This window comes from Pristiophorus japonicus, chromosome 19 (genome assembly GCF_044704955.1).
Source record: "Pristiophorus japonicus isolate sPriJap1 chromosome 19, sPriJap1.hap1, whole genome shotgun sequence".
Taxonomy (NCBI): domain Eukaryota; kingdom Metazoa; phylum Chordata; class Chondrichthyes; family Pristiophoridae; genus Pristiophorus; species Pristiophorus japonicus.
Window position 1 is genome coordinate 53460057 of NC_091995.1, and position 65850 is coordinate 53525906.

Here is a 65850-nt window from a genome sequence, read left to right on the forward strand (position 1 = left end):
GTAGTGAGAGGGAGGGGATAAGGGGACCGATGGGGGCTGCTGATCGATGGGGGGAGGGGATCGAGGGGGAGGGAAGAGGGTGAGAGGAGTGGGGGAGAGGGGAGCGGGGGGGAGGGGAGTGTGGCTGAGAGGAGTGGTGAGGAGAGTCAGGGGAAATGGAGTGAGGGGGAGAAGAGTGAGGGGGAGGTAGGAGAGGGATGGGGAGGGGTGAGAGGGAGGGAGGGGAGAGAGAAGGAGGAAAGGGAGAGAGCGGGAGGGGAGCGAGGGAGGGAGGGAAAGGGAATGAAAATGAGGATGAGGGGAGAGGGAGGAGAGGGAAATGAGAGGGCGAGCGGAGCAATGGGAGGAAGGGTGTGAGAGGAATGAGTGGGAGGGGGAGACGAGTAAGTGGGAGAGGAGTGAGGGGGAGGGAAGTGACGGGGTGAGGAGGAGAGGAGTGAGAGAGAGGAAGAAGTGAGGGGGAGGGAGGAGTGAGAGGAGGGGAGAAATGGGGAAGGGAGAGATGGAGAGGGAGGGGAATGAGGGGGAGGAGATCAAGGGGGAGGGGATTGAGGGAGGAGGTGTGTGAGGAGGAGGGGTGTGAGAGGGAGATGTGCAGGGGAGGGTGAGGAGGGCGGTGAAGGAGAGCGAGAAGTGGGGAGAGCGAGGGGGAGGGGAGCGAGGCAGAAAGTAACAAGGGGAGGGGAGCGAGCAGGGGTGGAACGAGGGGGAGGGGTGAGGAGAGTGATGGAGTGAGAGTGACAGGAGTGAAGGGGAGAGGAGTGACTGGCGGTGAGGGGGAGGGAAGTGAAGGGGAATGGCGTGAGGGGAAGGGGAGAGAGAGAGGGGGAAGGGAGGGGAGAGAGAGAGGGAAGGGAGTGGGTGGGGTAGGCTGAGGGGGATTGGAGTGAAGTGGAATGGGGTGAGGAGGAGGGGAGTGAGGTTTTAGGGGGAAAGGAGAGAGGGGGAGGGAGGGGAGAGAGAAGGAGGGAGGGGAGAGAGAGGGAGGGAGGGGAGGGGAGGGGAAAGAGAATGAGGGGAGAGAGAGGGAGGGAAGGGGAATGAGGGGGAGGGTACCGAGGGGGGAGCGGAACGATGGGGGAAAAGGTGTGAGGGGAGTGAGTGGGGTAGGAGAGTCAGGGTGCGGGGAGGGAGGGTGAGGGGAGTGAGGGGGAGGGGAGTGAGGTGACGGAGGGAGAGGGATGGGGAGGGGAGTGAGGGGGAGGGGAGTGAGGTGACGGAGGGAGAGGGATGGGGAGGGGGGAGAGAGGGAGGGAGGGGAGAGAGAGGGAGGGAGTGAAGGGGAATGAGGGGAGCGGAATGAGGGGACGAGCGGAGCAATGGGAGGAGGGGTGTGAGGGAAATGAGTGGGAGGGGGAGAGGAGTAAGTAGGAGGGGGAGGGGATTGAGGGGTGTGAGTGGAGTGAGGGAGAGGAGATGAGGGGAGAGCGGGAGGTGGAGGAGAGTGGGGAGAGGGGAGCGAGGCAGGAGGGCAGAGTGGGGTAGAAACATAGAAACATAGAAAATATGTGCAGGAGAAGGCCATTCGGCCCTTCTAGCCTGCACCGCCATTCAATGAGTTCATGGCTGAACATGCAACTTCAGTACCCCATTCCTGCTTTCTCGCCATACCCCTTGATCCCCCTAGTAGTAAGGATTACATCTAACTCCTTTTTGAATATATTTAGTGAATTGGCCTCAACAACTTTCTATGGTAGAGAATTCCACAGGTTCACCACTCTCTGGGTGAAGAAGTTCCTCCGCATCTCGGTCCTAAATGGCTTACCCCTTATCCTTAGACTGTGACCTCTGGTTCTGGACTTCCCCAACATTGGGAACATTCTTCCTGCATCTAACCTGTCCAACCCCGTCAGAATTTTAAATAGGGGGGAGTGGAGTGAGGGGGAGAGGAGTGAGGGGGAGGGAAGTGAAGGGAAATGGCGTGAGGGGGAGAGAGAGAGAGGGAGGGGAGAGAGTGGGGGATGGGTGAGGGGGACGGGAGTGTAGGGGAATGGGGTGAGGGGGAGGGGAATGAGGAGTGCGGAGGAAGGGTGTGAGGTGTTAGGGGGTGGGGAGTGAGGGGAGAGAGGGAGAGAGAGAGGGAGGGAGGGAGGAGATAGAGAGAGGGAGGGAGGAGAGAGAGAGAGGGAGGGGAGAGAGAGGGAGGCAGGGGAGAGAGAGAGGGAGTGAAGGGGAATGAGAAGGAGAGGAGAGGGAGGGCAGGGGAATGAGGGGCAAGGGGAGTGAAGTGTTGGGGGTGGGGAGGGAGGGGAGAGAGAGAGAGAGAGAGGGAGGGGAGAGAGCGAGGGAGGGGGAGAAAAGGGAGGGAGAGAGAGGGGGAGAGAAGGAGGGGTGAGACGGAGGGAGACGGGGAGCGAGGGAGGAGAGAGGGATGTGAATGTGAAGAGGAGTGTGAGGGGAATGAGTGGGAGGGGAGGGGAATGAGGGGAGGGGAGTGAGGGGAGGGGAGTGAGAGGGAGGGAAGTGAGGGGGAAGGGAAGGGAGAGAGGAGGAATGGAGGGGAATGAGGGGACTGATGGGGAGGGGATCAAGGGGGAGGGGAGTGAGTGGGGGAGCGGTGAAGGGGATGGGAGTGAAGGTGAATGGATGAAGGGGAGTGGAGTGCGGAGGCGGGGTGGGATGAGGTGTTCAGACGGGGAGGGAGGGGAAAGAGGAACGAAGGGGAGAGAGAAGGAGATAGGGGAGAGAGCGGGAGGGGAATGGGAATGAGGGGAGAGAGAGGGAGGGGAGGGGAAAGAGGGGTGAGCGGAGCGATGGGGGGAGAAGTGTGAGGGGAGTGAGTGGGGTAGGGGAGTCAGGGTGAGGAGAGTGAGTGGGAGGTGGAGGGGAGTGAGGTGAAGGGGAGTATTGTGAGGGAGAGAGGAGTGAGAGGGAGAGGGAGTGGTGGGGAGGGGAGTGATAGGGAAGGGGGAATGAGGGGGAGTGGAGTGAGGGGGACGGGATGAGCGGAGGGGAGGGGACCGATGGGGGCTGCTGATCGATGGGAGGACGGGGAGGTGGAGGGGAGAGGGCGAGAGGAGTGGGGGAGGTGGAGGGGACTGGTGTAGTGGGGGAGAGGGGAGCGAGGGGGAGGGGAGTGTGGCTGAGGGGAGTGGTGAGGAGAATGAGGGGGAGAGGAGTGAGGGGGATTTGTCGGAGAGGGATGGGGAGGGGAGAGAGAGGGAGGGAGGGGATAGAGAAGGAGGAATGGGAGAGGGAGGGAGGGGAGAGAGGGAGGGAGAGAAGGGGAATGAGATGGAGGGGAGAGGGAGGGGAGGGGAGTGAGGGGTGTGAGGGGAATGTGTGAGGGGGATGGGGAGGACAGTGACGGGAAGGGGAGTGAGGGGGTGATGTGAGGGGGAGAGAGGGATTGCGGGGGAGGGAGCGAGTGAGGGGGAGCGGTGAGAGGGGGAAGGGAGGGGAATGAGGGGAGGGGAGGGGAGAGGGAACTGATGGGGGGAGGTGATCGAGGGGGGAGAGGATCGAATGGAGAGGGGTATGGGGGGAGGGGTGTGAGGGGGAATGGAGGGGAGAGAACGGGGAGGGGAGCGGTGAGGAGCACGGGAGTGAAGGGGAATGGGATGAGGGCGAGTGGAGTGCGGAGGAGGGTTGGAGATGGGGAGGGAGGGGTGGGAGAAGGAGGGAGGGGCAGTGGGACTGAGGGAGGAGTAAGGGGGAGGAGAGAGGGGAGTGATGGGGTGGGGGGGAAGGGAGTGAGGGGGAGGGGAGAGAGGAGAAGGGAGAGTGCGGGAGTGAGTGGAATGAGGGGGAGGTGATGAGGGGAGGGGAGGGGGAGGGGGAGTGGACCGATGGGGGCTGCTGATCGAGGGGGGAGGAGATCAAGGGGGGCGGGATGTGAGGGGGAGGGAGGAGGTGGAGGGGAGAGGGCGAGAGGAGTGGGGGAGGTGGAGGGGAATGGGGGAAAGGGCAGCGAGGGGGAGGGTAGTGTGGCTGAGGGGAGGGGCGGGGAGAGTCAGGGGGGAGTGGAGGGAGGGGAATAGGAGGAGAGAGAGGGGAGGTGGGGGAGAGCGAGGGAGGGCTGGGGGGAATGGGAGTGTAGGAGAATGGGGTGAGGGGCAGGGGAGTGAGGATTGTGGAGGAGGGGTGTGAGATGTTAGGGGAGGGGGAGTGAGGGATAGGGAGGGAAGAGAGGGAGGGGAGAGAGAGGGAGGGAAGAGGGAGGGGGATGGGGCGAGTGGAGAAATGGGGGGAGGGGAGTGAGGGGAAGGGGAGTGAGGGGGAGTGGAGGGGAGGGGAGTGAGGGGGAGGGGAGGGGAGTGAGGGGGAGAAGGAGGAGAAGAGTGAGGGGAGGGGCGGGAGTGAGGGGAGCGGAGTGCGGGGGAGGGAGGGAGGGGAGAGAGGGAGCAGGGAGAGAGGGGGAGAGAGGTCTATGAGGTGTAGGAGATGAGGGGAGGGGTAGGAGGGAGGGGACTGATGGGGAGAGGTGATCGATTGGGGAGGTCTGTGAGAGGGGGAGGGTGAGAGGAGAGGGGGAGATGGAGGGGAGCGAGGAGGGAAGGGAACAAGGAAGGAGGGGAGCGAAGGGGAGGGGAGTGAGGGAGAGAGGAGCGAGGGGGAGGAGATGAGGGGAGGGGGTTAGGGGAGTGATGGGGAAGGTGTGTGAAGGGGGGAGGTGTGAGAGGGGGAGGTGGAGGGGAGAAGAGGAGGGAAGTGGGGGAGGTGGAAGGGAGCAAGGAGGGAGGTAGCGAGGAGGAAGAGGAGCGAGGGGGAGTGGAGTGAGGGGAAGGGAGCGAGGAGGCGGGGAGGGGTGAGGAGAGTGATGGGAGAGTGAGAGATAAAGGAGTGAGAGAGAGAGAGGACAGAGGTGGAGATGCGTGAGAAAGACAGGAGTGAGGAGGAGAGGAGTGAGAGAGACAGGAATGAGCGGGAGAAAAGTGAGGGGGAGAGGAGTGACTGGGGATGACGGGGAGCGAAGTGAAGGGGAATGGCCTGAGGGGGAGGGGAGAGTTCGGGGAGGGGAGAGAGAGAGAGAGGGAAGGATGTGAGAGGGGGATGGGATTCAGGTGGAATGGGCTGAGGAGGAGGGGAGTGAGGTTTTGGGAGGGAGGGGAGAGAGGGGGGAGAGGAGAGAGAGGGGGTGATGAGGGGGAGGGGCTGGAAATAAGGGGGATGGGAGTAATGGGGAGGGGATGAGAGGAGGGAGGTGGAGGGGAGGAACGTGGGGCTTGAGGGGGAGGGGAGCGAGCGGGGTAGGGTGTGAGAGGGGCGTTGAGTGAGCGGGGTAAGTGAGGAGTGGGACGGGGAGGGGAGTGAGTGGGAGTGGAGTGAGGGGGAAGGGAGGGAGGGGAGAGAATGGAGAGAGGGGAGGGGATGAGGGGGAGGTAGGGGAATGAGGGTGATGGAGGGGAGTGAGGCTGATGGAGGAGAGAGGGAGGGAGGGGAGTGAGGGGGATGGAGTGAGGGGGAGGAACCGAGTGAGTGGGAGGGGTGAGAAGGGGAAGGGAGGGGAATGAGGGGGAGGGGACTGATGGGGGCAGGTGATAGAGGGGTGTGAGGGGGAGGGGTGTGAGGGGGAGTGGAGGGGAGAGAGCGGGGAGGGGAGTGAGTGGGGGAGCAGTGAGGAGGACGGGAGTGAAGGGGAATGGGATGAGGGGGTGGGGAGTGCGGAGGAGGGTGTGAGGTGTTGGAGGTGGGGAGGGAGAATGAGGGAGGGGAGAGAGAGGGAGGGGAGGGAATGAGAATGAGGGGAGAGAGAGGAAGGGGAATGAGTGGGTGGGGACCAAGGAGAAAATGGTGCGATGGGGGGAGAGGTGTGAGGAGAGTGAGTGGGGTAGGGGAGTCAATGTGAGGGGAGTGAGTGGGAGGGTGAGGGGAGTGAGGGGGAGAGGAGTGATAGGGAGATGAGGGGGAGGGGAGTGATAGGGAGGTGAGGGGGAGGGGAGTGATAGGGAGGGGAGTGAGGGGGAAGGGAGTGAAGGGAGGGGAGAGAGTGGAATGAGGGGATGAGGGGAGGGGAGGGGAAGTGGACCAATGGGGGTTGCTGATCAAGGGGGGGAGGGATTCAAGGGGGGAGGATTGTGAGGGGGAGGTGGAGGGGAGAGGGCGAGAGGAGTGGGAGAGGTGGAGGGAGTGGGGAATGGGCAGCGAGGGGGAGGGGAATGTGGCTGCGGGGAGGGGTGAGTGGAGTAAGGGGGGAGTGGAGTGATGGGAAGAAGTGTGAGGGGGGAATGGCGTGAGTGGAGGTAGGAGGGGTGTGAGATGTTAGGGGTTGGGGAGTGAGGGAGAGGGAGGGAAGAGAGGGAGGGAGGGGAGGGGAATGAGGGGGCGAGCGGAGCAAGGGGGAGGGGTGTGACGGGAATGAGTGGGAGGGGAGGGGAAGGAGAGCGACGGGGAGAAGAGAGGGAGGGGTGAGGGGAGGGAGATGGAGGGAGGGGAGAGGGAGGGAGTTAGGGAAGGGGAATGAGAATGAGGGACGAGGGAGGGGAGCGGAATGAGGGGGCGAGCGGAGCAATGGGAGGAGGGGTGTGAGGGGAATGAGTGTGAGGGAGCGAGAGGAGGAGATTGGGGGGGAGGGGAGTGTGAGAGGGGAGGGGAGAGAGGGGGGCTGGGGAGAGAAAGAGGGGGAGGGAGTGTGGAGGAGGGAGAGAGAGACAAGGAGGAGAGAGAGGAGGGAGGGGAGAGAGAGGAGGGAGGGGAGAAAGAGAGGGGAGGGGATAGGGGGAATGGCGAGAGAGAGAGGGAGGAGAGAGGGAGAGGGGGTGGGAGTGAGGGGCAGTGGGACTGAGGGAGGAGTAAGGGGGAGGGGAGTGATGGGGTGAGGGGAAGGGAGGGGGAGGTGAGTGAGCGGGAGGGGGGAGTAAGTTGACGGGGAAGTGAGGGGGAGGACAGTGAAGAGGAAGAGTTTGAAGTGAGTGGGTGTGGAGTGAGGAGGTGGGGAGTGAGGGGATGGGGATAGTGGAGGAGAGGAGGAGGAGGGAGAGGGGATTGAGGTGGATGGGAGAGTGGGAGGAGAGCGGAGTGAGAGGAGAGAGAGGGAGGGAGGGAAGGGGAATGAGATGGAGGGGAGAGGGAGGGGAGGGGAATGAGGGTGAGGGTGTGAGGGGAATGTGTGAGGGGGATGGGGAGGACAGTGACGGGAAGGGGAGTGAGGCGGATGGAGTGAGGGGGTGATGTGAAGGCGAGGGAGGGATTGCGGGGGAGGGAGCGAGTGAGGGGGAGGGGTGAGAGGGGGAAGGGAGGGGAGTGAGGGGAGGGGAGAGGGAACTGATGGGGGGGAGGTGATCGAGGGGGAGAGGATCGAATGGAGAGGGGTATGGGGGGAGGGCTATGAGGGGGAGTGGAGGGGAGAGAGCGGGGAGGGGAGCGGTGAGGAGCACGGGCGTGAAGGGGAATGGGATGAGGGCGAGTGGAGTGCGGAGGAGGGTTGGAGATGGGGAGGGAGGGGAGGGAGAAGGAGGGAGGGGGAGGGGAGAGAGGAGAAGGGAGAGTGCGGGAGTGAGTGAAATGAGGGGGAGGTGATGAGGGGAGGGGAGGGGGAGGGGGAGTGGACCGATGGGGGCTGCTGATCGAGGGGGAGGAGATCAAGGGGGGGGGTGGGATGTGAGGGGAGGGAGGGGGTGGAGGGAGAGGGCGAGAGGAGTGGGGGAGGTGGAGGGGAATGGGGAAAGGGCAGCGAGGGAGAGGGTAGTGTGGCTGAGGGGAGGGGTGAGGAGAGTCAAGGGGAGTGGAGGGAGGGGAAGAGGAGGAGAGAGAGGGGAGGTGGGGGAGAGCTGGGGGGATGGGAGTGTAGGAGAATGGGGTGAGGGGCAGGGGAGTGAGGAGTACGGAGGAAGGGTGTGAGATGTTAGAGGATGGGAAGTGAAGATAGGGAGGGAAGAGAGGGAGGGGAGAGAGAGGGAGGGGAGAGAGAGGGAGGGGAGAGGGAGGGGGAGGGGGCGAGTGAAGAAATGGGGGGAGGGGTGTGAGGGGAGTGAGGGGAAGGGGAGTGAGGGGGAGGGGAGGGGAGTGAGGGGGAAAAGGGGGAGAAGAGTGAGGGGAGGGGCGGGAGTGAGGGGAGAGGAGTGTGGGGGAGGGAGGGAGGGGTGAAAGGGAGCAGGGAGAGAGGGGAGAGAGGTCTATGAGGGGTAGGAGATGAGGGGAGGGGTAGGAGGGAGGGGACTGATGGGGGGAGGTGATCGATTGGGGAGGTCTGTGAGAGGGGGCGGGTGAGAGGAGAGTGGGAGATGGAGGGGAGCGAGGAGGGAAGGGAACGAGGAGGGAGGGAGCGAAGGGGAGGGGAGTGAGGGAGAGAGGAGCGAGGGAAGGGGTTAGGGGAGTGATGGGGAAGGTGTGTGAAGGGGGGAGGTGTGAGAGGGGGAGGTGGAGGGGAGAGGACGAGGGAAGTGGGGGAGGTGGAAGGGAGCAAGGAGGGAGGTAGCGAGGAGGAGAGGAGCGAGGGGGAGGGGAGTGAGGGGGAGGGAGTGAGGAGGCGGGAAGGGGTGAGGAGAGTGATGGGGGAGTGAGAGAGAAAGGAGTGAGAGAGAGAGAGGACAGAGGTGGAGATGTGTGAGAAAGACAGGAGTGAAGAGGAGAGGAGTGAGAGAGACAGGAATGAGCGGGAGAGAAGTGAGGGGGAGAGGAGTGACTGGGGATGACGGGGAGCGAAGTGAAGGGGAATGGCCTGAGGGGAAGGGGAGATTTCGGGGAGGGGAGAGAGAGAGAGTGGGAAGGATGTGAGTGGGGAAGGCTAAGGGGGATGGGATTGAGGTGGAATGGGCTGAGGAGGAGGGGAGTGAGGTTTTAGGGCGTGGGGAGGGAGGAGAGAGAGGGTGGGAGAGGAGAGAGAGGGGGGAGAGGAGAGAGAGGGGGGAGGGGAGAGAGGGGGTGATGAGGAGGAGGGACTGGAAATAAGGGGGAGGGTAGTAATGGGGAGGGTATGAGAGGAGGGAGGTGGAGGGGAGGAGGGTGAGGGGAGCGAGGGGGGGAGGGTGTGAGAGGGGCGTTGAGTGATCGGGGTAGGTGAGGAGTGGGACGGGGAGGGAAGGGAGTGGAGTGAGGGGGAAGGGAGGGAGGGGAGAAAATGGGGAGGGGATGAGGGGGAGGTAGGGGAATGAGGGTGATGGAGGGGAGTGAGGCTGATGGAGGAGAGAGGGAGGGAGGGAGGGGAGAGGGAGGTATGGAGTGAAGGGTATGGAGTGAGGGGGATGGAGTGAGGGGGAGGAAGCGAGTGAGGGGAGGGGTGAGGGCGAGAGGAGTAGGAGAGGTGGAGGGGAGTGGGGGAATGGGCAGCGAGGGGGAGGGGAGTGTGGCTGCGGGGAGGGGTGAGTGGAGTAAGGGGGGAGTGGAGTGATGGGAAGAGGTGTGAGGGGGGAATGGCGTGAGTGGAGGTAGGAGGGGTGTGAGATGTTAGGGGGTGGGGAGTGAGGGAGAGGGAGGGAAGAGAGGGAAAAGAGAGAGAGGGAGGGAAGGGAGAGGGAGGGGAGAGAGGGAGGGAGGGGAAAGAGAGGGAGGGAGGGGAGGGGAATGAAGGGGCGAGCGGAGCAAGGGGGGGGCGTGTGACGGGAATGAGTGGGAGGGGAGGGGAAGGAGAGCGACGGGAAGAAGAGGGGGAGGAGTGAGGGGGGGGAGGGAGAAGTGGGAGAGGGAGGGGAAAAAGGGGGAGGAGATGAGGGGAGGGGAAGGAGAGAGGGAGAGGGAGGGGAATGAGGGGAAGAAGAGAGGGAGAGGGAGGGGAATGAGGAGGAGGAGATGAGGGGAGGGGACTGATGAGGGGAGGTGATCGAGGGGAGAGGTCTGTGAGAGGGGGAGGAGGAGTGGAAAAGGGGAGGGGAGAGGAGAGAGGGAGGTGGAGGGGGAGCGAGGAGGGAGGGAGCAGGAGGGAGGGGACCAAGGAGGGAGGGTGCGAGGTGGAGGGGAGCGAGGGGGAGGAGATGAGGGGAGGGGGTTAGGGAAGTGTGGGGGGAGGTGTGTGAGGTGCGAGGTGTGTGAGGGGGAGGGGTGCGAGAGGGGGAGGTGGATGGGAGAGGAGGAGGTGGATGGGAGAGGAGGAGGGGAGCAAGGAGGGAGTGAAGCGACGGGGAGGGGAGTGAGGGGGAGAGGAGAGAGGGGAGGGGAGGGTGAGGAGAGTGATGGGGGAGTGAGAGAGACAGGAGTGAGAGAGACAGGAGTGAGGTGGGGACAAGTGAGAGAGACAGGAGTGAGGAGGAGAGGAATGAGAGAGACAGGAGTGAGCGGGAGAGGGGTGAGGGGGAGAGGAGTGACTGGGGATGAGGGGAAGTGAAGTGAATGGGAATGGTCTGAGGGGGAGGGGAGAGTGGGGAGGGGAGAAAGAGAGGGAAGGGAGTAAGTGGGGGAGGCTGAGGGGGACGGGATTGAAGTGGAATGGGCTGAGGAGGAGCGGAGTGAGGTTTTAGGAGGTGGGGAGGCAGGGTAGAGAGTGGGAGGGAGGGGATAGAAAGGGAGGGAGGGAAGAGATGGAGCGGAATGCGAAGGAGTGGCCAGCAATAAGGTGGAGGGGAGTAAGGGGAAGGGGATGAGGGGAGGGAGGGGGTGGGGAGGAATGTGGGGCTTGAGGGGGAGGGGACTGGGGGGAGAGTGTGTGAAGGGGTCGTTGAGGGAGCGGGTAGGGGAGTGAGTGGGAGGGGGAGGGGAGCGAGTGGGAGGGGAGCGAGTGGGAGGGGAGGAGGGAGGGAGGGGGAGGGAGGAGAGTGAGGGTGAGGGAGGGGAGTGAGGGGGAGGGGAAAGTGTGGGAGGAAGGTAAGAGAGAGGGAAGGGGAGGGGCGTGAGGGGGAGGGTAGTGAGAGGGAGGGTAGTGGGAGGGAAGTGGGTGGGAGGGCAACTGGAGTGAGGAATGAGGGGAGTGAGGAGGGAGGGAAGAGAGAGGGAAGGGAGGAGAGAGAGGGGAGTGAGGGGGAGGGGAAAGTGGGGGAGGAAGGGAAGAGAGAGGGGGACGAGGGCCGTGAGGGGGAGGGGAGTGAGAGTGGGGAGTGAGGGAGAGGGGATAGTATGGGTACCAAGAGTCGGGAAGGGAAGGGGTGAGGTGAGCGGAGCGTGGAATGACTGGGGGGTGAGGGGGAGGGAAGTGAAGGGGAATGGCGTGAGGGAGTGGGCGAGAGAGAGGGGGAGGGGAGAGAGAAGGGAGGGTAGAGGGGAGAGAGTGAGGGGGAGGGGAGAGAGGGGGAGGGAGGTGAGAGGATAGGATGAGAGGAGAGGGGAGGGGAGAGAGAGAATGGGGAGATAAAGTTAGGGAGGGGAGAGAGAGAGGGGGAGGGGAGAGAGAAGGGAGGGTAGAGGGGAGAGATTGAGGGGGAGGGTAGAGGGGAGAGAGTGAGGGGGAGGGGAGAGAGGGGGGAAGGGGAGGGGAGAGGATGAGAGGAGAGAGGATGGGAGAGAGAGAAGGGGAGATAAAGGGAGGGAGGGGAGAGAGAGGGGTAGAGAGAGGGGGTTGAGAGGGGCAGGGAGAGAGGGATGGGGAGGGAAGAGGGTGTGGGGGAGGGTAGAGGGGGGAGAGGAGAAAGAAGGGAGGGGAGAGAGTGAGGGGGGAAGGGAGAGAGAGGGAGGGAGGAGGGGAGAGAGAGGGAGGGAGGGGAGAGAGTGGGAGGGAGGAGATAGAGAGAGGGGAGAGAGAGAGAGGGGAGAGAGAGAGGGGGAGGAGAGAGGGGGAGAGAGGGGCAGGGGAGAGAGGGATGGGGAGGGGAAAGAGTGTGGGGGAGGGGAGAGAAAGAAGGGAGGGGAGGGGAGAGAGGGAGAGAGTGAGGGTGGAGGGAGAGAGGGGAGGGGAGAGAGAGGGGGAGTGAGAGCAGTGGGAGTAAGGGGGATGGGAGAGAGGAGTGATGGGGTGAGGGGGAGGGGAAGGTGGGGGAGGAGAGTGGGAGGGGAAGTGAGGGGGGAGGGTAGTGAGGGGTGGGGGGACGGGGGAGTGATGGGTGAGAGAGAAGGGAAGGGGGGGAGGAAGAGGTGGGAGGGAGGGGATGGGGAGTTAAGGGGAGGACAGTGATGGGGTGGAGAGTGAGGCGGTGGAGAGTGAGGCAGTAGGGATTGAGGGCGGGGAGAGTGAGGGGAGGAGGGGGAGGGGATTGAGGTGGATGGGGAGTGGGAGGAGAGGGGAGTCGGAGGGGAGTGTGGGGGGGGAGTGAGGGGGAGGGGAGTGACGGGAGAGGGGGAGAATGGAGTCAGGAGAGGGGAGAGTGGGAGGAGAGGGGTGAGGGGGAGAGGAGGAGGTGGAGGGGATTGAGGTGGATGGGGAGAGTGGTAGGAGAGGGGAGTGAGGGGAGAGAGGGAGTGAGGCGAATGAGTTGGAGGGGAGGGGATTGAGGGGGATGGGATTAAGGGGGAGGGAGTGAGTAAGGGGGAGGGATTGAGTGAAGAGGAGGAGGGAGTGAGGGTTAGTGGTGAGAAGGGGAAGGGAGGGGAATGAGGGGGAGGGGAGGGGAATGAGGGGTGGGGAGGAGAATGAGGGGGAGAGAAGGGGGGAGGGGACTGTGGGAGGTGATCAAATGGGAGGGGATCGAGGAGAGGTGTGAGGGGGAAGGGGTGTGAGAGGGGGAGGTGGAGGGGAGAGAGCAGGGGAGGGGAGTGAGTGGAGGAGCAGTGAGGGGGATAGGAGTGAAGGGGATGGGATGAGGAAGAGGGGAGTGCGGAGAGCGGGTGTGAGGTGTTGGGGATTGAGAGGGAGGAAGGGGAGGGAGAGGAGAGGAGGGGAGAGAGAAGGAGGGAGGGGAGAGAGTGGGAGGGGAGGGGACTGAGAATGAGGGGCGATGAGGGAGAGGGGAGGGGAATGAGGGGGAGGGGACCGAAGGGGGAGCAGAGCGATGGGGGGAGAGGTGTGAGGGGGGTGAGTTGGGTAGGGGAGTGTGGGGGAGGGGAGTGTAGGGGAAGGGAAAGTGGGGGAAGGGAGAGTGGGGAAGGGAGAGTGGGGGAGGGAGTGGTGAGGGGGACGGGATGAGAGGAGGGGGAAGTGACTGATGGAGGCTGATCGAGGGGGGCAGGGGATCGAGGGGGCAGGGGTGTGAGGAGGGAGGGGAGAGGGTGAGAGGAGTGGGGGAGGTGGAGGGGAGTGGGGGAAAAGGGCAGCGAGGGGGAGGGGAGTGTGGCTGAGAGAAGGGGTGAGGAGAGTCAGGGGGGAGTGGAGTGAGGGGGAGAGGAGTGAGGGGGAATGGCATGAGGGGGAGGTAGGAGAGGGATGGGGAGGGGTGAGGGAAGAGAGAGCAGGGGAGGGGAGGGAGCAATGGAGGGCTGAGGGGGACGGGAGTGAAGTGGAATGAGGTGAGAGGGAGGGGCGTGAGGTGTGCAGAGGAGGGATGTGAGGTGCAGGGGGTCGGGAGTGAGAGAGTGGGAGGGTACGGACAGAGCAGGGGACAGAGCGGGAGGAAGGGGAGGGAGGGAGGTGAGAGAGAGAGGGAGGGGAGCGAAATGAGGGATGAGCGGAGCAATGTGGGGAGTGCTGTGAGGGGAATGAGTGGGAGGGGAGTGAGGGGGAGGGGGAGGGGAGTGAGGGGGAGGGAAGTGACGGGGAGAGGGGTTGAGGGTGAGAGGAGTGAGGGGGAGGGAGTGAGGGGAGAGGAGTGAGGGGGAGGGAGGAAGTGATGGGTGGGGAGAAAGGGGGAAGGAGAAGGAGGGAGGGAAATTGAGGGGAGAGGAGGGGGTAGGAGCTGATGGAGGGAGGGGATCGAGGGGGGAGGTGTGTGAGAAGGGAGGAGTGTGAGAGTGGGAGGGAGAGGGTGAGGGGAGTGGGGAGAGGGAGTGGAGCGAGGAGGGAGGGGAGTGAGGGGGAGGGGAGGGAGTGAGGGGGAGGAGATGAGGGGAGGGGTGGGGACTGATGGGGGAGTGGGGGAGTGAAGGATGAGGGGGGAAGATATCGAGGGGGGCAATGTTTGAGGGGACGGTGGAGGGGGGGTGAGGGTGAGGCAAGTGAGGAGGAGGAGGGGATTGAGGAGGGAGGGTGAGGGGAGCGAGGGGAGGGGAGCGAGGGGGAGGGGAGCGTGGGGGGAGGGGAGCTTTGGGGAGGAGAGCATAGGTGAGGGGAGGGGTGAGGAGAGTGATGGAGACAGGAGTGAGGGAGACAGGGGTGAGGTGGAGGAGGAGTGAGAGAGATAGGAGTGAGGGGAAAAGGACTGAGAGAGACAGAAGTGAGGGGGGAAAGGAGTGACCAGGTTGAGTGGGAGGGAAATGAAGGGGAATTGCGTGAGGGAGAGGGGATAGAGAGGGAGGAAAGGGGAGAGAGAGGGGAGGGAGAGAGCAGGTGGAGTGAGAGGCAGTGGGAGTGAAGGGGAATAAGGGGGAGGGAAGAAGGGAGTGATGGGGTGAGGGTGAAGGTGAGGGGAGAGAGAGGAGGAGAGGAGAGAGGTGGAGGAGAGAGGGAGGAACGGGCGAGTGAGGGCATGGACAGTGAGGGGGTGGACAGTGAGGGGGAGTGGTGGGGAGTGAGGGGGTGGGGAGAGTGGGCGATGGGAGAGTGGGAGGAGAGGGGAGGGAAGTGAAGGGAGCAAGTGAGGGCGAGGGGAGGGGATCGAGGGGTGTAGGGGAGCATGGGGAGGGTAGCGTGGTGGAGAGGAGCATGGCGTGGAGTGGAGGGGTGGGGAGAGAGGAGTGAGGGAGGGGGTGGGGGAGAGTGAGGGGGAGAGGGAGGTGTGTGAGGGGGAAGGGATGGAGGACAGTGAGGGCGAGGCAAAGTCAGGGGAGGGGAGAGTGAGGGGGAGAGGGAGTGAGAGTGAAAGGAGAGTGGGGAGAGGAGAGGAGTGGAGGAGGAGGGGGGAGTGAGGGAGGGGAGATTGGGGGAGTGGAGAGTGGGGAATGGGAGTGCGAGCGGGGGGAACAGAGTGAAGGGGATCGGAGCGACGGGGAGGGGAACTTGGGGGAGGAGGGGTGGGGGAGGAGAGTGAGGGGGAGCGAGAGAGGTGGAGGGGAGGGCGAGGAGAGTGAAGGGATGGGGACTGAGGGGGAGGGGAGAGTGGGGAGAGGAGCATGGGGGAGGGGGAAAATGGAGTGAAGGGGATGGGAGCGACGGGTGAGGGGTGTGTGGGGGGAGGGGAGGGGGGAGGAGAATGAGGGGGAGAGGGAGAGGTGGAGGGGAGGGCGAGGAGAGTGAGGGGGAGAGGGGGACATGGGGGGGAGTGGGGGATGACAGGGAGTGGTGTGTGAGGAGACAGGAGTGAAGGTGAGGGGAGTGAGGGTGAGAGAGGGGAGAGAGGGGGAGGGAGCGAGGGAGGGGAGAGAGAGGGAGCGAGGGTAAAGAGAGGCAGGGAGGGGAATGAGGGGGAGGGGAGGGAATGAGGGAGGGGGTAGTAAGGGGGATGGGTGGGATTTGGGACTTGAGGGGGAGCGAGGGGGAAGTTTGTGAGGGTGAGGGTAGTGAGTGAGGTAGGGGAGTGAGTGGTAGGGGAGTGGAGCGAGTGGGAGGATGGTGGGAGGGGAGTGAGGGGGAGGGTAGTTGAGGGGGAGGGGAGTGAGGGGAGGAGGGGAGTGGATTGAGGTGGATGGGAGTGTGGGTGGAGAGGGGGAGAGAGGGGGAGGGAGGATAGAGCGAGAAGGGGGGAGAGAGGGAGAAAGGGAGGGGAGAGAGAGGGAGGGTAGAGAGAGAGGGAGGGAGGGTAGAGAGAGGCAGGGATGAGAGAGAGAGAGTGAGTGGAGGAATGAGGGGGAGGGGGGGAATGAGGGGGAGGGGAGGGGATTGAGAGGATGGAGGGGGAGGGGTGGGAGTGGGGCTCGAGGGGGAAGGGAAGCGAGGGAGCAGGGGCGTGAGTGGGGTAGGGGAGTGAGGGGGATGGGAATGAGGGGGCGGGGAGTGAGGGGGATGGGAGGAAGGGGAGAGAGGGAAATAAGGGGAGTGAGGGAGGGGAGTGATGGAGAGAGAGAGGGAGGCAGGAGGAAAGGGTGGGTTGGGGAGAGAGAGGGAGGGAGGCAGGGGAGAGAGAGGGAGGGAGGGTAGGTAGAGAGAGGAAGGGATGGAGAGGAGAGGGAGTGAGGGTGGAGAGAGGGAGGGATTGTAATGAGGGGGAGGGGAATGAGGAGGAGGGGAGTGATTGGAAGGGGAGTAAGGGGGAGGGAATGAGGGGAGGGTGTTGAAATCTCGACTCTCAATTTAACTAAAAATATGAAACTGACACAAACAGGTAGATGTTCCTTTAAAATGTTTTACTTGCTACAAGGGAAAGTCTTGCTAAGTCAAAGGCTCAGCAACGACTTTTACAGAGGTTCAAAATCACATTATCTTTATACAGGAGAACAAACAAAGAAATTATGGTTCCATCACGTGTATCAGTTCTACCCTTGCGGCCAGCAAGTACAGATAAGGAGTTCTTTAATCACTTAATTAACATTACATCCTTGTTTTAGTTCTTCACATATCTATACAACCTTTATCTAGTATCTCTAAGGTTTAGCATAGCAACAGTTATTAGCAGGGAGTATAATTCTAATAAGACATTCTTTCTGTTAGGGAGGGTAAAATCAAGGTACCCCCGTTCACACAACGGCTCCTGCTTTTCTAAATTAGTTGGCTATCAGTCAAGGTTAGTGTGTTTATACAGAAGCAAACTGTCTGCTGCAGGGGCTTCTGGGAGAACTGAGATTCCATTTTGTTTTATTACAAAAGGGTACATTTAATAGAAAGTGTAACTTCGAGAAAGTAAATTTCCACAAGGGGTGGGGCTCGAGGGGGGAGTGGAGTGAGGGGTAGGGTGTGAGGAGGCAGGGGAGTGTGAGGGGGAGGAGATTGAGGGGGAGGGAGTGAGTGAGAGTGAGTGGGAGGGAGGAAGGGGGAGGAGTGAGAGAGGGAATGGAGGGGAGTGAGGGTGAGGGAGGGGAGTGAGGGGGAAGGAGGAATGGAGGGGTGAGAGAGGGAGTGAGGGTCAAGAGAGGGAAGGATGCGTGGGAGAGGGAGGGAAGGAAAAGAGAGGGAGGGGAGTGGAGAGAGAGGGAGGGGAGGGTAATGAGGGGGAGGGGAATGAGGTGGTGGGGAATGAGGGGGAGGGGCAGGGAATGAGTGGGAGGGTGGGGAATGAGTGGGAGGGAGGGGGAGGGGTGGGACATGGGGTTTGAGGGGAAAGGGCAGCGAGGGTGCAGTGTGTGAGTGGGGCAGGGGAGTAAGGGGGGGGAGGAGAGTGAGGGTGAGGGGAGTGAGAGATGGGGAGAGAGAGGGAGGGGAGGATGAGGGAGGGGGAGGGAGGGAGCGGAGCGAGAGGGAGGCAGGAGAGAGAGAGCAGGAGGGGAGAGGGAAGGGAGGAAGGGGAGAGAGGGAAGGGAGGGGAGTGAGAGTGAGGGAGGGGAGAGAGAGGGTGGCAGGGGAGAGAGAGGAAGGGAGGGAGGCAGGAGAGGGAAAGGGAGTGAGGGTAGAGAGAGAGAGAGAGAGAGGGTAGAGAGAGGGAGGGAGGGTGAGACAGAGGGAGGGGAATGAGGAGGATGGGAGGGGAATGAGGCGGAGGGGAGGGGAATGAGGGGGAAGGGTGGTGAATGAGGGGGTGGGAAGTAAGGGGGAGGGAATGAGGGGAGGGGTGGGACGTGGGGCTCGAGCGGGCGGGAGCAAGCGGGTAGGTAGTGAGGAGGCACGGGAAGGGAGTGAGGGGGAGGGGAGTGAGGAGGAAGGGAGGAAGTGGAGAGAGGGAAGGGAGCGGACTGAGAGGGAGGGAGGGGAGAGAGAGAGAGGGAGGCAGGGGAGAGTGTGGGAGGGAGGGGAGAGGAGAGAGAGGGACGATAGAGAGAGCGAGGGGAGGGGAATGAGGGTGAGGTTAATGAGGGTGAGGGAATGAGGGGAGGGGAATGAGGGGGAGGGGAATGATGTGGAGGGGAGAAAGGGAGCACGGATGAGGGGAGGGACATGGGCCTCGACGGGGAGGGTGAGAGGTGGGAGGGTAGTGTGTGAGATAGGGGAGTGAGGGCGAGGGGAGTGAGGCGGAAAAGAGGGAGGGGAGGGGGTGAGGGTGAGGGAGTGAGGGTGATGGAGGGGAGTCACGGGTAAAGGAGGGAGGGGAATGAGGGTGAGGGAGGCGAGTGAGGGAGGGGGAGTGAAGGTGAGGAGAGGAGGGAGGGGAGTGAGGGTGAGGAAGGGCAGTGAGGGTGAGGGAGGTGAGGGAGGGTGAGGGAGGGGAGTGAGGGGAGGAGAGAGAGGGAGAGGGGAGTGAGAAAGGGGAGTGAGCGGGAGTGATGGTGAGGGAGTGAGGGTGAGAAGGGAGAGTTGGGGAGGGGAGTGAAGGGATGTGGAGTGAGGGGGAGGGATGGGAGTGAGGGGGAGGGATGGGAGTGAGGGGGAGGGAGGGAAGAGAGGGGGAGTGGGAGTGGGGTGTGAGGGAGAGAAGAGGAGGAGGAGGGGGAGGGATTTGTGGAGAGTGGGAGGAGAGGGGAGTGAGGGGGAGGCAAGCAAGGAGAGCGAGTGAGGGAGAGGGGATTGAGGGGTGAGCGGAGCGTGGCGGTTAGGGGTGATGTTGGGGAGGGGGAGGGGAGAGTGAGGGGGAGGGGAGAGTGAGGGGAAGGGGAGAGTGAGGGGAAGGGGAGAGTGAAAGTAGTGAGGGGGAGAGGAGTGCGGGGAAGAGGAGAGGAGTAAGGGGGAGATCAGGGGGGGGACTGAGGGGGAGGGGAAGTGGGGGAGGGGATAGTAGTGGGGGAGGGGAGACTGGTGGGAGAGAGCACGGGAGGGGGAGGGGAGTGAGGGGGAGGGGAAGGGGTGGAGAGGATCGAGGGGGAGGGGAGTGAGTGGGAGGAGAAGGAGTAGGAGGGTGCATGGGGGAGGTGAGCATGTGGGGGGAGGTGTGCATGGGTGGGATGGGAGGGGTGGAGAGTGAGGTGGGAGAGGGGGACGTGGAGGGTAGTGGGGGGAGGGTACAGGGAAGGGTGTGACTGAGGAGAGGAGTGAGGTGGAGAGGAGTGACTGGGGGTGAGGGAAGTGAAGGATAATGATGTGCGAGTGAGTGGAGAGATGGGGAGGTGAGAGAGAGCGTGGTGGGGGCAGCAATTGAGGGGGAGGGGGTGAGTGGGGAGCGAGTGAGGGTGAGGGCCTATGAACGAAGGGGTGGGGCACGAAGGGAGGAGGGGGCTGGGGAACGAAGGGAGGAGGTGGAAGGGGAACGAGGGGGGAGGGGAGCGTGCGGGGGAGGGTTGTGTGGGTAAGAGGAGTTGAGGGATGAGGGGAGGGTGACGAGAGTGAGGGGGAGGGGGAGTTGAGGGAAGTGTGGGGGTGATGGGGAGTGACGTGAGTGAGGGAGGGAATGAGGGAGTCAGGAGTGAGGGCAGAGAGGGGGAGGGAAGAGAGGGGAGTGAGGAGGGAAGCAGGGATAGAGGGGGAGGGGAACGACGTGGAGGGAGAGAGAAGGGGAGGGGTGTGAAGGGGAGTGGGTGAGAAGTTGGAGAGGGGTGCGAAGGGGAGAGTGAAGCAAGGGGGAGCGAGGGGAGGGGGAGCGAAGGTGAGGGGAGGTGGGGTTGAGGGGAGTGAAGGTAGAGGGAGTGATGGAGAGAAGGAGGGAGTGAGGGGGAGGGGAATGAGGGGAGGGGAGTGAGGGGGAGATGGGAGTGAAGGAGGGAAGTGAGGGGGTGCGGAGAGGGGAGTGAGGGGGAGAGGGGAGGAGAGTGAAAGGGGAGATGGACGGGAGTGAGGCGGAGGGGAGTAAAGGAGAGGGGAGAGAGGTGTGAGGGGCGAGGGAGAGTGACGGAGGGAAGTGAGGGGTGAGGGGACAGTGAGAGGGGGAGTGAGGGAGAGGGGAATGAGGGGGTGGGGAACGTAGTAGAGGGGCAGAGGGGGTGAGAGGGATGAGGGGGCAAGGTGCGGGGGGGAGTGGGGAGAGGGGGAGAGAGGGAGGGTAAGAGGGGTAAGGGTGAGAACTTGAGGGGCAAGGGGGAGAGGGAGGGAGGGGAGATGTGAGGAGGATGGTGAGAGGGAGGGGGTGAAGGGGAGTGAGGAGGGAGGGGGTGAGGTGTGTGAGGGAGGGAGAGTGAGGAGGGAGGGGGTGAGGGTGAGGTGTATGAGGGGATGTGAGGGTGAAGGGGGAGTGGGGCGAGGGAGAGAGGGAGGGAGGGGGATGTGAGGGGGAGTGAGGAGGGAGGGGGAGTGAGGGGGTGTATATGAGGGTGAGTGGGGAGGGAGGGGGGAATGAGGGGGTGTATGTGAGGGTGAGTGGGGAGGGAAAGGGGAGTGAGGGGGCTGTATGTGAGGGTGAGGGGGAGTGGAGAGGGAGGGGGAGAGGGGGGTGTCTGTGAGGGTGAGTGGGGAGGGAGGGGGAGTATGTGAGGGTGAGTGGGGAGGGATGAGGGGGGTGTATGTGAGGGTGAGTGGAGAGGGAGGGGGATATGAGGAGGATGGTGAGAAGGAGGGGGAGTGAGGAGGGTGTGGGTGAGGGGGAGTGAGGAGGGAGGGGGGTGTATGTGAGGGTGAGGGGGAGTGGAGAGGAAGGGGGAGTGAGGGGGGTGTATATGAGGGTGAGTGGGGAGTGAGAGGCGTGTATGTGAGTGTGAGTGGGGAGGGAGGGGGAGGAGGGGTGTATGTGAGGGTGAGTGGGAGGGAGTGGGGAGTGAGGGGGTGTATGTGAGGGTGAGTGGGGAGGGAGGGGGGAATGAGGGGGTGTAGGTGAGGGTGAGTGGGGAGGGAGGGGAGTGAGGGGGGTGTATGTGAGGGTGAGTGGGGAGGGAGGGGGGAGTGAGTGGCGTGTAGGTGAGGGAGGGGGTGAGGGGGGTGTATGTGAGGGTGAGTGGGGAGGGAGGGGGGAGTGAGTGGGGTGTATGTGAGGATGAGTGGGGAGGGAGGGGAGTGAGGGGGGTGTATGTGAGGATGAGTGGGGAGGGAGGGGGGTGTATGTGAGGGGGAGTGGGGAGGGAGGGGAGTGAGTGGGGTGTATGTGAGGATGAGTGGGGAGGGAGGGGGGAGTGAGGGGGTGTATATGAGGGTGAGTGGGGAGGGAGGGGAGTGAGGGGGGTGTATGTGAGGGTGAGTGGGGAGGGAGGGGGGAGTGAGGGGGGTGTATGTGAGGATGAGTGGGGAGGGAGGGGGGAGTGAGGGGGTGTATATGAGGGTGAGTGGGGAGGGAGGGGAGTGAGGGGGGTGTATGTGAGGGTGAGTGGGGAGGGAGGGGGGAGTGAGGGGGGTGTATGTGAGGATGAGTGGGGAGGGAGGGGGAGTGAGGGGGTGTATATGAGGGTGAGTGGGGAGGGAGGGGAGTGAGGGGGGTGTATGTGAGGGTGTGTGGGGAGGGAGGGGGGAGTGAGGGGGTGTTGGTGAGGGTGAGTGGGGAGGGAGGGGAGTGAAGGGGTGTAGGTGAGGGTGAGTGGGGAGGGAGGGGAGTGAGGGGGGTGTATGTGAGGGTGAGTGGGGAGGGAGGGGGGAGTGAGTGGGGTGTATGTGAGGATGAGTGGGGAGGGAGGGGGGTGTATGTGAGGGGGAGTGTAGAGAGAGGGGGAGGTGTGTGAGGGAGAGGGAGAGATCCTCAGTGGGGGAGCGGGGAGTTTGCAGACAAAGCCCCGCGCTGTGCCCCGCAGTGTGGGGGTGAACGCTAAAGGTTGTGGGACTGGGCGGTACTCGGATTTGATGGGGCGGTACCCCAGGGACGCTGAATTAGTCAATGCCTATTGAAGTCGCTGGCCTTCCTTCCCGCATGCTGGGCATGTGGCAATCGGGCTGTGCCAACACATTCGTGCAAGCGGCCGGGGCCGCTGCCCTGCTCCGGCTGGCTCGGATGTTGCCGCTGAACACCCCGCTGAGAGCCCCCGACCCCTGACCAGCTCAGCTCACAGGCTGGCCCTGTCCTCCTTGCCCTTGCCCTTGCCCTTCCTTCCTTCCTGTTTTGTTGAAATCTGCTCACACAGTCATCTCTCTGTCTGTCTGGTTTTGCGAAATTCAGTGAATCATCTGCCAACCCCTCCCTCCTGGCCAGCACTCCCCGTCAGACAGGCTGTGACTGAGGGAGAGCTTCCACCAGCAACCCACTGCCGCCCAGTGCTTGGCTCAGTGGACGGGATGGAGGACAGCAACAGGCCAGTGGCGGGGCTGCATCTCACCGTGCTGACTCTCTGCACTGCCCTGGTGGTACATGCAGGTAACAGGCTGCGACTGGCGTGCTCGGGGGTCCAGGGCGGAAAGAACGCCCGTCAGCTGCTGTCTGTCCCGGACAACCGTCCACGGTGTCAGTTAGACATCCGCGGGGGAGGGGGAGCGGGGGCATGCTGGTGCTTTACACCAGCCCAGGAGACCTCCAGGCCCACTCCAGCACAGAATCCAGTGCAGTACTGAGGGAGGGCAGCACTGTCAGAGGGGCAGTACTGAGGGAGTGCTGCACTGTCGGAGGGGCAGGATATAGGAAGTGCTGCACGATCGGAGGGGCAGCACTGAGGGAGTGCTGCACTGTCAGAGGGGCAGTACTGAGGGAGTGCTGTACTGTCGGAGTTGCAGTACTGAGGGAGTGCTGTACTGTTGGAGGGGCAGCACTAAGGGTGTGCTGTACAATCGGAGGGGCAGCACTGAGAGAGTGCTGCACTGAGAGAGGGGCAGTACTGAGGGTGTGCTGTACTGTCGGAGGGGCAGCACTGAGAGAGTGCTGCACTGTCGGAGGGGCAGTACTGAGGGAGTGTTGCACTGTTGGAGGGGCAGCACCGAGGGTGTGCTGTACTGTTGGAGGGGCAGCACTGAGAGAGTGCTGCACTGTCGGAGGGGCAGTACTGAGGGAGTGTTGCACTGTTGGAGGGGCAGCACCGAGGGTGTGCTGTACTGTTGGAGGGGCAGCACTGAGAGAGTGCTGCACTGTCGGAGGGGCAGCACTGAGGGAGTGTTGCACTGTTGGAGTGGCAGCACTGAGGGTGTGCTGCACTGTCGGAGCAGCAGTACTGAGGGAGTGCTGCACTGTCGGAGGGGCAATACTAAGGGAGTGCTGCACTGTCGGAGCAGCAGTACTGAGGGAGTGCTGCACTGTTGTAGGGGTAGTACTGAGGGCACTGTCGGAGGGGCAGTACTGTTGGAGTGAAATGCAATAGAGGATTTTTAGCTTGGCCGAGTGTGGTCTCTCCCCTGCCCCTCCGGCAATGGGTGGGATACTGGGAGAGAACAGGAGGAGGGGATCTCAGAGAACGTGCAAGATAACTAAGGAAATAAGGGAGAGTGTCAAATTGAAAATAAAGGCATACAATGTAACCAAGCCTAGTGGGAGGCCAGACGACTGGAAACATTTTAAAAGCCAGCAGATAATGACTAAAAATATGATTAAAAGAGGAAAGATAGATTATGAAAGTAAACTAGCATGAAATATAAAAACAGATAGTAAGAGTTTCTACAGGTAAATAAGAAGAAAAGAGTGGCTGAAGTAATTGTTGGATGAGACTGAGGAATTAATAATGGGGAACAGGGAAATGGCAGAGACATTGAACAAATATTTTGTATCGGTCTTCACAGTAGCAGACACTAAAAACATACCGATAGTGGATAATCAAGGGGCTATAGGGAGGGAGGGAGGATCTTAATACTATCTCTATCACTAATGAAATAGTACTCGGTAAAATAATGGGATTAAAGGCGGATAACTCCCCTGGACCCGATGGCTTACATCCTCGGGTCTTAAGAGAAGTAACTGCAGAGATAGTGGATGCATTGGTTGTAATCTACCAGATTCCCTGGATTCTGGGGAGGTCCCAGCGGATTGGAAAACCGCAAATGTAATGCCTCTATTTAAAAAAAGGAGACAGACAGAAAGCAGGAAACTATAGACCAGTTAGCCTAACATCTGACATTGGGAAAATGCTGGAGTCCATTATTAAGGAAGCAGTAGCGGGATATTTGGAAAAGCAAAATTCAATCAATCAGAGTCAGCATGGTTTTATGAAAGTGAAATCATGTTTGACAAATTTGCTGGAGTTCTTTGATGATGTAACGAGCAGGGTGGATAAGGGGGAACCTATAGATGTGGTATATTTGGATTTCCAGAAGGCATTCGATAAAGTGCCATATAAGAGGTTACTGCACAAGATAAAAGTTCACGGGGTTGGGGGTAATATATTAGCATGGATAGAGGATTGGCTAACTAACAAAACAGAGAGGCGGGATAAATGGGCCATTTTCCGGTTGGCAAACAGTAACTAGTGGGGTGCCGCAGGGATCAGTGTTGGGACCCCAACTATTTACAATCCATATTAATGACTTGGATCAAGGGACGGAGTGTAACGTAGCCAAGTTTGTTGATGATACAAAGATGGGTGGGAAAGCAAGTTGTGAGGACACAAAAAATCTGCAAAGGGATATAGACAGGCTAAGTGAGTGGGCAAAAATTTGGCAGATGGAGTATAATGTGGGAAAATGTGAGGTTATCCACTTTGGCAGGAAAAATAAAAAAGTAAATTATAATTTACATGGAGAAAAATTGCAAAGTGCTTCAGTACAGAGGGACCAGGGGGTCATAAGAACATAAGAACATAAGAACATAAGAATTAGGAACAGGAGTAAGCCATCTAGCCCCTCGAGCCTGCTCCGCCATTCAATAAGATCATGGCTGATCTGGCCGTGGACTCAGCTCCACTTACCCGCCCGCTCCCCGTAACCCTTAATTCCCTTATTGGTTAAAAATCTATCTATCTGTGGTCCTTGTGCATGAAACACAAAAAGTTAGTAGGGGAGAGAGCGAGACAGAAAGCGAGGGTGAGGAGAGGGGAGATTGAGAGAGAGAGAGTGAAAGCGTTTAGAGAGGGGAGAGAGGGGGAAAGATAGAGAGATTGTGGAGAGGAGAGAGAGATAGATAGAGGGTGGGGAGAGGGAAGAGAGAGATGGAGAGTGGAGAGAGAGAAGGTTAGAGAGAGTTCAGAGATGTGAGAGAGGGGGAAATATAGAGTTGAGAGAGAGGGGAGAGAGAGCGATAGAGGATGGAGAGAGCGAGAGCAAGAAAGGTTCTATCGTTATTCGACACTGCTAGTGCAGACGCGATGGGCTGAATGACCTGTGCTGTACTATTCTATGATAAAAAGAGGGTGAGGGAGAAAGGGAGTGGATGAGAGAAGAAATAAGTGTTGGGGAAGAGAGAGGGAATGATAAAGAGAAGGTGCAGAGAGAGGAGGCAATTAAAGAGAAAAAGTGAGAGGGGTTGAGCTGAAGAACGTGAGAGATAATGAAGGAGAGAGGGAGGGAGAAGGACAGATGAAAGAAGCGACAGAGGGAGAGTGCGATCAGTCAATGGCTGGAATCTACACAGAGATGAACAAGATGAGGGTTTCGATCCCGAGGAATAGCCGTGTTGCTGTGACAGACCCAAACTCTGGGTTGTGGGCAGCTGGGCAGGAAATATGTTTCTCTGTAGGAGGAAGTGGAACCATGGTTTATAAATAGGAATTTCAGCCTGAGTTTGATTTGTGGATTTGAGTGGAGGAGTGAGACGGACAGTAAAGCCTGGAGCATGTGTGTCAGTGACATCCCTCAGGGAATCAGCTACAGGGAATGTGTTAAACACCGTTACTCCACCTCCCCACATCGGCTTCAATCCACCAGTATTGGCTCTCACCTCAGTCAAAGGCACGTGGCTTCAAGTCCCAAAAACTTGAGCAAAAAATCCACGCTGACACTGCAGTGCAGTACGGAGGGAGTGCTGCACTGTCAGAGGGGCAGTACTGAGGAAGTGCTGCACTGTCGGAGGGGCAGTACTGAGGAAGCGCTGCACTGTCAGAGGGGCAGTACTGAGGGAGTGCTACACTGTCAGAGGGGCAGTACTGAGGAAGTGCTGCACTGTCGGAGGGGCAGTACTGAGGTAGTGCTGCACTGTCGGAGGGGCAGTACTGAGGAAGCGCTGCACTGTCAGAGGGGCAGTACTGAGGGAGTGCTACACTGTCGGAGGAGCAGTACTGAGGAAGTGCTGCACTGTCAGAGGGGCAGTACTGAGGGAGTGCTACACTGTCGGAGGGGCAGTACTGAGGGAGTGCTACACTGTCGGAGGGGCAGTACCGAGGGAGCGCTGCACTGTCGGAGGGGCAGTACTAAGGGAGCGCTGCACTGTTGGAGGGGCAGTACTAAGGGAGCGCTGCACTGTCGGAGGGGCAGTACTAAGGGAGCGCTGCACTGTCGGAGGGGCAGTACTGAGGGAGTGCTGCACTGTTGGAGGGGCAGTACTCAGGGAGCGCTGCACTGTCGGAGGGGCAGTACTGAGGGAGTGCTGCATTGTCGGAGAGGCAGTACTGAGGGAGTGTTGCACTGTGGGAGGTGCAATACTGAGGGAATGTTGCACTGTAGGAGGGTCAGTACTGAAGGAGTGCTGCACTTTAGAAGGGGCAGTACTGAGGGGGCGCTGCACCGTCGGAGGGGCAGTTCCACCTTTATTCCCACCTTTATTCTCATATCACATTTCCTCGTGGTGAGAGAGAACATATTTGTTTGATATTCGTATGTTTTTGTCCAATTCCACAGCACCTGGTGATTGTGGTCTATCCTTTTGCCTCCTTCAATAGGAGGAAGCCTTTTCTAAATCTGTCAGCCTAACTTTTGGCAACTTGAAGAGGGAATGAGCAGAGACCATTTCTAGATAGACGCTGGACTGGTCGCTTAATCCATTCCTGATTCAGTCAGAATCACTGACATTCTCGTGTCAATAAATGAAATGCAATAGAGGAGGTTTAGCTTGGCCGAGTGTGGGCCCTCCTCTGCCCTGCCCCCACAGTGAGTCCCCACCTTTGGCAAAGGGTGGGACACTGGGACAGAACAGGAGGAGCGGATCTTGGAGAACCACCCCTCCACAATCCGCGATTGTGTGACCTCCCGCACAGCGAGGCCACACCTTTGACTCGCAGATGATCATGGCAGGTGGTGTTCATACAACAACACAGAGTGCTGAAGGATCCGGGGTGAGAGAGAAGAGGAGAAGGTGGGAGAAAGTGAAAGAGAGACTGAGTGACAGATAAAGGAAGAGTAGGGAGAGCAGACAGAGTGTAGGGGAGAGAGCGAGACAGAAAACGAGGGTGGGGAGAGGGGAGAGAGAGAGATGGAGAGGGTGGGTAGAGAGAAAGATAGAGAAGTTGGGAAGAAGGGAGAGAGAAAGATAGAGAGGGTGGGGAGCGAGAGATAGAGAGAGATAGAGGGTGGGGAGAGGCGGGAGAGAGAGAGAGAGAGCGAGAGAGAGAGATGATGGGGAGCTGGGAGAGAGAGAAAGGTTCTATTTTCGACACTTCTGGTGCAGATGCGATGGGCTGAATGACTTGTGCTGTACGATTCCATGGCAAAGAGATGAGGGAGAAAGGGAGTGGATGGGGAGAGGGAGAAACAATAAGAGTGTTGGAGAAGAGAGAGGAAAAGATGAAGAGAAGGTGCAGAGAGAGGAGGCAATTAAAGAGAAAAAGTGAGAGGGGGTGAGCTGAAGAACGTGAGAGATAATGAAGGAGAGAGGGAGGGAGACGGACAGATGAAGGAAGCGACAGAGACAGAGGGAGAGTGCGATCAGTCAATGGCTGTAATCTGCACAGAGACGAACAAGATGAGTGTTTCGATCCCGAGGAATAGCCATGTTGCTGTGACAGACCCAAACTCTGGGTTGTGGGCAGCTGGGCAGGAAATATGTTTCTCTGTGGGAGGAAGTGGAACCATGGTTTATAAATAGGAATTTCAGCCTGAGTTTGATTTGTGGATTTGAGTGGAGGAGTGAGACGGACAGTGAAGCCTGGAGCATTTCTATCAGTGACACTCCTCAGGGAATCTGCTACAGGGAATGTGTTAAACACCGTTACTCCACCTCCCCACATGGGCTTCAATCCACCGGTATTGGCTCTCGCCTCAGTCAAAGGCACGTGGCTTCAAGTCCCAAAAACTTAAGCAGAAAATTCACGTTGACACTCCAGTGCAGTACTGAGGGAGTGCTGCACTGTCGGAGGGCAGTACTGAGGGAGTGCCACACTGTTGGAGGAGCAGTACTGAGGGAGTGCTGCACTTTCGGAGGGCAGTACTGAGGGAGTGCCACACTGTTGGAGGAGCAGTACTGAGGGAGCGCTGCACTGTCGGAGGGGCAGTACTGAGGGAGCGCTGTACTGTCGGAGGGGCAGTACTGAGGGAGTGCTGTACTGTCGGAGGGGCAGTACTTAGGGATGGCTGTACTGTCGGAGGGGCAGTACTGAGGGAGCGCTGTACTGTCGGAGGGGCAATACTGAGGGAGCACTGTACTGTTGGAGGGGCAGTACTGAGGGAGCGCTGTACTGTCGGAGGGGCAGTACTGAGGGAGCACTGTACTGTCGGAGGGGCAGTACTGAGGGAGCGCTGTACTGTCGGAGGGGCAGTACTGAGGGAGCGCTGTACTGTCGGAGGGGCAGTACTGAGGGAGCGTTGCACTGTCTGACGGTCAGGTCTACCTTTATTCTCACCTTTATTCTCATATCACACTTCCTCGTGGTTAACCGTTATTAGTTTTACTCATCTGACTAGACTTCGGTCAGAGAACAGATTTGTTTGATATTCGTATGTTTTTGTCCAATTCCACAGCACCTGGTGATTGTCGTCTATCCTTTTGCCTCCTTCAATAGGAAGAAGCCTTTTCTAAATGTGCCAGCCTAGCTTTGGGCAACTTGAAGAGGGAATGAGCAGAGGCCACTTCTAGATAGACGCTGGACTGATTGCTTAATCCATTCCTCATTCCCATGTCAATAAATGGAATGCAATAGAGAAGGTTTAGCTTGGCCGAGTGTGGGATCCTCCTTTGCCCTGCCCCCACAGTGAGTCCCCACCTTCCGCAAAAGGCGGGACACTGGGAGAGAACAGGAGGAGGGGATCTCGGAGAACATCACCTCCACAAGCCACGATTGTGTGATCTCCCGCACAGCGAGGCCACAACTTGCTGACTCCCAGAACACAGAGTGCTGAAGGATCTGGGATGAGGGAGAAGAGTAGAAGGTGAGAGAAACCGAGAGAGAGACTGAGTAAGAGATAAAGGGAGGGTAGGGATAGAAGACAGAGTGTAAGGGAGAGAGCAAGACAGAAAGTGAGGGTGGGAAGAGGGGAGACAGAGAGAGAATGATAGAAAGATAGAGAGGGTGTGGAGAGGGGGAAAGGGAAAGATAGAGAGGGTGGGGAGAGGGAAGAGAAAGATAGGGAGGGTGGGGAGAGGGGAGAGAGAGAGAAAGATGGAGCGGGGAGAGAGACAGAGATAGAGGGTGGGGAGCGGGGAAAGTGGTGAGAGAGATAGAGATAGAAAGGGTGGAGAGTGAGCAAGAGAGAGGGTTCGGAGAGGGGAGAGAGGGGGGAAAGATAGAGCGTGGGGAGAGAGTGAGAGAGATAGAGGGTGAGGAGGAGGGGAGAGAGCGAGAGAGAGAGGGTGGTGAGAGGGGAGAGAGTGAGAGAGATAGAGAGGGTGGGGAGAGAGGAGAGAGCAAGAGAGATAGAGAAGGTGGGGAGAGAGGAGAGAGCGAGAGAGATAGGGTGGGGAGAGTGGAGAGAGCGAATGAGATAGAGGGTGGGGAGAGGGAGAGAGAGATAAAGAGGGTGCAAAGTGTAAGGGGGGGCAGTTTATGGACTCTATGAGGGGGTCAGGTTCCCTTCTGATCAACTTGAGCGGTTTCGAATCGCTCCCCCTCCCTTGGGTTCTGTACTATGAATTTATTTGGGGGAGTGACAAAAGTGCAGAGGACACTGGTTTGATGCAAAGAACTTTGGTTTTATTACAGTCAAGGTAATATAGGCTTATTACTCTAGTAAGAAAATACACAGCCAAACTTACAATCACTCTAATAAAGAACAATACAAGGAAAGGTACAAAGTCAAACTTAAAATCACTCGAATAAAGTACCATACACGACACATTCAAAGGGGGTTGCAGTAAAATTATACCTCCCGTGTCCCAATACCTAATTCTAGCTAGGTTAGACTCCAGGGAAGGCAGGGACTTATGCTTACCAATCTTTTTGATAGTTAATGGTAGATGGTGATGTTCTTCCTTCCTTCAGGACTTCAAGACTTCGAGGCTGGAGAGTCTCTCCCCTCTCTCCCCTCTCTCTTCTCTCTCCTCTCTCCTCTCTCCTCCCTCCTCTCTCTAACCTCTGTTGAAAACAATGGCCAGCTAAAAGATTTCAGTATTCTAATCTTGTCGCCCAATCTGTTCACAATCCTTTGTGTAATTTTGGCGAGCTTGGTTCTTCTTTGTAATATTTTGTCAGGCTCGTTAAAGTCGATATGTCTTGGGTGGGTTGATCTTCAAAAACTGTTTCCTGATGGAAATATTAGTTTGGTAATTGCAATGTCCTTTTGTGCTTAGTCTTTTGCATACAGGCTGGATTGGGCCTCTTTGTGATGTATATGCTGAAATGGTTTGTCCAGACCCATGTTGATGGGAGCTACCTCTGAGTGATACTGTGATAGTAATGTCTCTTGTGGAGGAAGATTTCCAAATACTCATTCTTCCAGACAGGTTAACTCAGTCCTCACACCCAGACAGTGCCAATAATCAAGTGGGCTTCTTTTGTTCTCTAGGTCTGCCCACAGGCTTGAATTTGTCTTGTAAACGTTCATAATTCTATTAAAGTTCATAGTTTCTTCCATAAGCATTTTAGAGTTCCAAACTTTTCGACAGATAGTCCCAAATTAAATTTCCTTTCGAATGAGCCCAAACACAGGGGGGTTCTGGTGAATTTTGCTCTCTGCAGTCCCCCCTGTTGACACTCTACACTCCTTGAGTGTCAATCAAGGTAAGCAAAATTCCTGCTCCCGAGAGTCAACCTTCCCTGCATTTATACTGGCTAAACATTACCCTGCATCCCCCGTTGAAATGCAATATACAGGCGAATATGGTCATTAAAATTTGGTTATAGCATATAGGGGGTATGATGTCCCTCTTTTACTCGGTTTTCACAGTAAAATGACGGTATACAGTTATGCACAACTTTAAGTAAAGTAAAATAAAAATGCATAGTAACACATTCTCAAATAGCATAAAGGTCCATAGTCAAACATGCTTTAAGTTCAGTAAAATAAAGGTACATAGTCAAAACATTTAAGTAATACTCTTACAACACTTGCGATGTTGCAGTTTACAGCAGGTAAAATCAAACACAAATTAAACATGGTAGTATGGTGTCACCCCTCCCTGCGTGATTCCCAAGTTCGGCCAAGGAGCATATGACCTGACCTTTGGTGCCTGACCTGACGGCCTCTGTGTTTCACTCGGCAAGTGAGACACCATAAGTAAAGTATAATCGCGAGTTGACAAATAACTAAAGTGTGGGAAGCGATTCGGATCCAGTTTGGGACCTCGATATTTCTGAAAAGGTCCCACCAAGGCGGAATGGTGACCTCGAGAATCTTTTTCCCTGTCTCAATTGTTTTCTGTTCTAGAGTATAGAAGTGTATTTGTGAGATAATTACAGCTTTTAGCAGAGCGGTAAGATGTTCGGGTAGAGGGGGAATTGCATAGCCAAAATGTACAACATAATCCTGCAGGTTTGTAATGTTTTCCTTCACAGTGAGGTGGACAGTGGAGGGTTCAGGAATGGGGACAATCCGTTCCTGGGCCACTTGAACTGATGCCTCAGGTTTGAAGCAAAAACTGCTGTCACTTACCGGAACCAGAAGTGTCCACGTTGGTAGTGGGGCACACTGGTGGTGACACAATATGTCCCACCCCTTATGTATGTTACCTGTGGAGGAACATGGTCTTGTGTCATTACCTCCATGGTGCAGTTAATAGGCTGTGTGCCAACAGCTTTAAACCCACACTGTGACTTTGAATGGGCACTCAAGTACTGGGGACACAGTATTACATGTGCACCCCGGCTCCGGCACCCGGAGAGGTCAGTACCCGTTTATGACATAGGGTGGGACCACTGCGAAACGAATGTGTGCACCTCCCTGAATAACTCCAATATTCTTCACCAGTGCGGGTCAGGCTGTCCCAACCATGAGCGGCATCCTTAATACTATCCCCATAATGGTGTGGTTAGATTTCCCACAGTGTACTGGGACAGGGTAGGCTTCAGAGGCTAGGCGGAGCTGGCACGGGCTTAGTGAATTGCTGTACGGGTGGAGGGCTGCGAGGTGCTTGTTCCTGATCCAAGAGGGGACTACACCTTGTTTTAAATCCTCTAGGTTGTTGCGGCCCTCGCCCAACAATCATGCCCCATATAGTACGCACACCTCGTTCTGTGCAGCCTGGTCAGAAGCGTTTCTATCCTCCCGTATAAGTGCATTCACTGTCTGTGCATGTTTTTCCCGCTCAGCCACTATTTCTTTTAAATGGAGAGTCATAGCCTGGTCCTCGTGTAGTTCTGATCCTACTACGGAATTCTCCTGTTTCAGGATATTTCTCAATTGGGTCTTTAAACTGTTTATCTGTGTTTGAAGCTCTATGTCATCCAGGCTATTTATTACAGAGGATGCTGTATTGTAGGTAGTGAAAACGTCGTTTATGATTCCCCTTCTAGGTCTCCCTGAGCCCATGGTGTCCCTAGCGTTTAGGGTGCATAGGTCTGCTTTGTCTACATTTCCAAAGTCGAACTCATAAAATTTCTTAAACATGTCTCTAAGTAGGACCTGGTATAGCAGCTCTGTTTCCTTTGGACACCATGCAGGTAGGTGTACTTCGGTAAGGTTTAATATTACTGAATAATGTACGCACTGATACAACACTTTTTCGGTCAATACCAATACTAATCCGTTCCCAGGTCCCTTGGTGATGGTAGGACACCTTTCTATTACTGTGTGTATTGGCGGGGTTGTGGGCAGGGGTTTCTTAATGTGTGCTCTTAGTTTGGTGGCGTTAATTGGGAGTGGGGAGTGTGGGACAGTGCACCCATGTAGGCTAGAGTCCCACCCCATCCCTTCCCCTTCATCCTGCCATTGCCTGGCGAAGGCGATCGATATGCCTGCGGGACAAATACTCTCTGATCCCCACATGCAAACATAAATTCCTTGTTCGGATTCCCACCATTTGTCCCAACACACTGTTACTCCTCCCCGTGTCCCCGTGATGGTGCGGTACGTATCATTACTGAGTCTTTCCCAGTCCGATTCCTGGTCCCATACGTCCTTGCTGAGTTTTCTGAGCCACCACCATCTTCCCAGGGGAATGTTCCCTTTGCAAGTCAAACATACACGCTTTCCCTCTGTAACACTGACTCAGGCAGCGATGATCCATATCCGGGGGCATGGAACTGAGGCCTCCCCGTAGGTAAAACCTTCCTGGCTGGGGTAGCGGGTAGAATTAGATCCCAGCCACCCTGGCCATCTTCCCTCGTGGGCGTAAACGGAGAGTTCTTCCACGTCTCAGGGGCCACCCCCGGCGGTTACGATCGGTGCTCTTCCTCCTGAACACCTGTAGATGAGGGATTCTTCCACGTCTCCTCGGTCACCGCTGCTCATCCTTATCAGGGCGATCAGGAACAGGATCCTTCTCATACTGCTCTCTCTCCTGTAGGGGCACTTTAAACAGATTGTCTAGCCCTGAGAAAGCTCTCTGGCTTGACAAAAGTGACCGAGTTCTAAATTGGGCTCATAGTCTTTAATTGACTGGCTGTCTTATTCAGTTCCTTGTGGACTGATGACTGCTTTTAACTTTATCTCACAGTCGTTCTGCTTATTATCTTACCGGTGCTTCCTTAATAGCCATACCGGTAGATTCTTCTTACTCCCGGGTATCACCCGGCCTGTGCTTCTTTTAATAGCTGCACAGGTAGATTCTTTTCCTTACCCCAGTTAACCAATACATATATACTTATCATTACACAGATAACTTATTACTAAACATTCTTAAATTCACATCACTATATATGTACATCTGCCACCCGTCTCCGGGTGGCCAGGTTAATTCCTGCCTTCTCTCTTTCTTCTTCTCCCGCTGGGTGTCCAGCGAGGTAGGTGATAGGTGGGTCTGCACTGTCTAACTCTAAGTACCCTGACCGGACGTGGGTTTGAGTCCCACACTTTGGGGGAACGTCCCTTCTGGTGCTGCAGCACACCGCTGCTTTGGGGGTGGCTGCCTGGTTCGTTTCTTCCCCTGGGGGTTCTGCTTGGTCGAGGGCTACGGGCTGGGGACTCTCACTTGGTGGCTGGTCCACCACTATCTCTTCTGGGGGTCTCTCGTTGCCCGAGGCTACCAGCTGGGTGTCCCTGCTCGCGGGCTGGTCTCTGACCTTAGGTGCCCTTAGGTCCCTTTCCCGGGGCTGAACCATTTAAATTGGGGCACTGGTGACCACGGTGTCTTTGGCCGTGGTGTGTGGGGAGTCCTTCTTAAGGTTCCGTCTGCTGGGGGTGCGTCCGAGTCCCAAATGATAGGGGGGACAGCTCCTCCGGTAACACAGTCCACCGGCCCTCTAGGTACAGTCTGTGGGTCTGCCACGTCCCCTTTGGGATTTCCACAGTCGGGGGCTGTTGGCTGGGGGTCCCTGTCTTTAGCACGGTTCACAGTTTTTGGCTGTCCCTTACGTTTAGCTGCTGCCCCGGGTTGAAGTTTGCACTGATTTATGTGGAACCACTTTGTTCAGCGGGGCAATTTTATGGCATAGACCATGGGACTTGCCTTGTCGACAATGTGGTACGGTCCCATGTACAGTGCCTCAAAGACCCCTACTCTAGCGTAATTCCTCACCATAACCGGGTCTTGGGTCTGGCCCATTTTTAGGTCTGGGGGCAAAGCTATCCCTGCCTTCTCTGCCGTCCCCATCCTGCCCCTGACTGCTGCTATGGGTCCTGAGTTGTACGGATCCCAGAGCTTGCCCGTGCGGGCATCTTGCTTGGATAACATGTCAGCCTGTTGGTTTCCCTCGTTACGGGGTTCAGTGATGAAGTGTACCTTCACCTTATGTATACAGATATTCCCTTCCTCCCCTACAGCTTTCATGATCTTTTCCAGTGGGGGCTTAATTGCCAGGGGCCTCCCATCTGCTGATGTGTATTCGCAGCGGGACCAGATAGCCAGCTACTCCATACACGAATTGCATGTGAACATACTGTCCGAGCAAATCGTGTATGGGGTAGGGAATTCTTCAGGGTGTGTGACTACATACACCACTGCAGACAGTTCAGCGTGCTGGGCGCTCATAGTGCTGGGGAGTTTAATCGCCAGGGCAATGCCTGCCTCGGTGTCATAAACTCCGCAGCCTGCGAGTCGTTCACCCACAGATACTGTGCTTGCACCGTTCACATAGATCTCTCGGCCTGTGGGGTGTAACCCAGCCCAAAGCCTATGTTAATTTCCCATACCCCTTCTACGGAACACCGGTGGGCTGTCCCTGGATAAATCATGTTGGCTGCGAGTCTTGGCTCACAGAGACCCTTTACCCTTAGGTCCATTTGAGAGAGGAGCAGGGTCCAGCGAGCAATGCGGGCACTGCTCACTGTCCCGTCCTTAATTCTCCTGTCCAGGAGCATTTGGGTGGGCGTATGGTGGGTAAGGAGTGTGATAGGGGACCCCCCTGTGAAGATCAGTGATCTTTTCACAGCCCAGTGAGTGGCTAGCAGGTGCTGCTCACAGTTGGAGTATCCCTTCTCCACGTCCGTTAGTATCCTGGAGGAGTAGACCACTGGTCTCAGCCGGCCGTGCCGCTCTTGGAGCAGTACTGCACTCAGGCTGTCCCCACTGGCTGCTACCTCCAGGAAAAACTCTTTACCCCCATCGATGGCCCCTAGAGCTTGAGCGGTCTGCAGGTCTTTCTTGAGTTGGATAAATGCTGCCTCACAACCTTTGTCCCATTCCCACTCCACTCCCTTGTGTAGGAGTCAGAGCAGAGGGGCTGCTGTGGCTGCATAATCCTCAGAGAAATCTCTGCTGTACCCGGTTAGCCCTAGAAAAGATCTTACTCCTGTCACTGTGTTGGGGGCGGGTAACTCCTGCACTGCTTCCCTTCTAGCTTTGTCAATGGCTCTCTCCCCAGCACGCACAGCCAGTCCCAGGAACTTTACTTCCTTCCGGCCGATCTGTGCCTTCTTGGGGTTTACTTTAAATCCCTCTTCTTTCAGCAGTTCAGTCAGCAGTGGGCCATGCTCCTCCCCCTCATCGGTGAACAGGAGCAGGTCATCCACATACTGTACTAATTGCTGGGGTCTGCTGAAACTCTTTAAACAGTTGGCCATACACCGATGGAAAATACTAGGGCTGTAATATCCTTAAACTACGATAGAATCACACGAGGCACATTCTGCAGATGAGGTCACTCCGTGACCTGTACCTTTATTCCCAGGACCAAGAAGTGATGACCCTGCGTGGGACCTCCCTTTATATGCCTGGATGACCAGGTGAGGAGTGTCTCCCACAAGTTCACCCCCTGTGGTCAAGGTGTGCATTTCTTAGATGTATACAGTATGCAGTGTTGTTACATGAAGGTTACAGTTACATGAAGGTTACATACATGACATCACCTCCCCCCAACGTCTTATTGGGTCAAAGATTAAGTCTTTCAGGCAGTCGACACTCTCTCCTGGAGCGCCGCAGTTGGGGCTCTGGTGATTAAGCCTTGGCATGCGTCTCTGTCACCTGTGGTGATTCCGGCCTGTCCGGGCTGGCCGCAGGGACTGTGCATGCTGGTGAATGTCCTTGTTGCTCGTTCACTGGCGGTGGTGTGGGCAACATCTCATGATCTTCCTCAGTGTCCATGCTGAACCTTTTTCTTACTTGGTCCAGATGCTTGCGGCATCTCTGTCCATTGTTAAGTCTGACCACTATGACCCTAGTCCCCTCTTTGCCAATTACAGTGCCCTCAAGCCGCTTGGGCCCCAAAGCGTGATTAAGAACAAATACAGGGTCACCGATTTCTATACATCCCGTGGCATTGAAGGGAGGGTCCTTGAATCCGGAGCATGCCCTGTTTTAAGATTTGGACCGCACGTTCCGCCTGGCCACCTATCGCGCCTCCTGCTGGCCTATAGTCCCGTCTGCATTCGCTCACGGGAGTCCCGCCCACGGAACTACTCATGAAACGTACGCTTAAAACTCAGTTGACCCTCATTCATCCAGTCCTGGCAGACATTGTTGAGGGCAAGCGCCAGTCCCAAAATGAGTGCCATGATCGCAACGCAGTGGGCAGATGTATAGAAATCGGTGACCCTGTATTTGTTCTTAATCACGCTTTGGGGCCCAAGTGGCTTGAGGGCACTGTAATTGTCAAAGAGGCGAATAGGGTCAGAAGCCAGCTTGAACAGTGCTATCCTGACATGTTTGATGCCATTACCCGACATGAACTCCTGGAATTCATATCTAGTGAAACACGGGCCGTTGTCCCTAACCAGGATGTCTGGCAAGCCGTGGGTCGCAAAGACCGCACGCAGACTCTCCACAGTGATGGATGTCGTGCATGAATTCAATATGATGCACTCGATCCATTTCGAGTATGCATCAACGACAATTAGGAACATTTTTCCCATGAACGGGCCCACGTGGTCTATGTGAATACGTGACCATGGCCTGGTGGGCCAGGGCCACGGGCTGAGTGGGGCCTCCCTGGGGGCATTGCCCAGCTGGGCACACGTTGTGCACCTGCGAGCACAAGTGTTCCAGGTCTGAATCAATTCCTGGCCACCAAATGTGACCGGGCAATGGCCTTCATGAGCACGATTCCTGGGTGCTCACTGTGGAGTTCCCTGATGAATGCCTCCCTTCCTTTCTGGGGCATGATTACCCGGCTGCCCCATAGCAGGCAGTCGGCTTGGATGGAGAACTCATCCATCCATCTGTGAAACGGTCTGACCTCCTCCGGGCATGCCCCGTGTGCGGGCGCCCAATCCCCAGTCAGGACACATTTCTTAATCAGGGATAGGAGGAGATCTCTGTTAGTCCAGATTTTGATCTGGCGGGCTGTGATGGGGGAGTCTGCGCTGTCGAAAGCCTCAACGGCCATGACAATCTCAGTGCTTTTCTCCGCTGCCCCCTCAGTGGTGGCCAGTGGAAGCCTGCTGAGCGTGTCAGTGCAATTTCCGGTGCCTAGCCGGTGCCATATGGTGTAGTCATACGCAGCCAGCATGAGGGCCCATCGCTGTATGCGAGCTGACGCATTGGCATTGACAGCTTTGCTGTCAGACAGCAGGGATGTCAGCGGCTTGTGGTCTGTTTCTAATTCGAACCTTCTGCCAAAAAGATACTGGTGCACCTTTTTCACCCCGTAGACACGTGCGAGTGCTTCCTTTTTAACCATCCCATATCCTCGCTCTGCCTGGGAGAGCGACTTGGAGGCATAAGCCACAGGTTGGAGTTGGCCCGAGTCATTACTTTGCTGCAATACACACCCAACCCCATAGGATGATGCATCACATGTTAAAACCAATTTCTTACAGGGGTTGTACAGGATCAACAGCTTATTAGAACAAAGCAGGTTCCGCACCCGATTGAAAGCCCGTTCCTGACAGTCCCCCCAAAACCAATCGCAACCCTTACGCAGGAGCACGTGTAGCGGCTCCAACAACGTGCTTAAGTTCGGCAGAAAGTTCCCAAAATAGTTCAAGAGTCCCAGAAATGATCGCAACTCCGATGTGTTGCCGGGCCTGGGTGCACGACGGATCGCCTCCGTTTTAGATTCGGTAGGCCGGATCCCGTCTGCAGCAACCCTCCTGCTTAAAAACTCGACCTCTGGAGCCAAAAACACACACTTAGATTTCTTTAATTGCAGGCCTACCCGGTCCAGTCGGTGTAGCACCTCCTCCAGGTTGTGGAGGTGTTCCTCGGTGTCTCGTCCCGTGATAAGGATGTCGTCCTGAAATATGATAGTTCCCGGGATGGATTTGAGCAGGCTTTCCATGTTTCTTTGGAAAATAGCGGCCGTTGATCGAATGCCGAACGGACACCTGTTGTAGACAAACAGCCCCTTGTGCGTGGTGATGGTGGTCAGTAGCTTCGGCCAGTTCCTGGGCCATGTAGGCTGAAGTGAGGTCCAACTTGGTGAACAGCTTGCCTCTCGCCAGCGTGGCAAAAAGATCCTCCGCTCTCGGAAGCAGGTATTGGTCTTGTAGTGACACCCGGTTGATAGTGGCCTTGTAGTCGCCACAGATCCTGACCGAGCCATCCGTTTTTAGGACAGGGACGATGGGGCTTCCCCAGTCACTGAATTCAACAGGCGAAATTATGCCCTCTCTTAGCAGCCTGTCCAACTCACTCTCAATTTTCTCCCGTATCACGTACGGCACAGCTCTGGCTTTACTTTCAAAGGCACCAAAGGCTCTACTTTGGTGCCTTTGAAAGTCCCGACACCAGGTTGAAATAGTGACTCAAATTTCTGTAGGATCTGTGAGCATGAACTTCGCTCCACAGATGAAATGGCGTGCACACTCCCCCCCACCCCCCACCCCATTTCCAGTTCATCTCGGCTAGCCAGCTCCTTCCCAAAAGCGCGGGACAGTCCAGAGCAGCAGCCGGTTCTCCGATCAATTATGTGTGACCACCAATGTTGTGCTGCCTAGCACTGGGATGATCTCTTTGGTGTATGTCCGTAATTGCGTGTCAATGCTCTGAGTGGCCATAGTTTCTCAAATTGTTGGACACTCATAAGTGACTGGCTGGCTCCTGTGTCCAGCTCCATGCGAACCGGGATGCCATTTAATAGGACTTTCATCATCATGGGTGGCGTTTTGGTATATGAGCTGTGGATATCTGCCACATGAACCTGCTGAACCTCAGCGTCCATTGTATTGTCCTAAGCATCAACCTTCCTTGCAGACCCCTCTTCTTGGTCATCTGCCTCATAAACTAGCCTCGCTGCGGGCTTCTTGCACATTCTGGCTAAATGTCCACTGAAGTTACAGTTTCTACAGATGAATTGTTGAAACCTACAGGTTTTCGCAGCATGTCTGCCCCCGCACCTCCAGCAGGAGCTGAGATTGTTGTGAATAAAAGGGCTGTTACCAGGCATTCCTCTCTGAATGTCTCTTTGATTACTCTTGAGCATTCTGTTAATGAGTGTCAATGGTCCCATCCCGGGACGCATTGTCCCTTGTGATGGCGTGAATTGAAGATCCCCCTGCCATTGTCTCTGTTGAGGACTCACTCTCGAGTCTGTTGCTGCCTGGGTGGTGTCGAATTGCCCTTACCTGCCTGCGGGATTCTGAGTCGCATTTACAATGTTAACTCTCTGATCCATCGCCACATTGGAAGCAGAGTTGCGCGCGTATATTATCTTGGCTTCCTCCTCCCCCGCCAAGAAGGTCTGAGCCATCAACGCTGCCGCTTCCAAGGTCAAGTCCTTGGTCTCGATTAGCTTCCTGAAAATCCCGGCATGACCAATGCCCTCAATAAAGAAATCCCTTAACGTCTCCCCGCTGCAGGCATCTCTGAATTACAGAGACTGGCCAGGCGCCAAAGGTCCGCAACGAAGTCCGGTATGCTCTGTCCCTCCCGACGTCTGTGTGTATAGAACCAATGTCGGGCCATGTGTATACTGCTCGCCGGTTTGAAGTGCTCACTGATCAGTCTACTGAGCTCTTCAAAGGTTTTGTCCGCCGGCTTCTCAGGTGCAAGCAGGTCTTTCATCAGCGCATACGTCTTAGGTCCACAGCTGGTCAGTAGATGCGCCCTTCGCTTGTCAGCCGCTAACTCTCCCAGCCAGTCCTTCGTGACAAAACTCTGCTGGAGCCTCTCAACAAAATCGTCCCAGTGCTCACCAACACAGTACCGTTCCTCTGAGCTACAGGTGGCCATTCTCGTCGCCAATGTAGTATCCTTAAACTACTATAGATTCACACGAGGCACATTCTGCTGACGAGGTCGCTCCGTGACCTGTACCTTTATTTCCAGGACCAAGAAGTGATGACTCTGCGTGGGACCTCCCTTTATATACCTGGATGACCAGGTGAAGAGTGTCTCCCACAAGTTCACCCCCTGTGGTCAAGATGTGCATTTCTTAGATGTATACAATATGCAGTGTTGTTACATGAAGGTTAGTTACATGAAGGTTACATGAAGGTTACAGTTACATGAAGGTTACATACATGACAAGGTCTGTTGTAGAAGCCCTGAGGGAGACTTATCCAAGTATATTGCTGTCCTTTAAAGGTAAAAGCAAACTTGTACTGATCTTCCCTTCTTAAAGGTATGGACCAGAACCCGTTGGAAATATCCAGCACCGTGAAGGTGGTTGCGGAGGCTGAGATACTTCCAATGAGGTCGGTGACAGCAGCAACAGTGGGTGCACAGGCGGGGATGTTACAGTTGAGTACTCGATAGTTCACCATGGCTCTCCAGGAGTTGTCCAGTTTCTTAACCAGCCACAATGGAGAGTTCACATGGGTAGCCATTGGTCTCAATACCCCCTGTTTAACCAGCGAACCCAAGGCTGTTTCCATGTCTGCCTCCGCCTCCCTGGGGAAGTTGTACTGTTTCTGTAGTTGGGTCATGGGGTCCCCATCTATGCTAACCTCGACCCCGTTTATTCTCCCACAGTCATGTTTGTGAGTGGCAAAAGCTGCAAGGTTTTTCCTCACATATTCTTGATATTCTACAGGGGTGTTACTGACCAGTGATTCAAGGTCGTAACCCTCCTTTGGTTTCATGGTGCACACCGTCCCTTTTCCCTGTTTTCCCGGGATAACCATCACCTCACTCTCCTGTCCCGTACAGACTGACCCCCAAAGGCAGTGGTTTCTTGAATCCACTAGGATCCCATGGCCTAGGATGAAGTCAGCCCCCAGGATCCCTCTCCTTTCCTGCTCCCACTTCATCAGGACACAAGTCCACTTAGTGTGGAGTGTATCTAAATGAATGGAGAGGAACGGAGAATGAGCCAGTCTGTTCAGTGCCTGTGAAACCCACCAAGCTGTAGGGGACCCCGTTAGACAGAGGTGAGGCGGCAGGGTTAGCTGCATAGACAAGGGTGCTTGAGGCACCGGTGTCCAGCAGGTAAGTCCCTTTCACCTTTTCCACTTCCATCTGCACGGTCGGTCTCCCCCACGCATCATACTCAAGAGCACACAGGTGGACAGGCTGCGCCTGACCTAGTCACGGTTTTGGTTGGGAGGGGGCAGATGGGATCTTGGTACCGGTGGTTACCTTTCCAGGGCCATCTAACATGACTCGGAGCGCAGTTAAAAAGGTTTCAAACGAATGGGGAGGGACTGGCTTATCTGTCTCGGGCTTTTGGGCAGGGACAGGAGAATTCTTTCCTGCGCTATTGTTCCAAGGATTTTTTCAATCCTTTCTCCAGTGCCCACTCTTTCCGTACCCGAAGCAGGTACGTTTTGTATCGGAGAGGTTGTCCCCCTCGTGGTGCCATTCCCTCTTGTCTTGGTTAGGTCGGATTTCGGGAACCCTTCCCTTTTGCGGGTGCTCTTCTGTCCCTCTGACGTTTCTGTAAGCTAGGGTCAGCTGCCTAAGCACTCCCTGTTCTGTGGCCTGGGGATCTCTGGGGTCGAACCAGGCCTCAGCCTTGGTTCTTATTCTGGGTAAACTGTTAGCTACTAGGTTTCGGAGCCAGTGTGCTAATTCATCCAGGTTTAATTAACCCATGTCTATGTCCCCACTACAGGCGCTTTTGTACACCGGCCACATTCGGTCTGCGAAAGCCTGTGGGGTTTCTCCTGTGAGCTGCACCGTTTTCTCTACTCTAGAAAAGGGACTCCTGTCATTGCAGCCCATAGCTTCTAAAATGACTTTCTGGACGGCAGCAAGTGTTTTCTGTCCTCTTTTGCTCTCAGTAGAGAGGGACTGGTACAGTTTGCTGTCTTGGGATAGGAGAAGCATCTTTGCCATTTCTGCATCATCGCACCCATTAATATCCCCTGCCTGTTCCACTTCCACAAAGTGAACCGAGGGGTCTCCCTTTGGAGTGAGCTTTCCCAGGTGACTTATCATAGCCCTAAGCTGGTGGGGAGTGTGGGGGAACCACAAACTGACTTTCCAGGGGCCCTGGACCCCCGTTAAGGGTGGGCGGGCCAAACTTCTGTTGCCGGACCGGGCACGTTGGCCCTGGTTCTGGCTCTCCCTGTTCTGGCTCGCCTCCCTTTCCTCCCTGCGGCCAAGCCGAGCTGAAACTTGGTGCTACAGGTGGTGGTGGTTCACTATCCCTGTCCGCCCCGCAACTGATTTGCCCCTCCTGCTGCTGCACCGGTGTAGTCACCGGTACCACAGGTAGTGGCCAGGTAGTTTCCTCCTTCTCTTCCTGCTTTACCTGGGGCGTACCCGGGCTTATTAGGCATACCATGCCTTTTGCCTTGGACAGAGCAAGGTTTAAACTTTTAATTTGTTGCTTGCAGGGAGCATGGTCTCCCGATTCAAATCCATTAGTGCTAGTTACTTTATACACTGCGTGCACATCTTTTAATCTTTCCTGGAGCTCTTTTACTTGTCGGGCGAGGCGAGTGCTTTCCTCCCTCAGTGACTTTTCACTACTTTTGGCCTCGGTAACCTGACATTGAAAATAGTCCTGACTGTTTTTAAACCTTTCCATTATTTGGGTCCTTTCCTGTTTTAGCTTACGGAGTTCTCCCGATAATCTTTCTTCTGACATAACCCTTTCCTGATAGTTCTCTGCGTATTCCCATAACTCTGCCTGTAAAGTTTCATTCATTCTGTCTAGGAGTTGGACCTGTCGCTGTAGACAGACCAACCAAATTGCTTTCTCCACTGCTTCTTTGTGTTCTTTACTTGCTGTCCACTGGGCTGCAGCGTCAGCCGGACATTCAGCGCACAATACACTAAGCACCCATTCCTTAGTTACATTCACTTTCTTATACACATAGGAGGAAATCCTCTCTTCCATTTTGGTTCTTTGCCCCAAACCAGCACTCTCTATATCACACCCCGTGTACCAGAGTCCTGCCGCGGTCGCCATATTGTAAGAGGGGGTGTGTGTGTGTGTGTGTGTGTGTGTGTGTGTGTGTGTGTGATCTCTATGAGGGGGTCAGGTTCCCTTCTGACCAACTTGAGCGGTTTCGAATCGCTCCCACTCCCTTGGGTTCTGTACTCTGGATTTATTTGGGGGGGGTGACAAAAGTGCAGAGGACACTGGTTTGATGCAAAGAACTTTGGTTTTATTACAGACAGGGTAATACAGGCTTATTACTCTAGTAAGAAAATACACGGCCAAACTTACAATCACTCTAATAAAGAACAGTACAAGGAAAGGTACAAGGTCAAACTTATAATCACTCTAATAAAGTACCATACACTACACATTCAAAGGGGGTTGCAGTAAACTTATACCTCCCACCTCCCAATACCTAATTCTAGCTAGGTTAGACTCCAGGGCAGGCAGGGACTATGCTTACCGATCCCTTTTGATAGTTAATGGTAGATGGTGATGTTCTTCCTTCCTTCAGGAGTTCAAGACTTCGAGGCTGGAGAGTCTCTCCCCTCTCTCTCCCCTCTCTCTCCCCTCTATCTCCCCTCTATCTCCCCTAGGTTCACCCACAGGCTTGTATTTGGCTTGTAAAAGTTCATAATTCTATTAAAGTTTGTAGTTTCTTCCATAGCACTTTAGAGTTCCAAACTTTTTGGTAGATAGTCCCAAATTAAATTTACTTTCGAATGAGCCCAAACACAGGGGGGATTCTGGTGAATTTTGCTCTCTGCAAAAGAGAGGAGGCAATTAAAGAGAAAAAGTGAGAGGGGTTGAGCTGAAGAACGTGAGAGATAATGAAGGAGAGAGGGAGGGAGAAGGACAGATGAAGGAAGCGACAGAGACAGAGGGAGAGTGCGATCAGTCAATGGCTGTAATCTGCACAGAGACGAACAAGATGAGGGTTTCGATCCCGAGGAATAGCCGTGTTGCTGTGACAGACACTGGGGCTCAGAGTTTGGCCCAAACTCTGGGTTGTGGGCAGCTGGGCAGGAAATATGTTTCTCTGTGGGAGGAAGTGGAACCATGGTTTATAAATAGGAATTTCAGCCTGAGTTTGATTTGTGGAGGAGTGAGACGGACAGTAAAGCCTGGAGCATGTGTGTCAGTGACGCCCCTCAGGGAATCAGCTACAGGGAATGTGTTAAACGCATTCACTCCACCTCCCCACATGGACTTCAATCCACCAGTATTGGCTCTCACCTCAGTCAAAAGCATGTGGCTTCAAGTCCCAAAAACTTGAGCAGAAAAATCCACGCTGACACTCCAGTGCAGTACTGAGGGAGCACTGCACAGTCGGAGGGGCAGTACTGAGGGAGTGCCACACTGTTGGAGGGGCAGTACTGAGGGAGTGCCGCACTGTCGGAGGGGCAGTACTGAGGCCTGCACTGTCGGAGGGACAATACTGAGGGAGTGCTGCACTGTTGGAGGGGCAGTACTGAGGGAGTGCTGCACTATCGGAACGGCAGTATTGTGGGAGCGCTGCACTGTCGGCGAGGCAGTATTTTGGGAGCGCTGCATTGTCGGAGGGGCAGTACTGAGGGAGCCCTAAAATGTTGGAGGGGCGGTTTTCAGATTGAGACATTTAACATCTGTCAGCTCAGGTGGGAGTGAACACATCCGACCTCACTATTCGAAGAAGAGCAGGGGAGTATTTCCCGGTGTCATGGCCAGTCTTATCCCTGAACCGATATCACTCAAACGGATGTTCTGGTCATTTATTTCACTGCTATTTCTGCGAGCTTGCTGTGCACAAAGTGGCTGCTGCATTTCCCGCATCACAACAGGGACTACAGTTCCAAAAAATATTTCATTGGCTTTCATTGTGAAGCACTTTGGGATGTCCTGAGGTGGCGAAATGTGCTGTAGGTGTCGCTATTGCTGAAATGTGACTTTAATTCAGCATTTAGTTGCCATGGGCCACATGTGTGGAGTCTGATCCTCAGGCTAAAGAGGAAACCCTCGGGCCTGGGCCAAAGGCCTCACATTCAGGCCTGTCTGGTGCACACGCTGCCCATGATGGTGCTTCTGTTGCATACCGGAGCCCCGAGGTGCAAAACCTGGGTGCAGAGCTCTTCATCTGGGCCTGAGTGTGGGGCTGCACCGATTTCTAAAGTCCTACAGTGTTAACTTGTAGTGGGACATCGAGCCTCCTGGTGACTCGCTGCTGGCCTGTCCCCAGGGGCAGTTCCATGGATACCCGCAGGCCTAGCGCTCAAATTCATCCAACGCCCACCCCTGCCAACGATCTGGAGAGGGACAACTGTCGGTCGCCTCACAGCCCAGCTCGATCCTGCCCCCGCCCTCCCCTGCCCACACTCCCGCTTTTCAGCTGGGCAGATCCCGAATAACAATCTGGAGCAGGGGGCTAGGCCGAACTTCTGGCTGCTTCCTTCCGTAGGCCGGGGTTAGGGGAGTGGTCAAAAGTGGTTCATGGTCTGACCCTGCCGGTTCTGGGCCCCTCCCACCTTCACAATTCTGCTCCGTGTTCTCTCCTCAGGCCCCCACACCTCGATGCACCTTTACATCCACTCCAACAACCTCCCTGACCTGCCGGCCTTCTCTGTGCCCGGGATGTTGGATAACCTTCAGACTGAGTACTACGACAGCCTCCTGAACAAGACCGAACCCAGGCAACAGTGGATGGCCGACAATTTTGCAGACGACTACTGGCTGGAGCAGACCAAGACTGCCGACACCATTCACAGGCTCCTCTCCAGCAACATCGCCCGATTGACCATGCTCACTGGTGCGTCTCCTTTAACTTCCGCTGTGCCTTCAGGTTAAAACAGAACTGGGCTGTGTGTAGTTGCCCATTAGACAACTGATCCCTGGGATGAGAGGGCTGTCTTATGATGAGAGGGTGTGTAGAATGGGCCTCTGGAGTTTAGGCGAATGATAGGTAATCTCATTGAAACCGATAAGATTCTGAAGGGGATTGACAGGGTAGATGCTGAGAGATTATTTCCCTTGGCTGGAGTGTCTGGAACTAGGGGGCACAGTCTCAGGATAAGCGGTCGGCCATTTAAGACTGAGATGGGGAGGAATTTCTTCACTCAGAGGGTGGTGAATCTTTGGAATTCTCTGCCCCAGAGGGCTGTGGAGGGTGAGTCGTTGAGTATATTCAAGGCGGAGATGGACAGATTTTTGGACTCTCGGGGAATCAAGGGATATGGGGATAGTGCAGGAAAGTGGAGTTGTGGTGGAAGATCGGCCATGATCTTATAGAATGTTGGAGCAGGCTCGAGGGGCCGAATGGCTTAGTCCTGCTCCTTATGTCATGTTCTTTTGTGTTGATCCATCAAAGGTTTCTCAGTGAGGATTGTTGCTCCCAAGAGACATTGAGAACGGGCTATTCACCTCCACTTACACAATTAAAAGGGAAAAAAAGATGACAACACCGTTAACGTAGTATAACATCCCAAGGTAATTCACAGGAGCGATTATCAAACATTAGCACAGGTCACCCAAACCTTGGTCAAAGAGGTAGGTTTTAAGGAGCGTCTTAAAGGAGGAAAGAGAGGCGGAGAGGTTTAGACAGGGAGTTCCAGAGCTTGGGGTCCAGGCAGCAGAAGGCACGTCCACCAATGGTTGAGCGATTATAAGGGGGGATGCTCAAGAGGGCAGAATTAGAAGAGCGCAGACATCTCGGAGGGTTGTATTGCTGGCTGCCTGTAATTGAAGTTGCTAAGGCAACAGCTTGAGGGTTTTGTTAATTAACAACCAATGAGATCTCTTTCAGCAGCCCTACACTACAATCTGAAGGCACTGCCTGAGAGAGCTGTCAGTGCTATTTTAGACTTTAGACTTTATTTCTCTTTGTCTTGTTTATCCGCTGCTGTAAGTGATGTGTACGCGCTGTGTGTCTCTGCTCTGTTAAGCATTTTGTGTATTTCCCATTATCAAGCCACACAGCAGCAAAAGCGTATCTAACAGGATTTCCATTTTGATTTCATGCTCCCCAGCGACATCAGCTGGTGAATAGGACAATGAGGAGAGGGCCGAGTGTAGGGCCCTGCACCCTGCCCCCACTCCAAACTCCACCGACACCACCCTGACAATGCTTTTATACTCCCTCTCAGGAGCTTGACGTCACTGGCAAGGCTGGCATTTATTGCACATCCCGGATACCACAGGGTACCTCGCTCGACCCCTCCACAGGGCAGCTAGAGTCAACCACCTTGGCGTGGGACTGGAGCCAGACCGGGTGAAGACGGCAGGTTTCCTTCTCTAATCATCCCATCATCATAGTCAGTCCCTCAACATCGAGGAAGGCTTTGAAGGGGTGGAAGATGCCTGTGCATGAGTTCTTTTAAAGTGGGGTGGTCGTTGCACACTGGCTACCACGCAGGCTTAGCAGAGCGAGGTCTTGGTCCAGTGGCAAGGGGGTCCAAGACGACTGGAGACCTGTACAGGCCTAGTTGCGTACGAGTGGGATGCGAGCTGTAAGCTCGGGGCTGAGCAGCGCCCTTCAGTGAGATGGTGAGAGATCCGAGGCGTGGGAAGTGGGGGTGAGAGAGTTGAGGTACTACCTCCTGACTGAGGGCAGGCATTGGGATGGCCAGAGGTCCACTTTGTGGAAGGAGGAGAGGTCAGATTGGCCGCAGCCATTGCACACACCACGTGCTCGCCAGGGGCTCCACAGTTGATGGGAGCAGCGGCCGGAGGAAGATCCAAGATGGCGGACGGGATGGTTTCCCCAGTGCAGTGCTGAGGGTGTGCTGCACTGTCAGAGATGCCGTCTTTCAGACGAGTCGGCAAACTGAGGCCCTGTCTGCTCTCTCAGGTGAACGCAAGAGATCCCATGGCACTATTTCGATATTTCTATCTTCTAACGTCATGTCAACCCTGTTAGGCTCCTGGTCAATATGGAGGTAAAGTAATTATTCAATATTTCTGCTATTTCGCCGTGAGTTTATCGTGTGTGTCCCTTAGTGGACCTGTTCCTATCCTGTGTTACCTTTTGTTATTTCTGCGTCAGTAGAATACTTTTCAAATCTTTTTCTATTCTTTGGTAATTTAATTTCGTAGATCCTCTTTGCCTTCCTGATTTTTTTTTGTCTTTGATCCTAATCTCTTTGTATTCCCTATTGTCATTCTCTTCTTTATTGTCTATGTACTTGGTGTCTGCCTTTTGCTTTCAATTTTGCCCTTATCTCTTTATTCATCTCTGGTCCTTCATCACTGGCTAGTTTGCTCGTGTTTTTTTATTGAATGAGAAATGTAAATTCAGTTTAAAGGATGTGACGTAGAGGCCATCACTGAGACCTGGCTGGGTATGATTCTAGGTTATTAGTTCTTTAGGCAGGTCAGGGAAATTGGAGCAGCAATATTGGCCCTGAAATTCCGGTCGGAGGCTTCTTTCGGACTAACGCCTCCGACCGGAGAAATTTTCCGGAAGTACCTGGTGGTCCCGGAGACCTCTTCGATTCCGGTGGGGAGGCCTTCTCTTCCCGTGCTGCGAAGCGCACTCCCGTCCTCGAGGTACGGACGCAGAAGGTGCAGTCACATGTGACTGCTCAACCAATCAGGTAAAGTATTCTCAATTAATAGCAATGGGAACTCTGTATCTACAAGTTCTCACTGTTACTGAGAACAAAAAATCCCAAACACAATAACACCAAATAAAAAATAAAAAACACACCTCACATAATTAAAATGAATTGAAATGAAAGTTAATAAATATCTCGGAGAAAAAAATCCGTGTTTTTAAAAAGTTTTAAAAATTATGGTTTAAAATAAATTTAATGTAGTGGGCAGGGTTTTAAACTTAAAATGTGTTTTTTAAATGTTATTTTTTATGTTTGAAGTGTGTTTTAAAACTCTTACGCTGTAAAAGTAGACTATGCACCTGCTTTTATCAGGCGCAAGAGTTTTGAGGACATTTGCTGGGCAAGATATGGGTAAATCCCGCAATCTTGCCCTTGCAAATGTCCTCGTTCCCGAGATATAGAAGATCTGTCAAGTTCCAGCTTGACACATCGGAAAAGCCGGTTTTCAGCACATGTGCATTGTGTGCTGAAAACCGGCTTTTGCGATGCCTTCCCGGGTCTGTACACACTCCGTATGGACCCGGGGGAGGCCGGGATTGCTACCTCATTGTTACAGCATTAGATATCACTCAGGGTGAGCAGGCAGTAGAAACGCTATGGGTAGAACTGAGAAATAGAAAAGGATGTAAGACTTTGGTGGGAGTTTTCTACAGCAGTGATAGCAGTGATAAAGTAGCAGGATACATAAACATGGAGATCAGAGATACTTGCTGGAAAAGCACAGTGGTTATAATGGGAGTCTTTGGAGTCGCAAAGGCAGAAAATTTCTTGAGTGTATTCGGGACAGTTTTCTAGAACAATATGTTCCCGAACCAAGAAGAGAACCGACCATCTTAGATTTAGTGATGAGTAATGAGCCTGAATCAGTCAATGATCTAACGGTGTGGGAACATCGAGCGAACAGTGACCATAATATGATTGAATTCGATATTAGGTTTGAGAGGGAAAGGGTGAGTCACGAACCAAGGTTTTAAATCTAGGTAAGGTTGACATTGGAGGGATGAGGCAGGAATTGACCACAATAGACTGGGCAGAACTATTAATAGATAAAACTACAGATGAAAGTGGGAGGTCTTCAAAAACAGTATTTGGTAGAATACAAGACCTGCACATACCCCTAATAGGAGATACGAGGAAAATTAAAATAAATCAAGGGGAGGAACTAAACAACAACAACTTGTATTTATATAGCGCCTTTAACGTAGTGAAACCTCCCAAGGCGCTTCACAGTATGAGATAAAAAATTTGAAAGTGGAGGAACTAACTAGGTTAATATATAAAACATTACAAATTCATGATGTTCCAAAACACTCTCGATTCAGGAATTGTCCCCATGGATTTTAAAACTGCCAATGTCACACCATTATTTAAGAACGGTAGGAGAGATAAACTAGAAATGATAGACCTATTAGTCTAACGTCGGTTGTGGGGAAGTTACTTGAATCTGATATTAGGGACTGAGTGACTGAGCACTTGGACAAATATTAACTGATCAGAGAGAGCCAGCATGGATTTGTAAAGGGTAAGTCATGTCTAACGAAGTTAGTTGAATTCTTTGAGGAGATAACCAATGTGGTAGACAAAGAACATCAGTGAAGTATGTTGGTGAACCACTTGGGTTCACTGGTTAGCTTCATGGTCATTTTTATAGACACAGGATTTTTAAAGTAAACTCAAATTTTCACAGTTCGCTGGTAGGATTTGAACACTCAGTGCCCCCCCAATATCACCCCCAGTGCCCCCCCAATATCACTCCCAGTGCCCCCCCAATATCACCCCCAGTGCCCCCCCCAATATCACCCCCAGTGCCCCCCCAATATCACCCCCAGTGCCCCCCCCAATATCACCCCCAGTGCCCCCCCCAATATCACCCCCAGTGCCCCCCCCAATATCACCCCCAGTGCCCCCCCCAATATCACCCCCAGTGCCCCCCCAATATCACCCCCAGTGCCCCCCCAATATCACCCCCAGTGCTCCGCCCAATATCACCCCCAGTGCCCCCCAATATCACCCCCAGTGTCCCCCCAATATCAGTCCTAGTGCCCCCCACCCAAATGACCCCCGGTGCCCCCCCAAAATCACCCCCGGTGCCCCCAATATCAACCCCAGTGCCCCTAATATCACCCCCAGTGCCCCCCCAATATCACCCCCAGTGCCCCCCCCAATATCACCCCCAGTGCCCCCCCAATATCACCCCCAGTGCCCTCCCCAATATCACCCCCTGTGCCCACAATATCACCCCCAGTGTCCCCCCAATATCACCCCCAGTGCCCACAATATCACCCCTAGAGAGCCCCCCATATCACCCCCAGTGCCCCCCCAATATCACCCCCAGTGCCCCCCACTCTCACCCCCAGTGTCCCTAGTGCCCCCCAACAATATCACTCCCAGAGAGCCCCCCCAATATCACCCCCAGTGCCCCCCACTATCACCCCCAGTGCCCCCCAATATCACCCCCATTGTCCCTCGTGCCCCCCAATATCACCCCCAGAGAGCCCCCCCCCAACATCACCCACAGTGCCCCCCCAATATCACCCCAGAGAAATCCCCCCAGAGAAGTTCCTCCCCTATGAACCCTGCGGATTCCAGCCCCCTCCCCTGCCGCCCCCCCCCCCACCCCGGACTCGCTCTGTACCCTTCATTGCCACTCACTGAACACCGAGAACTTTCTCATTTAGCCACGGGGGCTATGGGGGTTCTGGCCAGCGGGGAGATAAATGGAGATGTTCTGCCAATAACATCGGCCTGACCTGTTGTTCCTTTCCAGATGTCAAGTACTTCCAGGGGCTCTGGGGCTGCACACTGTACGATAACAACAGCACCAACGGGTTTATAAAGTTGCACTTGAATACCTTTAGCGAGATTGAATGTGACACGAGCACAGTGCGTTGCAACGCAACAGGAGCCCTTGCATTTCTGAAGAATATAATTACTCGGATCTTCACCAAAGATATTACTTTTATCCAGTCAATGTGTACCAGCTGTATTCAACATTTGCAGAAAGCCCTTCAAGTTGGGAAAGCAGCACTGGACAAAAAAGGCAAGTGTGAAATCTAATCTGGGTATGAATTTTTTATCTGGTGTGGGTGTAAACTGGATGTGGGTGTAATCTGGGTGGCGAGTGTAATCTCGATGTGACGTTGACTATCACTAAAGAAGTAGTATTCGGTAAAATAATGGGACTAAAGACGAACAAGTCCCCTGGACCTGATGGCTTACATCCCAGGGTCTGAAAAGAAGTGGCTACAGCGATAGTGGATGCATTGGTTGTAATCTACCAAAATTCCCTGGATTCTGGGGCGGTCCCAGCGGATTGGAAAACTGCAATTGTAACACCCCTATTTAAAAAAGGAGGCAGGCAGAAAACAGGAAACTATAAACCAGTTAGCCTAACATCTGTCGTTGGGAAAATGCTGGAGTCCATAATTAAGGAAGCAGTAGCGGGACATTTGGAAAAGCATAATTCAATCAAGCAGAGTCAGCATGGTTTTATAAAAGGAAAATCATGTTTGACAAATTTGCTGGAGTTCTTTGATGATGTAACGAGCAGGGTGGGTAAAGAGGAACTAGTGGATGCAGTGTATTTTGATTTCCAGAAGGCATTCGATAAGATGCTACCTAAAAGGTTAACTGCACAAGATAAAAGTTCACGGGGTTGGGGGTAATATATTAGCATGGATAGAGGATTGGCTAACTAATAGAAAACAGAGAGTCAGGATAAAAGGGTAATTTTTCAATTGGCAAACAGTGACTAGTGGGGTGCCGTAGGGATCGGTGCTGGGGCCTCAACTATTTACAATCTATTGTAATGACTTAGATGAAGTACCGAGTGTAATGTAGCCAAGTTTGCTATGATACAAAGATGGGTGGGAAAGCAAATTGTGAGGACACAAAAAATCTGCAAAAGGCTATAGACAGGCTAAGTGAGTGGGCAAAAATTTGGCAGATGGAATATAGTGTGGGAAAATTGTTATCCACTTTGGCAGAAAAAGTGAAAAGCAAATTATAATTTAAATGGAGAAAAATTGCAAAGTGCTGCAGTACAGAGGGACCTGGGGGTCCTTGTGCATGAAACACAAAAGGTTAGTATGCAGGTACAGCAAGTAATCAGGAAGGCAAATAGAACGTTGGCCTTTATTGCAAGGGAGATAGAGTATAAAAGCAGGGAAGTCCTGCTACAACTGTACAGGGTATTGGTGAGGCCACACCTGGAGTACTGCATATTTAAGGGGGGATATACTTGCATTGGAGGCTGTTCAGAGAAGGTTCACTCGGTTGATTCTGGAGATGAGGGGGTTGACTTATGAAGATAGGTTGAGTAGGTTGGGCCTATACACATTGGAGTTCAGAAGAATGAGAGGTGATCTTATCGAAATATATAAGATAATGAGGGAACTCGACAAGGTGGATGCAAAGAGGATATTTCCACTCATAGGGGAAACTAAAACTAGGGGGCATAGTCTCGGAATAAGGGGCCGCCCATTTAAAACGGAGATGAGGAGGAATATCTTCTCTCAGAGGGTTACAAATCTATGGAATTCTCTGCCCCAGAGAGCTGTGGAGGCTGGGCCATTGAATATATTTAAGGTGGAGATAGACAGATTTTTGAGCGATAAGGGAATAAAGGGTTATGGGGAGCGGGCAGGGAATTGGGGCTGAGTCCATGGTCAGATCAACCTGATCTTATTAAATGGCGGAGCAGGCTCGAGGGGCCAAATGGCCTACTCCTGCTCCTATTTCTTATGATCTTGTGATTGTCCAACCAATGTTCTGGAGTTAGTGATGTGATTCTCAGTGCCTCCTCAGTTGCCCCGAAGGTGCTGGTTTTCCAAAGGCAGTCCCCCAGTGAGGAGAGCGCGAGTCTTCTGTGCCTCATCACGCCCTTCTACCCTCGCGCCGTCAATGCCACCTGGCTGAGGAATGGAGAGGCTGTATCGGATGGCTATGTCGTGCAAGTCCTACCCAACCACGACGAGACATATAGGATGGAGATCCTCATCGAGATCCAGGACAATGACCCAAAGAACTACTCCTGTCAGGTCCAACACAGCAGCCTGTCAAAGACGCTGACAGTGAGGTCGGGTAAGTCACGTGTCCTAGAATGCTGCAGCACCGACGGGTGCCTTTGGTGCCGGCTCTTTCAGAGAGCTATCCAATTAGTCCTACTGCCCTGCTCCTTCCTCATGCTCCTGCAAATTTCTCCTTTCAGAATATATCCAATTCCCTTTTAAATGTTGCAACTCAATCTGTCTCCTCCACCCTTTCAGGCAGTGCGTTCCAGATCACAACAACTCGCATCCCTCTTTCTGGTTCTTCTACCTTCAATCTGTGTCCTCTGGTTACCAACCCTCCTGCCTCCTGCCACTGGAAACCGTTTCTCTTTATTTACTCATCGCGAGTCGCGGGTCGAGGAAATATAAAGGAACGTGGGGCGGGCGGGGCGGGGCGAGCGGGGTGGAGGGAGGGCGGGGGGGGGGGTGGTGGTTGCGGTGCAGAGAGAGAGATTGGAGAAACCAATGGAAGAGTGAGGAGAGCATATCTGTAGAATTTGACCAGCACCAGGCTGGAAAGTGACTGAAATTAAACTACGGTAGCATAATGGTTATGTTACTGGACGAGTAATCCAGAGGCCGGGACTAATGATCCGGAGACGTGAGTTCAAATCCTACCATGGCAGCTGGGGAATTTAAATTCAATTATTTAATTAAATCTGGAATAAAAGAACTATGATCAGTAACAATGACCGTGAAACCATTGGATTGTTGTAAAAACCTGTCTGGTTCACGAATGTCCTCTAGAGAAGGAAATCTGCTGTCCTTACCTGGTCTGGCCAATATGTGACTCCAGACCCACAGCAATGTGGCTCTCCACCATCTTCTCAAGGGCAATTAGGGATGAGCAATAAATGCTGGCCTTGCCAGCGATGCCCACATCCCATGAATGAATAAAATAAATGAGACATACAACACATGATCAGATGTAGGTGCTGAGACCGGGGACCAAATAGTCACTCTCCAATGGGAGGAATTCATATCCTCCGCTCTTCGAGCTCCCCACAAGGGGAAGGCTGGCAAATCATGGGCGTGTGGCAGATGATGTCCAGCCTCAGCTCAGTGAGTGATACTGAGAGAAAGGAGAGAAAATATTAACACGTTTTAATAAAATCAACTAGCAGCAATGCAACAAAAAGGAAAAGGTTAATATTTATTTATTTATGTCCCCATCAAGGAGAGGGACATTGGTGTGCGTGAGTGAGTGAGTGCAATACTTCACAGTTCCAGCACCCAATATCACCCATCAAACACTCTCGAGGTCAGGTATTATATATCCAGACTTATATCCAGAGTAACATTCCCTCTACACCGCCCATCCCACACTCCCAGGGAGGAATACTAGACCAGGAGTAACGATCCCTCTACACCGCCCATCCCACACTCCCAGGGAGGAATACAAGACCAGGAGTAACGATCCCTCTACACTGCCCATCCCACACTCCCAGGGAGGAATACAAGACCAGGAGTAATGTTCCCTCTACACTGCCCGTTCCACACTCCCAGGGAGGAATACAAGACCAGGAGTAACGTTCCCTCTACATCGCCCATCCCACACTCCCGGGGAGGAATACTAGACCAGGAGTAACGTTCCCTCTACACCGCCCATCCCACACTCCCGGGGAGGAACACTAGACCAGGAGTAACGTTCCCTCTACACCGCCCATCCCACATTCCCAGGGAGGAATACATGACCAGGATTAACGTTCCCTCTACACTGCCCATCCCACATTCCCAGGGAGGAATACAAGACCAGGAGTAATGTTCCCTCTACCCAGCCCATTCCTCACTCCCGAGGGAGGAACACTAGACCAGGAATAACGTTCCCTCTACCCAGCCCATTCCTCATTCCTGGATGAGCACTCCTGTGTTGGACTGCTTTCTTGGTCTAATTTGTGTCGTTACTTTAAAGACCAGAGTTAACACACATTCAGTTGTAACAATGCAGGAGTAGGTCCTTATTGAAACATCATCCTACACCATTCCAGTAGGAGTGCTCAAGTCTTTAATGAGACATCATGCTACACGATTCCAGCATAAGCGAGCAGCAGAGACTCACAAACACAGTCTATCGACTCTGGATCGGTTCCTATGGACTGGAGGGTAGCTAAAGTGACACCACTTTTTAAGAAAGGAAGGAGAGAGAAGGCGGGTAATTATAGACCGGTTAGTAGTGGGGAAAATGTTGGAATCAATTATTAAAGATGAAAAGCAGCATATTTGGAAAGCAGTGACGGGATCGGTCCAAGTCAGCATGGATTTATGAAAGGGAAATCATGCTTGACAAATCTTCTGGAATTTTTTGAGGATGTAACTAGTAGAGTGGACAAGGGCGAACCAGTGGATGTGGTGTATTTGGACTTTCAAAAGGCTTTTCACAAGGTCCCACACAAGAGATTGTTGTGCAAAATTAAAGCACATGGTATTGAGGTAATGTACTGACGTGGATAGAGAACTTGTTGGCGGACAGGAAGCAGAGAGTCGGGATAAACGGGTCATTTTCAGAATGGCAGGCAGTGACTAGTGGGCTGCCGCAGGGCTCAGTGCTGGGACCCCAGCTCTTTACAATATACATCAATGATTTGGATGAGGGAATTGAGTGTAATATCTCCAAGTTTCCAGATGACACTAAGCTGGGTGGAGGTGTGAGCTGTGGGGAGGACGCTAAAAGGCTGCAGGATGACTTGGACAGGTTAGGTGAGTGGGCAAACGCATGGCAGATGCAGTATAATGTGGATAAATGTGAGGTTATCCACTTTGGTGGCAAAAGCATGAAGGCAGAATATTATCTGAATGGTGACAGATTAGGAAAAGGGGAGGTGCAACGAGACCTGGGTTTCATGATACATCAGTCATTGAAAGTTGGAATGCAGGTACAGCAGGCAGTGAAGAAGGCAAATGGTATGTTGGCCTTCATAGCTAGGGGATTTGAGTATCGGAGCAGGGAGGTCTTACTGCAGTTGTACAGGGCCTTAGTGAGACCTCACCTGGAATATTGTGTTCAGTTTTGGTCTCCTAATCTGAGGAAGGACGTTCTTGCTATTGAGGGAGTGCAGTGAAGATTCACCAGACTGATTCCCGGCAGGACTGACATATGAGGAGAGACTGGATTGACTGGGCCTGTATTCACTGGAGTTTAGAAGGATGAGAGGGGATCTCATAGAAACATATAAAATTCTGACGGGACTGGATAGGTTAGATGCGGGAAGAATGTTCCCAATGTTGGGGAAGTCCAGAACCAGGGGACATAGTCTAAGGATAAAGGCTAAGCCAATTAGGACTGAGATGAGGAGAAACTTCTTCACTCAGAGAGTTGTTAACCTTTGGAATTCCCTACCGCAGAGAGTTGTTGATGCCAGTTCATTGGATATATTCAAGAGGGAGTTGGATATGGCCCTTACTGCTAAAGGGATCAAGGGGTATGAAGAGAAAGCAGGAAAGGGGTACTGAGGTGAATGATCAGCCATGATCTTATTGAATGGCGGTGCAGGCTCAAAGGGCCGAATGGCCTACTCCTGCACCTAGTTTCTATGTTTCTACCAATTCCCCCTTTGATCCCTCCATTCCATGCAAAGCACCAATAAATCACAGTAAAACAAAGATATGTACAAATAGCAACAGAATTACAACACGGACCCAACAAACATGCACTTAGCTTTTCTCAATCTCTTCCAATCATTTTATTGCCATGGTTGCATTGCACTCAAACTCTTCCCATTCCCATAAACACAAGTGACAGAGTTGGCACATTCCAGACCATCACAGACATGGCTGAGCTACTTTCACACATTGAGTCACCCTCCTTATCTCTGCAGATACATTTGTCTTAAACCTGCTTACACAATACATAGCTCACAACCTGTGCTCAGCTGTTTTGGCTCATCCTGCACTGGTCCCACAGACAGCCTGGAAAGGGCATTGAGACACTCGGGTAGTGTGACACAGAACACAGTCCCGATCCAGAGTAACATTCCCTCTACACAGTCCATTCCTCACTCCCGGGAGGAGTAACACTAGACCAGGAGTAACATTCCCTCTACATAGCCCATTCCATGTTCCTGGGGAGCAATCATAGGCGGCAGTCCCTCGAACTAGGATGACTTGCTTCCACACGAGTTCACTGATGTTTCAATGAAGGACCCGATATTCCAGTCCTGAACTCCAGTTGAGGGGATGGAAGATGCCTGTGCGTGGATCTTTTTAACGTGTGGTGACCGTTGCACACCAGCCACCACACGGGCTCGACAGAGCTAGGCCTTTATCCAGTGGCAAGGATTAACCAGGATGACTGGAGACCTGTTCTGCTGCACAGATCTAGTGCGCACACATATCGCAGTGTGGGCTGGCCCGTGCTGCCCCTGGGTCCTCGGCTCTTCTGGGCTCTGAACTCAAGCCTCTCCTAGACCCTAATCACATCCCTCTACAGTCTCTCGCCGCTCCTTCGCCCTGACCTCGCCGCTCCTGCTGTACCTGCCCACGTGCCAATCACCGACCTGGATCTTGGTGATGTCCCTCTTCACTGACGTCGCTCTCCTGCTCCAGTGCGTGCTGCTCTCTGGAGTGGTACGCCCCCACGCTGCTCCTTCCGCTCCCCGGCCTGCTCCGAAGGTGCTCTCAGGCTGGGGGCCGCTCAGCCTGTTGGGCCAGGCCTCCATGCTGCTTCTTCCGCTCCCCAGCCTGCTCCTACAGATAGCCTGAGGAATTGCTTTTCTTACAGATGGGAGCTGGTGCACAGTCCAGCTGGACCATTCTCAAAGTCTCTGGGGGGTGGGGGTGGAGGGGGAGGGGGGGTGGGGGGGGAGAGGTGAACCTGATCTCAGGCCGCAGCACAGAAACTGGTGACAGCGAATCAGCAGGTCTGCTTTACACCCCGCTCGAAGTCAACGGAAAAGAAAAGTGGGGCAGGGGGTAAAACAGGAGCCCCCTGGCGATCAGCCAAGACCAATCCCACCCCTCACTGCAAAATGGAAAGTTGAGGGATTTCACTGTCGGGCCGATTGCTGTTTCGGGGACGGGGACGGGGGGACGGGGGGACGGGGGTCGATGATCGGAGAGGTGCTTCCATTGTCAGGGCCATGAAGGCTCCTGGTGAAGTGGATTGAGATCTTCAGCACCTTGCCCTTCACTGTCACTGTCCCCTAACATGCTGTATATTTTACCTGGTGTGCAGGAGGACGAGGGTCGAGTGACACCATTAGTCCTGGCCCAGTGCTGGGGCTGTTGGCTGTGCTGGCAATAATGGCGGGAGTGGTGTAGAGAACGAGAGCAGCAAGGAGAGAGCAAAGGTGTACGCACAGGTGAGTAGGGACACGGGTCCGGCTCCAGATTCCTCTTCACCACCTCAAAACAAACTACTTGACAAGTGAATGTGGCAATCTCTAACCTCGTCCCCTTTCTCATCCCCAGATCAGCATTAATTGCTAACCCAAACCGTGACTCTCACTAGCTGCACTGCTCTCAGTACAAGATGGAGGCTCTCGCTGCTGTACAGACAAGTGAAGACGAACCTGAGCAAGTTCTGCGTTTCCTCCAACATGGTCACTGGTTGGATGGATCTTTTGCTACTTTGCACTGACCTCTGTTATTAATTTTGTACTGTTTTGTTTAAGGCCAAACTCTGGGCCTGGGTCTCAATGTACTGCCGCTTAACCTTTGAACCTTGGCTTCTCAATCGGCACCTTGACTTTTGAACCCTAGCTTCCCAATCGGCGCCTTGACCGTTGAATCCGAGCATCCCAATCGGCATCTTGACCGTTGAACCCTGGCTTCCCAATCGACAGCTTGACCATTGAATCCTGGGAATCCGATCAGCACCTTGACCGTTGAACCCAAGTGTCCTAATCTGCACCGTGACCCTTGAACCCTGCAGTTCCCTTTGGCACCTTAACCTTTGAACCCTAGGTTCCTATTCGGCACCTTGACCTTTGAACACTCGGGTTCCCAGTCAGCCCAGACACACTGGGGCATAGTCTCCTATCTCCAATGACTTACACGAGATGAATTAGCGTCCGTCTCAGTCCAGTTCTGAAGCTCTCCCCGACTCTAACTGGCAATGGCCCTGGGAGAGGCCCCTGGCCGGTGCGGCAAAGGGAACAATGCCAGAGCAGTGCCAGGGCGGGTTGGGGCTGAGACATGTTGATGGCACAGAGTAGAGGGAGCTTTCCTATGCAGCTGACGCTGTGGGACATTCATGGACTAGTGTCATCAAACATGGACAACACTGGAATAAATCAGGACCGTGGGATGTACGAACCCTTCAGCTCAGGGATTTCTTAAACTGGAAATGATAAATATTTTCAATCTGTATTTTTGTATGAAATTTTTTCCTGCTATTAAAGTGTGTGGTGAGTACAGGCTATCTTGAGGGATCACAATGGTTGTCTTGTCTCATCTTCAAAATTGGCAACTGAAGTTGTAACGAGACTGACGGTGTCATGTATCCTACATGGCTACTGTTGGTACTATCACAAGGTGTGCCACCAGAGGGCACAGCAGTGGGAGACTTGTAGGTTACCTGTACAGGTGTGCCTGGCCTAGTGTAAAGTCCTTACACAATACTACAAATCCACACGAGGCGCATTCTGTAGATAAGGTCACTCTGTGACCTGAACCTGTATTCACAGAACCAAGAAGTGATGACCCTGCGTAGGACCTCCCTTTATATACCTGGATGACCCAGGTGAGGAGTGCCTCCCACAAGTTCACCCGCTGTGGTCGAGGTGTGCATTTCTTAGGTGCATACAGTATTGCAGTGTTGTTACATGAAGGTTACAAACATGACATCACCTCCCTCCCCCAACGTCTTATTGGAATCATAGATTAAGTCTCTCAGGTGGTCTGCGCTCCCTCGTGGAGCGCCGCAGTTGGGGCTCTGGCTGTTGAGCCTTGGCCTGCGTGTCTGTCCCCTGTGGTGATTCCGGCCTGTCCGGGCTGACCGCAGGGACTGTGCATGCTACTGAATGTTCTTGTTGCTTGTTCACTGGTGGTGGTGTGAATACCATCTCATGATCTTCCTCAGGTTCCTCAGTGTCCATGCTGAACCTTTTTTTTTACTTGGTCTAGATGCTTGCGGCATATCTGCCCATTGTTAAGTCTAACCACTTTGACCCTATTCCCCTCTTTCCCTATTACAGTACCTTCAAGCCATTTGGACCCCGAAGCATGATTGAGAACAAATACAGGGTCATCGATTTCTATACATCACCCCTTTGAATTACGGTCATGGTACTCGTTTTGGGACTGGGGCTTGCCCTCAACAATGTCTGACAGGACTGGATGAATGAGGGACAGCCGAGTTTTGAGTGTACGTTTCACAAGTAGTTCTGCGGGCGGGACCCCCGTGAGCGAGTGCGGTCGGGACCTATAGGCCAGTAGGAGGCGCGATAGGCGGCATTGAAGGGAGGGTCCTTGAATCCGGAACATGCCCTGTTTTATGATTTGGACCGCACGTTCCGCCTGACCATTGGAGGCCGGCTTGAACGGTGCTGTCCTGACATGGTTGATGCCATTACCCAACATGAACTCCCGGAATTCATAGCTAGTGAAACACGGGCCGTTGTCGCTAACAAGGATCTCCGGCAAGCCATGGGTCGCAAAGACCGCACGTAGACTCTCCACAGTGGTGGATGTTGTGCACGAATTCAAAATGATGCACTCGATCCATTTCGAGTAGGCATCAACTGCAATGAGAAACATTTTTCCCCTGAACGGGCCCGCGTAGTCTACGTGAATACGTGACCATGCCCTGGTAGGCCAGGGCCACGGGCTGAGTGCGCCCTCCCTGGGGGCATTGCCCAACTGGGCACATGTTGTGCACCTGCGAACACAGTGTTCCAGGTCTGAGTCAATTCCCGGCCACCACACATGTGACCGGGCAATGGCCTTCATCAGCACGATGCCTGGGTGCTCGCTGTGGAGTTCCCTGATGAATGCTTCCCTGCCCCTCTGGGGCATAACTACCCGGCTGTCCCAGAGTAGGCAGTCGGCTTGGATGGAGAGCTCATCCATCCATCTGTGAAACGGTCTGAGCTCCTCAGGGCATGCTCCGTGTGCGGGCACTCAATCCCCAGTCAGGACACATTTCTTAATCAGGGATAGGAGGGGATCTCTGTTTGTCCAAATTTTGATCTGGCGGGCTGTGATGGGGGAGCCTGCACTGTCAAAGGCATCAACGGCCATGACCATCTCAGCGCTTTGCTCAGCTGCCCCCTCGGTGGTGGCCAGTGGAAGCCTGCTGAGTGCATCAGCGCAATTTTCGGTGCCTGGCCGGCGCCATATGGCGTAATCATACGCAGCCAGCGTGAGAGCCCATCGCTGTATTCGAGCTGACGCATTGGCATTGACAGCTTTGCTGTCAGACAGCAGGGATGTTAATGGCTTGTGGTCCGTTTCTAACTCGAATCTCCTGCCAAAAAGGTACTGATGCATCTTTTTCACCCCATTGACACATGCGAGTGCTTCCTTTTCAAACTTCCCATATCCCCGTTCTGCTTGAGAAAGTGATCTGGAGGCATAAGCCACAGGTTGGAGGTGGCCCTCATCATTACTCTGCTGCAACACGCACCCAATCCCATAGGATGATGCATCACATGTCAGAACCAATTTCTTACAGGGGTCGTACAGGGTCAACAGCTTATTTGAACAAAGTAGGTTCCGTGCCCGATTGAAAGCCCGTTCCTGACAGTTCCCCAAAACCAATCATAACCCTTACGCAGGAGCACGTGTAGCGGCTTCAACAATGTGCTTAAGTTCGGCAGAAAGTTCCCGAAATAGTTCAAGAGTCCCAGAAATGAACGCAACTCCGATGTGTTGCAGGGTCTAGGCGCTCGTCGAATCGCCTCTGTTTTGGATTCGGTGGGCCGAATCCAGACTGCAGCAACCCTCCTGCCCAGAAACTCGCCCTCGGGGGCCAAAAACACAAACGTAGGCTTCTTGAGTCGCAGGCCTACCCGGTCCAGTCGGCGTAGCTCCTCCTCCAGGTTATGGAGGTGTTCCTCGGTGCCTTGACCCATGAAATACAATTGTTCCAGGAATGGATTTGAGCAGGCTTTCCATGTTCCTTTGAAAAATCGCGGCTCCTGATCGAATGCCAAACGGACATCTGTTGTAGACAAACAGTCCCTTTTGCGTGGTGATGGTGGTCAGTAGTTTGGATTCGTCGGCCAGTTCCTGGGTCATGTAGGCTGCACGCACGGCATTCCACTGATCTTACCCCCAAGGAATCCCCGAGGAAATACCCGGCGTCCGACCGGAAACGACTTCGAATTGCAGCCGGAGATTTGTCATGTTCATAATGTGACACCAGTGTTACTGGGCCACCTACAGATGTCACAGGGTTAGTATGGACACTAACAGGGCAAAAACCCATCGGACAGTCATTTTCCAACATTCCATTGACTCTGGATCAGTTCCTATGGAGTGGAGGGTAGCCAATGTAACCCCACTTTTTAAAAAAGGAGGGAGAGAGAAAACAGGGAATTATAGACCGGTCAGCCTGACATCGGTAGTGGGTAAAATGATGGAATCAATTATTAAGGATGTCATAGCAGTGCATTTGGAAAGAGGTGACATGATAGGTCCAAGTCAGCATGGATTTGTGAAAGGGAAATCATGCTTGACAAATCTTCTGGAATTTTTTGAGGATGTTTCCAGTAGAGTGGATAAGGGAGAACCAGTTGATGTGGTATATTTGGACTTTCAGAAGGCGTTCGACAAGGTCCCACACAAGAGATTGATGTGCAAAGTTAGAGCACATGGGATTGGGGGTAGTGTACTGACATGGATTGAGAACTGGTTGTCAGACAGGAAGCAAAGAGTAGGAGTAAATGGGTACTTTTCAGAATGGCAGGCAGTGACTAGTGGGGTACCGCAAGGTTCTGTGCTGGGGCCCCAGCTGTTTACACTGTACATTAATGATTTAGATGAGGGGATTAAATGTAGTATCTCCAAATTTGCGGATGACACTAAGTTGGGTGGCACTGTGAGCTGCGAGGAGGATGCTGTGAGGCTGCAGAGCGACTTGGATAGGTTAGGTGAGTGGGCAAATGCATGGCAGATGAAGTATAATGTGGATAAATGTGAGGTTATCCACTTTGGTGGTAAAAACAGAGAGGCAGACTATTATCTGAATGGTGACAGATTAGGAAAAGGGGAGGTGCAAAGAGACCTGGGTGTCATGGTACATCAGTCATTGAAGGTTGGCATGCAGGTGCAGCAGGCGGTTAAGAAAGCAAATGGCATGTTGGCCTTCATAGCAAGGGGATTTGAGTACAGGGGCAGGGAGGTGTTGCTACAGTTGTACAGGGCATTGGTGAGTCCACACCTGGAGTATTGTGTACAGTTTTGGTCTCCTAACCTGAGGAAGGACATTCTTGCTATTGAGGGAGTGCAGCGAAGGTTCACCAGACTGATTCCCGGGATGGCGGGACTGACCTATCAAGAAAGACTGGATCAACTGGGCTTGTATTCACTGGAGTTCAGAAGAATGAGAGGGGACCTCATAGAAACATATAAAGTTCTGACGGGGTTAGACAGGTTAGATACAGGAAGAATGTTCCCAATGTTGGGGAAGTCCAGAACCAGGGGTCACAGTCTAAGGATAAGGGGTAAGCCATTTAGGACCGAGATGCGGAGGAACTTCTTCACCCAGAGAGTGGTGAACCTGTGGAATTCTCTACCACAGAAAGTTGTTGAGGCCAATTCACTAAATATATTCAAAAAGGAGTTAGATGAGGTCCTTACTGCTAGGGGGATCAAGGGGTATGGCGAGAAAGCAGGAATGGGGTACTGAAGTTGAATGTTCAGCCATGAACTCATTGAATGGCGGTGCAGGCTAGAAGGGCCGAATGGCCTACTCCTGCACCTATTTTCTATGTTTCTATGTTTCTATAAGAGTTATCAATGGGAGGGTGTGACAGGTATAGAGATTTTAATAATACACTGGCTGATCTCCCCTGTACACAGTGAGTCAAGGCTTAATCATCATCATAAGCAGTCCCTCGGAATCGAGGAAGACTTGCTTCCACTCTAAAAGTGAGTTCTCAGGTGACTGAACAGTCCAATACTGGAATTACAGTCTCTGTCACAGGTGGGACAGACCGTGGTTGAAGGAAAGGGTGGGTGGGGAGTCTGGTTTGCCGCACGCTCCTTCTGCTGCCTGCGCTTGTTTTCTGCATGCTCTCGACGACGAGACTCGAGATGCTCAGCGACCTTCTTCCACTTAGGACGATCTTGGGCCAGGGACTTCCAGGTGTCAGTGAGGATGTTGTACTTTATCAGGGGGGTATTGAGGGTGTCCTTGTAACGTTTCCACTGCCCACCTGGGGCTCGCTTACCATGTAGGAGTTCCGAGTAGAGCACTTGCTTTGGGAATCTTGTGTCTGGCATGCGGACCATCCAACGGAGCTGGTCGAGTGTGGTCAGTGCTTCGATGCTGGAGATGTTGGCCTGATCGAGAACACTGACTTTGGTGCGTCTATCCTCCCAGGGGATTTGCAGGATCTTGCGGAGGCAGCGTTGGTATTTCTCCAGTGTTTTGAGGTGTCTACTGTATATGGTCCACGTCTCTGAGCCATATATAGCCGACAGGTGATGCAGGGTTAGTGGGTGGAAGATAATTAGACCTGGTGGAGCAGTTGTAATTCACTGCTTCTTACAGTCAGAGGTTCGGTCCTTATTTTTGG

General features: G+C 54.4%; 1 protein-coding gene across 2 annotated transcripts; it reads left to right on the plus strand.

The window, feature by feature from the left end:
• The first annotated feature begins 21787 nt into the window (after positions 1 to 21787).
• On the plus strand, positions 21788 to 60527 carry LOC139229861 (major histocompatibility complex class I-related gene protein-like). 2 transcript variants are annotated; one of them, XM_070861491.1, is made up of 6 exons: positions 21788 to 21929; positions 46067 to 46315; positions 51886 to 52158; positions 53925 to 54200; positions 59340 to 59466; positions 59576 to 60527. In XM_070861491.1, the coding sequence occupies exons 1-5, from the start codon at positions 21851 to 21853 to the stop codon at positions 59423 to 59425; spliced, it is 963 nt and encodes a 320-aa protein (XP_070717592.1). In that variant the 5' UTR covers positions 21788 to 21850; the 3' UTR covers positions 59426 to 59466; positions 59576 to 60527. The 2 variants fall into 2 exon arrangements, with proteins under 2 accessions (XP_070717592.1, XP_070717593.1); XM_070861492.1 differs by lacking the exon at positions 21788 to 21929 and adding an exon at positions 28669 to 28723.
• Positions 60528 to 65850: the final 5323 nt, after the last annotated feature.

Coding starts and splice junctions, on each gene's coding strand:
- LOC139229861 (XM_070861491.1), top strand. CDS start 21,851: ATGGAGGACAGCAACAGGCCAGTGGCGGGGCTGCATCTCACCGTGCTG. Junction 21,930..46,066: donor TGCCCTGGTGGTACATGCAG/GTAACAGGCTGC, acceptor TTCTCTCCTCAG/GCCCCCACACCTCGATGCAC. Junction 54,201..59,339: donor GACGCTGACAGTGAGGTCGG/GTAAGTCACGTG, acceptor CCTGGTGTGCAG/GAGGACGAGGGTCGAGTGAC.